Source organism: Wolffia australiana, chromosome 16 (assembly GCF_029677425.1).
Source record: "Wolffia australiana isolate 7733 chromosome 16, ASM2967742v1".
In the NCBI taxonomy this organism is placed as follows: Eukaryota; Viridiplantae; Streptophyta; class Magnoliopsida; order Alismatales; family Araceae; genus Wolffia; species Wolffia australiana.
The window spans coordinates 11,616,676-11,688,764 of record NC_135850.1 but is presented as its reverse complement, the minus strand read 5'-3'; the positions used below and the strand labels follow the sequence as shown (position 1 = coordinate 11,688,764).

Below are 72,089 nucleotides of genomic sequence, written 5' to 3'. Positions count from 1 at the left end.
TTTTGATGGAATATTAATGAATAATTTGATAAAGTTTATTGATTTCGATTCTCATAAGATATCATGCATCCTATGAAAACCAAAAAGAAAGAAACAAAAATAAGCTGCTTCGAGAAGGTATACTATAATATTTTTTATATACATCACTAACATAACATCTTATTTCAGGTAATCCGCTATTTTTTTGATAAATCTGAAAATAACTTTAATTTTCTTACTTTTTTATCTCATCTGAAGGTTTTCCTTTTCCATATCCTTCAACTTATCCGTGATCTGAGAAAGTGTGGGATGTGTCATATAAGTAGGATCTGGATGATGAGATGTAGATGCTGCAGGTTGGTAAATTAATTTTGTAAATCATTTTTTACAGATACTTGCTAGATGGTGCTGGTATTCTTATCTGGATAGAGTAGTACATGAAAATGTTGTAGAGTAATTTTATATGATCACTATATCATACCAGCTGACAAGGTCCATTATCATTGAGTGGACCAGACCTCCAGTATACATGAACTTGAATTTCCCTAAAAGTTTAAATTTCATGTATATGATTGAAACCAATGCGTTATTTGCATTAAGCTATTCCATGATCATTCTCCCTTTAGAGCCATTTCTTATGCATAATCGTACTAGCAGAATCTAGGCATAGACTTCTATAGATCATGCTTTAATTATGTCGAAAGCATCATTCCGAAACATGACATTGAAAGTTCCTCAAAAAGTGATGCACAATACATACCTATCTGTGTTTCCTAATCCAACATATTGGATCTTAAAAACTCATTACTGGGAACTCAGAAAACTCATTTCATGTATAATTATTTCAGTTTGAAACAGTTGATGAAAACATATATAAACCTTAAATCCACGTATGTGTTATGAAGAAATTGATAGGGGTTATTCCATAGGAATATGTGTATACTAATGATTTGCAATTGAGTTCAATAAAGGAACATGGATTTTCATGATAAAATCTCACATAAACTAGACAGTGCAAAGACATGATGATCAGATAAATATCTTTCGATCACCTATGCTGGCAGGAAGGATAGGGAAATGATTCAATAAAATATAGATTTATATTTTGAATGATATCTACTAGTTTTTTGGTAAATTTATTGAAAAGGTATAAACATCATATATTTATCTCAGTTTTCAAAAACGAAAACACTAAGGATCTGCATATCAGTCATGTACATTGCTCTCATTGGACAGTTTTTAGTACAAATAGTCACAGTTCTAAGTATCTTTCAGATAATTGATAATTCATCTGTCCTATTATAGGTAAAACAAAAGCCTTTACCCACTTTAAATGACTGTCGATCATCTGGTCTACTATACTTATCCCAGCCCACATGCACAAATCCTCAGCATGGAACATAATCCCAAAGTAATCCAAAGACCCAAATGAGAGGATGTTCATCAAGTCTTGACTGTGAAAGGATATTTCTCATGACAGATTCTGTGATAGAAGCCAAAAATTTTCAGGAGTACACAAATGGTTTAACTTGTCCAATATTCTTGAGGAATGTTTAAATGTATTTTAAAATTGAGGGTTCACCTTTTACATCACAATATATAAGTGAGTAGATAAGAGAGAAAATATATCCCATGAAATTTGGACATGAAAATATTTCTATTTCATTAGATTATAAGTCAAAAAACTAGAAAAATACATATTGTTGGATTTTTTTAATTCATGTGAGTTTCTCTTATCAGCGAAAATTGACTCTGACGTAACTGAATGCCAGATATCAGGTGAAAAGCAATGTCTTCTACATCTAAAGGTTCCAAGCATGTCTTTTGTGCTTTAAAATTACGCAAGAACGACATATTGTAAATGCATTTAAGTGAGATTGAAATCATTTTTATGCATTTATAATTTTTTTAGGTTAATGCATATTTTTAATATTGCAAATTCTGCTTCATGCCATATGTCAACTGAACTTGACAGTAAGCTTATTAAAGTCATCCGATTTATGAGGCCTCTTGCTTTTGTATCTTGAAAATCATCTTAGAATAATCAAGTAATGAATATAAAATATATTACTTTTAAGTCCCTAAATCCAAATCAAGGAAATTTGGACACATGACATCACAAGTTATAGATCAATAAATAATTCGAATTTTCAACTCTTTCAAACCTATAGAATATATTCTAAATAAATCAATTTATTAATTTATGAAATAATTTTCAAAAATATTCTGGAAAAATTCATCTATATCCATAAAAATAATGGTGATCCCATACAAGGGGCTAAGTATCTTGAATTAATATAAAAATAAAAAGTCCTTTTTTTATGAGTGATTATTTCAGTGGCATAGACTTTTTAAAGACAACTGTGGGGGTGCCATGTCAAATGGAATAGAGATGAAAACTATTTCAATGGTATAAACTATTTCGATTATTTCAATGAAAACTGTTCTGTTCTCTTTATTCGCACAAAAAATTCGCACAAAAGAACCACACAAGGGTCTGTTCTTTGTTCTGTTCGTTTAATGAGCGAAAATAAGAAAGCACAATTCGCACATTGGCACAAAATTCGCACAACTGCACAAAATTTGCACATTCGCACAATTCGCACAAAATCGCACATTCGCACGCAATTCGCACATTCGCACAAAAAACGCACATTCGCACAATAATCGCACAATTCGCACAAAATTCGCACAGATTTGAAAAAAAAAATTTATTATTTTTTTAAAGAATAAAAAATGGAAACGAATTTGATGGGCTCTAGTGTGCGATTGGCTGAGAGGGAATATTTTTAATCTTTGACTATTACTCTTCTTCCTCTTCTTTCAATTTTTCTTCTATTAGTCTTTTATTGTTCTTCTTATGTCCTCCTTATTAGTCTTGTTGTCCCTCTATTATTTTTCGTGCTCCTCTAGTTCTTCTAGCTTCTTCTAATATTATTCTTCAACCTTCATCTAGTTTTTTTCTAATATTCTTCTTATTCATTTAACTTCTTCCTCCATCTAGTCCTATTATTTTAGGTCTTATACTATGTGTCTTTGACCTTTACTCATCTTCTTCTTTTTTTAGTATTCTTCTACTGGCCTCGTCTTGGTCTTCTTCCACGTCTTGTTCTTCATCTAATTCTTCTAGTGTCTCCTAATATTATTCTTCAACTTTCATCTGGTTTCTTCTAATCTGCTTCATACAACAACTTCTACTTTCATCTAGCTTTTTTAATCTTTCTCTTCATCATCTTCCTCTAGTAATTTTTTTCCTTAAATATTCTTCTTCTTGCTGCCACTAACAGAGTGGTGGGTTTCAGCCATGGATGTATAGAGCCTATGATCCATGCACGGTGACATACGCTACAGCTTACTACAACAGGCCGGAAGTGCCGGAAGCCCTCCACGCCAACGTCACGGGCTTGCGATATAAGTGGGAGACTTGCAGGTCTGCATTTCTTCTCCCTCTAATAGAGCTCTTCATGCTTTCTTATGCTGTGAAAGGGTTCCAGTGTAAATCCCTTACATCATCAATACCCAGATCCATGCAGGCTCAAGGATCCTTGGTCGAAATAAGTTAAAAATTCAGAGGAAAAATAATGGATAAAAAATTATCAAGAAATAATCAACTGTTCTCCTATGACTTAACAAGTAATTTGAGCGATCTCCGGACCTTCATTGCGCTTCATGAGACAACGAATCTTTATCCTTATTTTCTCTGTTCTGGGAACATAATCATTAAAACTGAAGATTAAAAAAAATAAATTATAAATAGTAATGAAAAAATCGAAATGAAACCAAGATTATATTTTTTTTTATGACAATCATCGAGTCGTCGACTCCGAGGAACATGTATGCCCATTCTTTTCCCTGTAAATCCCTTACATTATTAATACCCAGATGCATGCAGGCTCAAGGATCCTTGATCGAAATAAGTTAAAAATTCGGAGGAAAAATAATGGATGAAAATTTTATCAAGAAATAGGGGGAGCTTCTTCCTGGAAACAATCAATCAACTGTTCTCCTTCTATGACTTAACAAGTAATTTGAGCAACCTCCGCAAAAAAAAAGGGGTTTTAAGAAAAATATGAATAGGAAAAGGGGCTTACCTTGAAAATCAACAGGGGCATAACTCTAACATGCAAAGATTTGAGGATGTGATTTTTCAATAAAAGGTAATGTCAGAGTGGTAGATAGACAATCTTTCCTCTACCAAACCCTTGTCAACAAGAGGAGAAATCAAGATATCCAAGAAGCAGAAACAGAGAATATAACTTCTTGATAGATCGTTGATCAGTTCCCTTGTACCCTCTGTATAATGATATTGACAGCCTCAACATTGAATACTCTGACATTAAGGAGGCTTGCCCACGACACCTCAACAGCATCAACAGCAACGGGTTCTTTTAGCAAATCTTCATACTCCTCAGCACCTTCAGCAACAAGCCCCACTGGATGTCGTCTATGTTTGCGTATCTACACAATAAAGATATCAAATGAGTCCAGAATAAAGTCAAGAATTTAAATGAAAGAGTAAAGTCACGAATCTGAAGTAAAAGGCATGCGCTTGAATCTCTAAGTAAGACGCACAGACCTTGGTGATCTACGATGCGTCGACACGAATGTTGACTGGTCCGTCATCTTCGTCACGATCCTCGTCATCTTCCGCTCACAAATCTTCGTTGCTGTACCAGGACTTCAGCATCATTAGGACTTCCACACTCTCTGCGGTGAGTCACGATCGCTTGTAGTTGATTACACGGCGGCCTTCCGAGAATAGGCGCTCACATGCCGCACTCATCGCTTGCACAGCTAGGAACTCCTTCGCAACCGCTGCTAACGATGGGTAAGAAATCTGGCCTGTAATGGGAGAAATGTTAGTCATGTACGAATTTAAGAGTATGAAAAATGAAATTCAAATATTACCTGTCGTCTTCCACCAATGCAACACGTGTGTGCGAAAAGCTGGGGGTGCTGTCGCATACACGTCAAGCTCCTCAATAGGATCAACTCGCTGTGGTAGTTCAGAGGAATCGAGAATCTCTTCCAGTTCCATTTGTATGAAGTCACCACTGGCTGCTATAGCGGATCGTTCGGTGGAACCGCACCCATCATTCATGGATACCGCACGGGATTGTAGGATACTGCGAACAGTAGACAGTACGTCACTCTTCACATGCGGATCTATCAAGCGAAGCTTCATGGATGGGTCCAGTAGAGAGGCAATAGTGAACGCCTCATTTCGCGTAAGTACGGAGACATATTTCTCCAACTTCGCCCGCATAGCGGCACAAACCTTAGACAAGGCATTACGTTGCCTGGCAGAAATAACGTTTTCACTATGAATGGTGGAAGACTCCGTAACTCCCGCTCTAATAAGGTCTAGGTGCCTCATCAGACCCTTAATAATTACTATGCCCTCATTGGACGTCGGTGCCTTGCTCCGAATTGCGACGGAGGTACCTCGCTGTAGTGGTTCCAACAAATCGACAAATTTCTCGATGAGGTCCCACTCTGCGTCAAGTAACGGCCGTCTGCGAAGCACATTTGACAGTAGCATATCGATGACAAATCTCTTGCGAACGCATCCATGAAGCATCTTGAAAGTTGAGCTCCACCGTGTGGGGCAATCTATCGGTATCCTGCTCGTGTCTGTCACATTCATTTGACGGCAGTAGGAGAAATATTTTGCCTCTTTCTTGGACGATCCTCTTATAGCGACAACCACCTCTCTTAGGCGCCGGACCGCCACCTAAGGAAATTGCTTCACCTGCCGACTCCTCCGCAGGAGAGTCGTTGACAATATCAGTTAGGTCGACATCGTCAACGAAGGCTGTCTCGGGTGCTTCGTTGATGACATCGAGCGCCTTAAGTCCAGCCTGCATCACTAAGTTGATCACGTGAGCAATACATAGCACATGTCTCTTCGCAGTGAAATGTGGGTTCACGGAACGCAACTCTCGCTCCAATTTTGCCATCATTGTTGTATTATTCGACGCATTATCCGTCGTCAACGCGCATACCTTAGCGCTCACGTTAAAATCTGAGAGAACCTCCACTACGATTTCGCTCAAGCACTCACCATTGTGCGTGCCCTCCAACTGACGTATGGTGAGGACACTCGCACATCTTCCACTCCTCGTCAATCCAATGCACCGTGACTCCTAAAAATGAGATGCAATTTGCCGAAGTCCAACAGTCTAGGGTGATCGCCACTTTTTCGACGCCCTCCAGTCGGGCGCGAATACCAATCTTCAGCTCACTATACAGCTTGAAGGCCTTTTCCTTCACTGCCCTTGTCGATGGGATGGAGATCTCCTCCTGTGCGATGTACCGCAACAATCGTATGAAGTACTTCTTGCAGACAATGTTCCACGGTGCGGCTGCCTGGCATATGAAACGTACAAGCTCCTCTTTTGTCTTCTCCGCCGTGCGCCCAGTGAAGCATAGATTTCTGGTACTCTGTCGATCAAAAACGTTCGACACAGATGGTTGGTTGGAAGAGGTCCCTTCTTGAGCCTTGAGTGCATTATACTCTTTACGGTGCACAGTCTGTAAATGACGCCATAGCACAGTGCTGCAGCAGTATTTGTTTTGCTCTACTATCACTCCACGACCCCTGGGCCGAGCAGCACATAAGTTGCATGTGAAGACCCTAGGCGCTACCGGCGTGAAGTGTACTCGGGCAGCGCATTCGTTCTTTCTCTTCTTCTTCTTTTGGGTTTGGCCAACAGTCCGCTCCGATGATGCGGAGCTCTGGGATGAAGCAGATGCGTGTGTTTCGTGTATTCTAGTCATATTAGGTTGCAAGTTCAAACCTAATCAAGATTAATAAAGATTGTATGGAACATCCAAGATAAATAGGCAAAAAATAATAATAAAGATGACGAAGAAAAATGCACCACCAACTATGATAATAATCAGCAACTAATATCAGCAATTAACATTAACTGTAAAATCATTTATACAACATAAGGAGGAATCATCTATATTCCATCTTTTTATACAACTAATATCATGGAATGTTCCACCTCCATCCATAATCTAAGCTTAGTCTAAGCATTGTTCACTTCGCAAGATGAGAAAAAAATATAAGATCTTGGCATTGCCCGCCTCCATCAATAACACAATCTTAACTTAATCACAGTCCACTCACCAAGATAATATAAAATTTTGATCATGGTGTTGTCCACCTCCACAAAAAATCTTAACTTTGAATCTAATCACAGTTCACTCCGCAAGATATTTAAATGAAGCTTCTCTCAATTCCCGTTTGTTTATATTTATTTATCAACAGAAAGCCATTTTCATTGCGTAATAAAACACATGCAACATTTAATAAAATAAAATATCAATGAATAAAATTTTCTCCCATCTTTTCCTCCAATATAAAAAAACAAATCAAGCCAATATTTCCCCCATTTTTGAAAACATTTCATCAGAATTTTTTATTTCATATATATATGGGGGTTCACCAAGATATTTCACTAGTCATATCAGTTCTTATTCATCCAATTTTCACCGGCAATAGATTACATATATAGCTTCATTTGAAATTACCTGGTGGATTCTTCTTATTTCACTAATCAACCTCTCTTGCCCTGCAAAACCCCTCCAACTACAAGAGACCTGCGCATGATGATGAAAGATGATCAGATGATGATCATAGAGAACTGTGCATGATGATGAAAGACGAAGAAGAATATGAAGAAGGAGGGAAGAAAAGGGTAGAGAAAAAAAAACAGGAAGAAGAAGAAGAGAAAAACAAGGAGGAGAAAAAGAAAAGAGAATAAAACATAGAATAGGAAATCGAAGAAGAATAAGAAGAAAAAAAACAGAGAAGAGGAAGAAGAGAAAATAAGAAAGAGGAGAAAAATAACGAGGAGGAAATAAGAATAATTCGGTAGAATAGGAAAATAAAGAATTAGAATAAGAGAAAAAAAGAACAAGAAGATAAATTATTAGGCAGAAGACAAGAAACAGGAAGAAGAAGAATATGAAGAAGGAGGGAAGAAAAGGGCAGAGGAAAAAAAAACAGGAAGAAGAAGAAGAGAAAAACAAGGAGGAGAAAAAGAAAAGAGAATAAAACATAGAATAGGAAATCGAAGAAGAATAAGAAGAGAAAAAAAGAGGAGAAGAGGAAAAAAAAGAGAAAAAAAAACAGAGAAGAGGAAGAAGAGAAAATAAGAAAGAGGAGAAAAATAACGAGGAGGAAATAAGAATAATTCGGTAGAATAGGAAAATAAAGAATTAGAATAAGAGAAAAAAAGAACAAGAAGATAAATTATTAGGCAGAAGACAAGAAACAGGAAGAAGAAGAATATGAAGGAGGGAAGAAAAGGGTAGAGGAAAAAAAAACAGGAAGAAGAAGAAGAGAAAAACAAGGAGGAGAAAAAGAGAAAAACAAGGAGGAGAAAAAGAAAAGAGAATAAAACATAGAATAGGAAATCGAAGAAGAATAAGAAGAAAAAAAAACAGAGAAGAGGAAGAAGAGAAAATAAGAAAGAGGAGAAAAATAACGAGGAGGAAATAAGAATAATTCGGTAGAATAGGAAAATAAAGAATTAGAATAAGAGAAAAAAAGAACAAGAAGATAAATTATTAGGCATATTACAAGAAACAAGAAGAAGAAGAGAAAACCGAGGCAGAGAAAAATAATAATAATAACGTGGAATGGGTAAATTAACAAGAGGAAGAAGAGAAAGAAAGTAAAGAAGAAGAAAGAGGAAGAAAAAAACAAAGAAGAGCAAAACGAGGTGGAGAAAAAAGAAGAGGATACAACGGCAGAATAGGAAAATAAAGAAGAAGAAGAAGAGGAGAAAAAAAGAAACAGAAGATAAACTAATAGGCATAAGAGAAGAAACAAGAATAAGAAGAATATGGCGAAGAAGAGAAGAAAAACAAAGAAGAGAGAAAAGATGAAGAATGATAGAACAATAAAGGAAAGAAAAATCTCCGGATAGAACAATAAAGGAAAAACGGAGTTTTTGGAGTGGGGATGTGGCGAGATTCAAACCAAGGCAAGCGTCGGCGGCGTCGGGCGCCGGGCGCGCGTGGTGGCGACTGGCGAGAGCCGACTGGGCAAGGGAGAGCGGGAGAAGGAGAGAGCGGGAGAAGGAGAGGAGAGAGCGAGAGAGAAGGAGCTGTTCGAATGGGTTTTTTATTTTTTTAATTTACCTAAAAACGAATCGCACAATTCGCACGAAACGAACCGCACAGGGGTTTGTGCGAATTGCGGTTCGTTTCATTGTGCGTTCTCTTCGGAAAATCCGAACAGAACGCACAATTCGCACGGATTCGCTCAAAGTGAACCGCGCGACCATGTCTAGGGTGCCCATGTCAAATGGCATAGAGATGCAAAGCCTACTGTTGGAAGGTGGCAGGCACTTATGGAAGTGGCTGGGTGAACATGAGGGATAATTAACAAGCCTGGCATGTGGCAGGAAACATGTAGAACAAGCCACTGGTTTGATGAAATATAAGCAGGTCAGTGATGTTTGTGGTGCATCGGCATGTAGTGCATGAAAGTGGTTTTGTTTTGTGGTTTGTTTCCTGTTTTATGTTTTGTCTTTTCACCTTCCATAACTGACATGGACCCTCCCTATAAAGAGAAGGGAACCCCTTGTATTAAGGAAGAAGGAGAAAGACTCAAAAAATGTGATTTGTTTAGCCATTTTCCTGATTTTTTTAGTGTTTTTTTTAGTTTTCAACTTATTTACGAAAATGCCACTGCGAAGTTAGGAGAGAGAGAGAGAACCCTAAAGTTCGCCGGAAACCGCCGCCGACATCGCCGGAAACCGCCATCGTCGCCGGTAACCGCCACACTCGCCGGAGTTCCGTCGCCGGCTCCTCAGGCCTCTCAGCGCCGCCAGCGACCGCCGAGGGCCACCTTCGGCCGCCCAGGGTCACCAGCGACCGCCAAGGGTCGCCAGCCGCCGTCCAGGGCCGCACGCGGCCGCCCAGGGCCGCACACGACCGCCGAGGGCCGCCAGCGACCGCCGAGGGCCGCCCAGGGACGCCAGCGACCGCCAAGGGCCGCCAGCGGCCGCCCAGCGCCGCACGCGACCGCCGAGGGCCGCCAGCGACCGCCCACGGCCGCGAACGACCGCCAGCAGCCGCCCACGGCCGCCACCGACAGCCCACGGCCGCCAGCGACCGCCAGCAGCCGCCAGCGACCGCCCACGGCCGCCTGCGACCGCCCACGGCCGCCTGCGACCGTCCGCGACCGCCAGCGGCGACCGCAGCCGCTTGGGCCGCCCACGGGCGCCAGCAGCCACCCCGGCCGCCAGCGGCCGCCCGCGACCGCCAGCGTCAACCGCGGCCACTAGGGCCGCCAGAACTGACCGCGGCCGTCAGGCCGACCGCGGCCGCCCCCAAGCTGCCAGTGCCCGCGAACGCCGACCGGGGACGCAATCCCTAGATCGCCGACCGGCGTTATATTATTTCTTTCAGTGCCTCCGAACGTTTTCTCCACCGCCGGGGTTAGATTAGTGATAGATAGGATTCACGCTCTGAGGGCTAGGATTTCCTCTGAGACGTCCTTGGTTGGGACCGACAAGGGTGTGTGCTAAAGCGGCAGTAGCCGAGCTCGCACCGTCGGCCTTCAACCCGATATCCGGATCATCAGGAGCGTAGTGGCATTCCCAGGTCCTGCTTGCCGTGGCCTAGTGGGTGTTGGCGCTTGTCGACATCGAATTCATACCTCCCATCGATTTTATTGTCGCATTATCCTTAACATGACATCATCTTTATTCATCTTTGCTCTATGATATGACCGCATTAGCCCCTCCTTTGGTGTAACACGAGTCGTTCGGTCCGAGAGCCCGATCGTGTTACATCAGTACGTCTAGAATGAGGCGAGATATCCTTATGCATAATGCATAATAGATAAGAAAATGTTATGCATAATGCATGATTTCTGAAATATCCTTATCTAATTTCTGTTATTCATAGGATATGCATGATAGCGCATATCCTACGAATAATAATTTTCAAGATATACTTTAAGGTTCAGTAATCATCATATAACCTCATCACAATTTACGTTTCCTTGAACTTGCTTATTAAAAAGGATATATATCTATACACATATGCACTCATGAATCTTAACAATGTGCTTACTACCTACCTTTTCTCCCCTTAATCAATGTTGGAGAATGAAAATTTTTCATTAAGTCAAGTGATAAGATATCCCAAATGTAAGAATTCAATTTAACTTTTATCAAAAAACATGTATAGAAAAGTTAGACTCCTGTACAATATCAAGATCAGTTTTAAAAGAGTAAAACCAGAATTTTAGGAAAATGTGTGGTTGATTTCCAAGTTGATAAGATATTTAGCCAGGTGAATCAAAGGTTTGAAATATTATAGACTTGTAAGATAAAATTTGGTGCCTTGTGCAAACCCCTACATCGCCACCGCCATTAGTCGATTCCAAGGTATCTTGGCTCTGATAAATAATATGTGGCTGTAGAGCCAAACACACCACCATATTGTTTATTTAAGTTCATTAAATGAAATATTCTTCATTATTATTCATGTATGATGTTCATAGTGAAGTTCATGAATATGTGTAGTGATCTAGTGAATTATGATGAGATCATATACAATGATCACCATTCTTCAAACATGTATTTGATGAATTCAAATTTAGGGTGTCAATTTGTCATTTGTATTTGAGTTAATCAATAATAATTTATAAAACATCACCCATAAAATAATTTGACTAGTTAGTGATGAGCAAGGGTCGTCTCAACCAAGAATGGATATTTGGGTTTAGATACTCTTTAAATGATGATTCAAGAGGGATAATAGGAGACACATATAAGATAGGAGATTATGATATGAAAATAATTATTTCATAAGAATTATTTCATAAGGATGATATGAATACTAATATGAGGTGGTGAGAGGGTGATAATAATTATTTCATAAGGATGATATGAATACTAATATGAGGAATAGAAAGAAGGACGTGGATAGATGAAATGCAAATGAGAGAGTGAGATTTATGAATATGTGAAGTGATGAAGAATATAGAAGATTGATAAGAGGATAGGATGATGAATAGTCATATGGAGACTCTTTGATGACAATACACCGAAACAACCTGTCATATTACTGGTTAATAATTTTTTTACAGTGATAATCGTATTGGAAACATCAAATTCTGTATATATAGCTTCATATTCCTATTGAAATAGTCATGATGTGCCCGTAAAATGCACCCAATTATACAACCTAAATTTGGCATTGATATTTGTACCCAAAAATTATGGAAATATGCTAATTTTATGCATAAATTTTGGGAAAAAAGAATAAGATTATGAAGGGGGTTTCCACACGTGTCTATGACATAACAGAGCTTCTAGATGGGATTCAATAGAAAGTTACACTGCTTTAATGTTTCCTGATACTGCATGTTCTTCACATCCGACATGTTTATCTCCTAAAACTCCATATTATCAACTTGAAATGCATATTTCCTGACATATGATCTTAACTCACTTCCTAATCAAATCTCAGTAATCTAAATATCACATATAATAAAATTGCCCACGTCAGGGAAAATAATAACTCACCAACATAAACTAGAGAGATATTAACAAAAAATTCATACTTGTTCATTAAATTGGAATGTAAGAAGCATAGTTAAACACGAATTGAATTGATATTATTAATTTACATGACTGTTTTCATAATAAATATAGATTATTTATATGAATTAATAGTGAAATATGCTTATTATCCTTGGTCTTTTAGCTTATCAAACATATTTAAATTTTGGATACCTGACTATTTTACATTACCTATAATCATTTATATTATGTCACTGACCCTAATTTGAGTCATAGAAACCAAATGATTGAGTCAAAGGAATGCACTCATAAAAATTAATACTTCAATGTTAACCTGCCTCAAAATATTAACCTACCTTTTTGGAGGACCCACATCGTAGAGGAGTGTAAAACAAACATTACAAGATCTTCCACCATGTCAGCCGAATACATGATGTAACGCGTATGCCGAGAACGTACGAAACGTGTTACACCACAGGAGAACGGATCCAGAACACGATATGATGCGATGTAATGATTTTCAGGTTTAAGAAATTAGTGAGAAGTACATTGGACGTTGGATGACCCGAGACATAATCCAATCAACGTCACTGGGGAGAATCGAGGCTCAACCACACTCACAATGATCCACGTATTCAGTTCAAAGACCGACAGAGAGGGGAAACGTTCTCGTCCCAGAAATTGTCCGCACCGTTGATATGACCGAGCGGATTCAAATACCGACAAAAAAAAATTCCTAACACGATGGTAGTGTCTAAATCCCTTTAACTATTGATGGAATCTCTCAAAGCACTAGAGTAAGCGAGGACGAGACTGGAGACGACAATTAACGCTATAAAGAGAGGAGGGGAGGAAGAAGTTGACCTGATGAGTCAGGAAAGGATGCAGGTCCCGACCAGTTGTAAGATCCTCAAGGGCAGTGGCCGACAATATGGACGTCGAGGGCGGTGCCACCGGATGAAGAACGGCGAGTGGAGTTGTTGAATAATCAGAGGCGGAGCAGGGGATATCAGATAATAGCATGGAAAAGTGGCAGGAGCACTGGACAACTCAGGGCAGCAGGGTCGCACACCAGAGCCAAGATTATGGCAGCATGCATCAGGGAAAATCTGGACTATGGTATCAGCTTAAACCGTATCGAACTCCATCGTTGAATAATCAGCGGAACTGCAACGATTTCCTGTGATAAGTAGAAGCATTTGAATGTCAAATCTCAATTGGCCCGTCGTGGCAGAAGGTTAACACAAATACCCAGCTCGGAGGGAGTGCAACTCCAATCACTATCGTGCGCTCGAGTCCATAGAATTGCAAGCTGGGGTTGGAAGCTTAATCTCAAAAACGTGAATATTCTGCAAGGGTCGTCGTCGATCAGATGGCTTCAGCGCATACGACCGATCGTGGAAGAAATCCCTCAAGTTGAATAAGAAAAGTCCGACGTAAAACGTGAATATTCTGCAATCACAGAGTGAATGACAGTCGTCTCCACACTTAATCATCAGCGTGACTGACCGTCGGGAGTTAGGATGTCAATCTAACCAAATCGATGGTTGTGGCCGTCGGTCTCACTTGGTGATAACACACATTTTAGTACCTTATATGATTATATTTACATGTTTATCTGCATTAAATTACTCATATTTGCATGTTATCAAGCTTAAAATGATTAAATCTACTTTTAGAATGAATTTCTGAATTTTCTGCATTTTTTGGGCTTTTTCTAACAATAGATTCTAAAATAATAGAACTTTTGAGACAGAATATAATTTTCTGGAATTTTTAGACATTAAAATTGGAAATATATGAATTTTCTGATTTAAATAAATATATATTTATATGTATTTTTTGGACTCTTATTTTATTTTATATATAACTTTTTAAAATGTTTTCTAGTTTTTTTAATTTCACGCCACCACGTGTCGCCGTTCGACTTGTCGAACGGAGACAGATCAGGTCATTTTATGATGCTTAGCGCAAGCCACTCATTAGTTGAGTTAATGATTGGCAGCAACCAATAATTAACGAGGCAATCATCGCTTCATGATTCGTGAAGCGATGATTGCTGTCATTATTAAATGATTCTCTTTTTTAGTTGGCGCAGGGGTGACGTGGCACGATCGCGTCCACAAGATTAAAAAAAATAAAATAAAATAAAAAGAAAAGAAGAAGAAAGGAGAGAGAGAGAGAAAGAGAGAGAGAATGATGTGGCGTGCGCTGACTCAACGCCACATCATCCCCAAAAGTAACTCATTTTTTGTTTTTTCTGTCTTTTTTCTCTTTCTTTGTCCTTTTCTCTTCTCTCTAGGATCGCATGCACGGTAAAAGACAAACACGTGCAAAAGACCAAAAAGCGCGGAATATGAGGCGCTTTGACTTCTTATCGGGCATGAAAAATGACGACAATGATGAGGAGAGAGAAAATATCGATGGCTAGGAATTCTCCAACTTCAAACGGCCATAACTTTCGATCTACAGCTCCAATTTAGCTGAAAATTTCAGCGTTGCTTTGTCTACCTCTCCTCTTTTTATCTATACCCTCTGATCTAGAAATAGAGGCTTGGATCATTGTAAAATGCATCTTGAACTTTCTTCCATCAAGAGTGTTCTTGGTGTCCTGAGTGTGTGGGAAGAAGCATTGGAGAAGAGGGGGAGCTTACTGACACTCATAAATCACCGTGATCCTGGCAGAATGTAAGGATCTAGGGTAAGTGTCTTTGCCTTATGTTGTCTCTTTCTGGTCTCTCTCGTGTCACTATAGTTAACATAATTTGGGTTTATAATCATTCTTGATTTCTCATTTTACTCTATTTTCTCCTCTCTTCATCCTCGCCACCGTACCATTCCAAATCCAATCACTATCGCCGTTCATACCATTGTCGATCATCATGTCTGTCACGCACAATTACTCTTCTCTTCAAGTTAAATTAGCTTATAATTTATGCATTTTTAATTGATATCACTAGCTCACGTACTCGAATCTTGTTTTCATCAAATCCTCTCGTTGATCATCAATAGTATAAGAAAGTAATTCCTTAATCATCGTTCCCTGTGGAGACGATCCGTACTCATCACTAACTAAGTATTTTCAAGTACGGTTAAATATATATATATAATTTTATTGAATAATCTCAATCACCAATGACAAATTTTAACCCTAAAATTGAGATTATCACTTGATGAGATTGTTGGTCATTTGAATTGATTCCTCCAAAAGAAAGCAAAGTTGGAACAGGAATCGAAGGAAGACTTCCCTTCGAGTGGTCTTGATTGAGATCTTGAAAATCAGATGGAAAAGTTAAGGGCCCTAGATCGGAAGGAGGAACTGCTTTGAGAAACCACCACAGCATACGACCCTCCTTTCTCTCAAGAAGAAAAAGAGAAACAATAACCGACTTTCAGCTTCAGATCTGGTTCTTCAAAAAAATGACCGGCCTCCCTTCACGTCCACCCTTCTCCCTCTCCTTATAGTCAAGTAGTGGCAGGTAGGGGGGGAGGTTAATGGGCCCTTTTAAGAGGGAGCTTATAGAGCTTCCCTTAAAAGGGTCTTTTAGGGGGAAAAGATGAGTCGACGTGGACTCTTCTCCTCCCCACACAAAGGTACAAATAAAAAAATTAAGCAACAAGCATGTACGAAGGGGGAGGCAGGTACTCACGCTAGAGGGGCCTCCCTTTAATCCAAAGAGGATGTGAAGAAATTAAAACAACCAAGGATAGGCTCATACTGGAAGAGTGAGCCATCAAAAGAAAAGAACATAAAGACACACGACACGAAGCAAAACGACATGAATGCCTCTGCTCAAACCTGATAATGGAAGTCTGGGATCTTCACGTCGGCTCGGGCTCCGCGAAGTGTCTGGTGACAAGTATGGGTGCGATCGACTAGATAGTCATCCATCAATACATCCCAATGTACAAGACATTCAATCAAGGATTGTCTAAAGTATTTTGTCACTAGATTTCAGATTCTGAGCGTTATTAAAAAACAACTCAAGATATATTGTAAAAATAAATTGATTGTGTTATTCTCCAAAAATAATAGGAGCTTGACCAAGTCTAAGCTTATTGACATCAAGTACCTTGTTGTCAATGAGATAATTCAACGTGGACAGATGTATGTCTAGCATATCGGGACAAACTGTATGATTGCGGATGCACTTACCAATGATTTACTTCCTAAAGTTATTTTAGAGCATACTGCTCATAAGGGTGTTTTTCCTAGGGAAGAACTGAGTTCAAGTGGGCATTGCCTCTTATGATCTTGATTGTGTACAGTAATTATTTCTGCACAAATCAATGATATTTTATTTTTATCCATTTTGAATGTTGATCTCCATAAAGTTGGACCGGTTGGAAATGTTCACTTAGAATCACATTATGTGTAATTTCCATGCAACATATTCATAGTTTATCTATATCATTTGTAAGACAAACATATTCCAATTTTTGCACTTAACCACAAAAAATTGAAGTGAAAATTGTCATAGTACTCTTATTTGTTGATGATGGATGAGATTGTGGAATATGACTTGTGTTATAACTAATTTTGAACTCATAAGGTTGAGATGTACAGTTGTCCGGATAGTCAGATGTGTTGCCCAAGTGGGAGATGTTAAATATCTTATTTATGTGATTTTATAATGATTGAGATTAAGGCATTAGTCATATATCTATGGGTTCAAATATGTGTAGAAACCGGGCCAGTTACAAATACCATGATTTGTAATATGACATGCCCCATGTAAGCTCTATGTACAGAGGTTGTGGTCCTCAGGTAGCACAATAGATCCTCAAAGGCCCGATCCATATTAGAGGAACAAATATAATCGGTACACATTGAGAAGATCCACTCCTAGTCATCAAATTAGATGGACTTTGGTATGCTTCCATCGCATTACTTTTCTATCGTTTTATTTTTCAGAGATTGATTTTGCATAGTAGACAATGTTTTATAGGTATTTTCTCCCAAGGTAAATGATATAATGCTGATTTTTTATCTTGGAGACCCAACGACTATTTTGTGCTTGATTCGCTTATCTGTGATCGCTCACTTTTTCCACTTGTGAATCATGTGCCAAACGTTTCAAGTAGCTGAACAATCGAAGTTAAACTTTAACAGTGAATATTCTTTACCAAATAAAAATCATGTCTTATCTTAATTATAAATTTGGACATGTTTATTACTCAAAATTAAAGTTAAATTACACAATAATGATTGTGTTGATCCATTCTTCCGTGATCTATTATTTTAGTGGTAGTTTCTACACCCAATTCATGAATAATAAAAGTTTTTATCTAGCAAGCCGTATTAATAGTTATGTTCCTCAGATTAATTAATGATCTCCTTTTAGCCTATGAGAGATATTTCTACCTTGCGTAAATTAGAAAAGGGTATTAGAAAATATTATCATAGCAAGAGCTGAAACCAAAGAGACAGAAGAATTGCAATTGTGTTATCAGGAAGTTCAATAGTAATTGACATTGCTGAGCATAGAAAGTCTACTTGAAGAAAATAGCAGGTGGAGAATTTTTTTTGACGACACAATTGAAGATTCAAAAAGAATTCAGCGCCATAATTAGAAGTATTTAAGTTTGGACAAGTGGGGATATATTCTTGAGAGTATACAGGAATCTTATATGGAGAGTATACAGGAATCATATTTAGAACGTTTTTAAATATATAGGAATTTTATACTTACACTTTCTTCTGTTTTAGAAATCCAATTCTTTGGTGAGACTGACAAAAAATTCAAAAGGGATAGTACCAAAATTATCCGAATTGCCATATATGTTTTGGTGAAGCTTGAGTTGTAAGTTATTATGAAACTATGTAGCTGAGGGCATTATTTTGAGATGTCAAAGAGTACATATTCAAAGGGAATGAAGACAGTTGCACTAAGTCAACTTTCTTTTATTTACATAGACAATACCAATTGAAAATTGCACTAAAATCCTTAATAACATCATTCAAGTCTAAAACCACCAGAGTTCTATATTTGATTTATGGGAAATGAGAAAGCGGATCAGATTTACATCCCAGACATGGCGTAATCCATAGCGTCCACGAGGAAGTCTGCAGAAAAAGGGAAATGAATAAGCTCATCACCATTCAAAAGCAAGAAAATTCCATTTACTATTATATTTTTATAGTTTTATTCAAGGGGCCAACTCATCATCTTTAAAGAAGCTCATCACCATACAAAAACAAGAAAATTTTGATTTATTCTAATGCTATATTATTTCAATTGACGGGCCAACCTGCATCATCTTTAGAGAAGCACATTGGAGGCTTTATTCTGAACACATTTCCATGGAGACCTCCTTTTCCAACCAGCACACCAAGATCTTCAAAAAATAGTTATAAATTAAAAAAATAACCTAAAAGATTGTTAAATAAATATTTGACCCTCACCTTTGAGCTTCTCAAATAAGAATGCAGTTTCTTGTTTGGCAGGGGTCTTATCCTTTCTGTCTGTCACAAGCTCTACTCCCACCATCAATCCCCTTCCTCTTACATCTCCAATTACTGAAAAAAAATTGACAGAATAAAAAATCTTTTAATGACCAATTGAATGAGGTTCGACTTTGGCTATAAATTATATTCAGTTTAAAAAATTCCATTTTAGGTTGAACTCTTACACGTCCAATTACTGGAAAAAAAATTGAGCAAATAACAAATATTTTATTTCTAAAATAATCTCGCAAAGTAAATGAATTATTGACGTTTATGAGGTTGGAATTTATCTTGCAGTTATATTCAGGTTAAAAAAATTAATTTTAGGATGAATTTTTGGGAACTCATACGCTCATATTTTTGCTTGAGAGACCTCAGCCGGTGAAGAAGGTGAGAGCCAACATCAGCCGAGTGCACTTGGCGTCTCTCTTTGTCAAGAACATTAAGTACAGCGAGGCCGCCAGCTGAACACACAGGGTTTCCTCCGAAGGTGTTAAACTGGATCTTCTGAGACATCACCTGGGCTATTTCTGGTGTGGTAACCACTGCTCCAAGGGGAAGACCATTCCCAATTCCCTAGCCAGCCCCCCAAAAAAGGAAAACAATCTGAATAATGAGGGCAGAGGATTTTAAACTCGAGTTTCTCAAAGCACCAAGAACAAAAACATCGGGGAGATTTCAAAAGAGAATTGTAGTAAGATAATTGGTTGATTCAGTAAAGGTTAGATACAAGGGATACAGTATTGCTCACAAATTTCCATAAATGGAGAAGAATTATGCATTTGGATTTATCAACCATGGTGGCGTAAAATGATCAGATAATTAATTCATCGTAAGATTTATCATCACCTAATCACGGATTAAAGCCGGAAAACAATTAAAAATTAAATCACTAGATAATATTACTCCTCTGATAGACCGGGCAAATGATACACCTAGGATACAGAACAAGTTAACCGAATAATTGAATCTTCAGGATCTGGCGTGTGAAATTTTGATTGGAAGATTTATTTAGGGTTTAGGAGGAAGAGAGCAATCAGGATGAGGTAGGGATCCGTCACGGGACGAGCTGGCTGAAGATCAGGTGAGGCAATCACAGGGTGGTAGGATATTGCCGAATGACCTAGGGGAAAGGGACGTAGAAGTGGAGGAGAGGAGGGCTGAGCCATGCTGGAACTACATCTATTTAAAGCCCATTGTCCTAGATGGAAATGATCGAGCTGCCCCCAATGGGCTAAAGTGCCAAAGAGACCCCTCGGTATAGTTCCGTCCGGAAGTGGACGATGGACGGGAGGGGACGAATTTCGTCCTGTCTGACATCCGAATTCAGTGTAGGGACGAAGGACGGGACGAATTTTCGTCCAACGGTACGAAAACCGTCCTGTCCAGTTCTCCCAGGACGAAAATCCGGGAAAAAAACCGTCCCGTCCCTCGTCCCGGATGAAAAAAACCATTTGATATTTTTAATATATTAATATAACTTTTTCTAAGTTTTTTAGGGAAATATGGAGGAGAGAGAATCCAAATGGACATATGTATAATTATTTCTGAGCGGCATCAGTTTGGACGTGGCGAAAAATACAGGGACTTTGATGCAAATTGTCATAGCAAGGCCACGTGGCTACATCTCAACTGTCGGATGTGAATCCGGCGGTTTTTTGCCCACATTCGTCCGTCCATCGTCCGAGACCTCCGGAGGGACAGTTTTTTCGTTCCACGGGACGAAAATTGTCCCGTCCGGTGGTCCCCGGGACGATTTTTCATCCTGAATTTCATCCGTACCCTTGGACGGGAGGATTTTTTCGTCCCGGGACGAAAAAATCCTCCCGTCCAAGTCCCTGAACTATACCCCTCGGAGTATAGGATCTAGCCTGATTTACAAAGGTTAAAAATATGCAAAATCTACGCAGACGCAATATTTTAACATGCCCGACATAGAAGATTATATGTTATAGTGGACATACCTTAGCCATGGTGACAATATCAGGAATGACGCCTTGAGTTTCAAAGCCCCAGTAGTGACTTCCCGTACGACCAAAACCGCTCTGGACTTCATCAGCAATACAGACGCCTCCGGCCTTCCGGATGACCTCATATGCTGACTTCAAATACCCAGGTGCCAGCTCCACCGCTCCACCAACCCCCTGCAAGTTGAGAAAGGAAGATTTCCGTTAGGAACCTAAGTGGGACTATTAATGTGTTGGCCAATATGGGTATCCTCGTCATTAGATCTATGGTGTCTATTTAGTGTCATATGGGAGAACTTATGCGAAAAGGAAGAGAGGTAGATGAAGATCCTCCTGAGGCCTTGTGCCCCAACTCCGGCTGTGTGCATTTGTCCATGTTTCTGATAGATTCTCTACCAGGGTCCTATGAATTTCTTTTGGGGGTCGATACAACCCCCAACCTCTGTCAAGGTTATATTTTTCATTAATGATGAGGATAGTTTCCCTTTAGATAGATGTATCCTTTCCATAAAGATGGCAGTCAAGAAGTTGTTGAAACTGGTGCCGATTTGGCGTTGAAACCATTGTTACTCCTACCTTTCTCTCTCTATCATTCCCTCCCAACCATTCATAAGGTCTCGATCAATGGGGTCAGAGAAGGGGATGTGGAGTTTGCGAAGAGCTGATTTCAGAACCTGGAAGGTTTCAGCAATGAAGCCGGCTACTTTTCCTGGAGTCCCAAAGTCAATGTGGTCTTTCAACTCCTTTACGTAGGCATCAGAGTTGGAGCCAAACACTCCACGATATGGGTCAGGATTGATAACATGATGAATCTCACCCTGAAAAATTGAATATACATATCAGAAAATACCAAGAAGAAATGAGTTTCAAGTAGATAAGTAGTCACTTTTTTCTAAAAGGGAAATAGCATAAAGTGAAAAACTTGAGGAGAATAACATAACCATAATTGTATTCTGGAACGCTAACTTCAACAGACGTCCAGATTACAGTGAATAAGTTGCAGTATTATGTTGGGAAATATTACCAGCTGGAAAAACCATTTTAGTTCGCTCTATGTTAGCTAGAAAATCTGTATGTTATTATTTTTCCAATGAAGCCAGCCAAGAGGCCAACCGCCAATGGAACTCATCTTTAGCAATTTAACCACTGAAATGAGCGGATACACCCAACATATCTTGCGACCCTAAAAATTCGTGAATCTTCATTGAAAACCTTAACAGAAGCAGTTCACTGTTAGTGGAGTAAAACACTGAAAGAGGGATCCATATTAATAATTTTCTAAAAAGTTTCACATTCTCTGAGAACTTTCGGATATGTTCCTTGCGGAAGAGATCAGGTTCAAGGAAACAAAAGAAAGGGATTTCATGCTTTTGACTATGTAAAGAACCGACTATTATTGGTTCATCTCCAAACTGATATTGAAGATGAGGTATAATACTCATAAATTTTTACTCTTTGATTGAATAATTGGTCATGATCTATGGATAAATATATCTGCCTATGTATGCATTCCAAACCTGAGGAATTTGATACTTCCAAGTACTTAAGGCAGTCAAACCGATAGTGCCAGCACTCCCACCATGATACGCATTTCTCAAGGCCACCATTCCAAGATTACCACTGTAAAGACGAGCCATCAACATTGCTAATTCATTTGCTTCTGTCCCAGAATTAACAAAGTACACAACCTGCATCCAGAAAAAAAAACGATTATCTCAAAAGATCAATCAGAAAATTGAAGGCAAAAACCTTTGTTAAAAATAATCAGAAACATTTCTTATCTACGTTGGAGTTAAGGAGGAGATTGCATATTTCATTTTTATGAAGGGATCGTATGCAAATGTCTGTCAATCAATCTTCCTGTTTAAGGTAGATGAATAGGAGTATGATCATTGGAACGATGAACGAACTTGAAGGATTGATCAGGGAGATTCGTCTTTGAGGAATAACCGCTGTTTAGAATTTTCAGTTTTACTCTTGCATTTCTCAAAATTTTCCTGAAGAAAATATATTAATAATCACCTTTAGGTTTCCTGGCATCTTGGATGCCAAAGCTTCAGCAAACTCAACGATTGCATGGTGTAAATAGATTGTGGTAGTATGTTGGAGAAGTTTAGTTTGTTCCACCACAGAGTTCACCACATCTGGATGGCAATGGCCACATGAAACTGTGACAATGCCGGCAAATGCATCGAGATACCTCTTTCCATTCTCATCATAGAGATACTGCATCTTCCCCTCTACAATGTTTACCTGATGCCAAAAACACCCAAAAACAATAATTATGAAAAATTCTAACAGAACTTAATTGTTTGAAAACCCGTTCATCCTGGGTAACTGGATTTAAATAATTTATAATTTCAACCATCTTTAAAGATAACTAAATAAGAAGAAAAGCGATTTGGGAATACATTATGTTGAAAAACCCTGCGGATGTCAACAAACACACAAAAACAATAATCACTATAAAACTCAAATTAAATTAATTTTTTAAAACCCATTCATATTGTCGTTTATCATTTTATATACCTCAACAACGAATAAGTTAACTAAAAAAAAGAGAAGAGCGATTTTTGGCACAATGCCGTTAAGCCCTGCGGATGTCAAAAACAACCGAAACAGTACTCACTTAAAAACTCAAACTGAAAATAAGATTCTCAATTTAGATGTAATAAGATTCTCAATTTCAACCACCTTTAAAGATGAAATGAAATTAACGATCAACCAGGTGAAGTTAGAGTTCTCATGATCATCGAGGTGCCTAGAAATCAACGATCAACCAGGTGAAGTTGGGAAGATAGAGTAACGGTTTCTGGTAAGAGCAAAGCACAGATGACACGAGAAAAACTAATATTCACAGAAAAACTCCAACTGAACTGAATTCTTTGAAAACCCGTACATCTTGTCGCAACAAGATTATCGATTTTTTAACCATATTTAAAGAAAATAAAGTCAATGCGAGTCATTTCGAGCTCCCCTGAGCATCGAAGTGCCCAGAAATCAACAGTTTTTGGTAATAGTAAAACAAAGATGGGCCCGGAAAAAAACTCGAACTGAACTCAATTCTTTGAAAACCCATTCATCTTTGTCGCAACAAAATTATCCATTTCAACCATATATAAAAATAATAAAGACAATGTGACTCATATTGAGCCCTCCTGCGCATCGAAGCGCCCAGAAATCAACGATCAGAGAAGATGAAAGTCCAGGGAGAAAAAAAATACCGGTTTCTGGTAATAGTGAAACAGAGATGGCCCAAGAAAGGTCTGGCGTTTCTTCAGTATCTCGTCGCCGGAGAGGCCGTTGTATGGCTTGGGTTGATGATCAAATCGAGGAAGAACAGGAGGAGCTGAAGCAACGGCTGCATCTGGGCGGGGTGCCGATGACAAGGTTCGAGAGGAGAATTGGAGAAGAACCCGGCTGCATCTTCGAGAGATCGATCTCCAAAACATGATCACTCAAAGAACAAATCTTGCCCAGAATCTCTTCTTCCCAGATCTTGGGCACCTTCTCAAACTTGACGTGATGGAGTGGGAGTGGAGTAGATAAATAAACAAGAATAGATAAATGTGCGGTGTGAATGCGCGGTTCTGTGCGTAATCTTTAAAAAGTAGATAAATAAACAAAAATATTACATCTCTACTGCTCAAGTTTCTCTCTCACTCTCTTTCTCGTTCTATCTCTAACTCTCTCTATCTCTCTCTATATCTCTCTCTCTCTCTCTTTATCTCTATCTCTCTATCTCTCTCTATCTCTCTCTATCTCTCTCTTTATCTCTATCTCTCAATCTCTATCCTCTCTCTATCTCTCTCTCTATCTATCTCTCTCTCTATCTCTCTCTTTATCTCTATCTATCTCTAAATCTCTATCCTCTCTCTATCTCTCTCTTTATCTCTATCTATCTCTCAATCTCTATCCTCTCTCTATCTATCTCTCTCTCTATCTATCTCTTTATCTCTATCTATCTCTTTGTCTCTATCTATCTCTTTGTCTCTATCTATCTCTCTATCTCTATCTCCCTCTATCTCTCTCTCTCTATCTCTCTCTTTATCTCTGTCTATCTCTCTATCTCTATCTCTCTCTACATCTATATCTCTCTCTTTCTCTCCATATCTCTATCTCCCTATCTCTATCTCTCTATCTCTCTATCGCTATCTCTCTCTATCTCTCGCCATCTCTCTATCTCTATCTCTCTATCTTTCTATCTCTCTCTTTCTCTCTATCTCCATCTCTCTATCTCTCTATATCTCTCACTTTTTCTCTCTATCGCTCTGTATCTCTCTCTCTCTATATATCTCTATCTCGATCTCTCTCCATCTCTCTATCTCTCTATCTCTATCTCTATCTCTCTATCTCTCTCCATCTCTATCCCTCTATCTCGATCTCTCTCCATATCTCTATCTCTCTCTATCTCTCTCTCTCTCTCTCTTTCTCTCTATCTCTCTCTATCTCTAGCTTTTCTCTCTATCACTCTCTATTTCTCTCTCTCTTTATCTCTATAATAACATCCGGATCGTCCCGGACGAGGACGGTGGACGAGGACGGGACGAGCCTCGTCCACCTGACCGTCCGGTGAGTGACCCGGGACGATGGACGGGACGATAGGTCGTCCGGATCATCTCGTCCTGCATACGCTGGGACGATGTTTCGATCCGTCCCAAGTCCATGGGACGAAATTTCGTCCCATGGGACGAAAATAAACGAAATTTCAGCCGCCCCTGCCCAGCTGCCCTAGCCTTTTGAAATCAAATCGGCGGGACTGCCGACTGCCGACTGCGTGTCTGCGTGAGTTACTGGCCAGCTGTCTGGTGAGGAGAGGACGAGAGGTGTCCTGGCTTGGCTTGGAGAGGTGTCCTGACTATCTTGGCTTGGAGAGGTGGAACCAACCTGCAGGAGCACGAATCGGCCAGTGGAGTGAGATTTTCGCAAGGTACGTATCTATCTCTCATTTTAATTTGTAAATCTTCTCTCTCGATCTCTCTCAAACTCTGCTTTTAATTTGTTAATTTTTTTTCTCGATCTCTCTCGATCTGTGGTTTTAATTTTTTCATTTTCTCTCACGATCTCTCTCAAACTCTGGTTCTATTTGTCAATCCCTATCTGACCTCCCAACTTCTCTTTCTCCCTATTTCAAATTCTCATTTTCCCTATTTCTCAATCCTTTTTTGATCCCCCTATTTCTCTACCCCCAGTTCCCCATATCTCCAATTCTCTTCTATGGCAATTCGTGAAGGTGAAGTGTGGAAATTTCCCGTTCACACTGATTTTCTTCGTCGTTCTCTCCTGGTGAGTTTTGCAAAAAAAATTTCCATGCTATATCTGATATTCTTCCTTCACGTTGATCTTCTTCCATGCCATATCTGATCATACGCTTCAGACTTCACTAAAGGAACGATCATTGCTCTCTGATCTTCCTCTCTGATATCCCTATTTCTTTTTCTCCCTTTCTCAAATTCTCATTCTCCCTATTTGTCAATCCCTCTCTGACCTCCCAACTTCTCTTTCTCCCTATTTCAAATTCTCATTTTCCCTATTTCTTGATCCTTTTTGATTCCCCTATTTCTCTACCCCAGTTCCCCATATCTCCAATTCTCCATCTTTCTATTTCACCATCCATCTCTTATCTCCCTACTTATCTATCCCCCTATCTCCAATTCTCCATCTTTCAATTTCACCATCCATCGCTTATCTCCCTATTTCTCTTTCTCCATATCTCAATTCCTATGTTTCTATCTCCCAAATTTAAATTTCTCCATCTTTCTTTTTCTCTATCCCTTTCTGACTTCTACTGACTTTGCTTTTGTGTTCTTTCTAGCACTCTCTACCTTATCAACGATTCTAGGCATTCCTTCTTTCCATCCCTCACTGTCCACGGAGACTTCTTTGACCCTGCTTTTGTGTTCTTTGCAGCTCTCTCTTTCTCGCTCTGTACCCTTTCAACAATCTGTAGGCATTCCTTATTCTCCATCTTTTTTTTCAATATCTCAGTGGCTGTTTAATTAACTCTGGTTTTGTGTTCTATCTTGATTTCCCTCTCTAATTCCTTAGCTCTAATTAGCACACTCTCTCTCTATGTACGGATTTCTGTAAAACAAAACAATTACTATTTTAAAACAACAAGTTGTATTCGAAATACTTTTTAGGGGATCTGCATGATGTTTAATTTAAGCGGAGTTTGCTATGTGTATTGGTTTTTCTAAAACAAAAAAATCACAATTTTAAATAAGTCTGTTGGGGAATTAGGTTGTTTTTCAAAGCATTTTCTAGGATTTTGTCCTACTGTTAAAATTTTCAAAGGTCATTATGTTCATTAGTTTTCTAGTTCCCTCCTAATTTTCCTCTTCTTCTAGTTTCCTCTCCTAATTTTCTGGTATTTTCCTCTTCGGTAGTTTCTTCTTCTTCTAATTTTCCACTTCTTATTCCTCTTTTTTTTCTTCTAATTTCCCTCTCACAGTCGTTCAATCTCTGATTTCCTCTTCTTCTCCTTTTTTCTCCTGATTTTTCTCTTAAACTTTTTCAATATCCAATTTTATACATAGCTTCTCCAACACCTGATTTGTTCTTCTACGACTACTACTATCACTGCTGCTTCACTCTCCTTATTCTTCTTCTTCTTTTCTGGCATTTTCTTCTTCTCCTCTTTCTTCTAGTTTCCTCCTAATTTTCCTCTTCTTCTAGTTTCCTCTCCTAATTTTCTGGTATTTTCCTCTTCGGTAGTTTCTTCTTCTTCTAATTTTCCACTTCTTATTCCTCTTCTTTTTCTTCTAATTTCCCTCTCACAGTCGTTCAATCTCTGATTTCCTCTTCTTCTCCTTTTTTCTCCTGATTTTTCTCTTAAACTTTTCAATCTCCAATTTTATACATAGCTTCTCCAACACCTGATTTGTTCTTCTACGACTACTACTATCACTGCTGCTTCACTCTCCTTATTCTTCTTCTTCTTTTCTGGCATTTTCTTCTTCTCCTCTTTCTTCTAGTTTCCTCCTAATTTTCCTCTTCTTCTAGTTTCCTCTCCTAATTTTCTGGTATTTTCCTCTTGGTAGTTTCTTCTTCTTCTAATTTTCCACTTCTTATTCCTCTTCTTTTCTTCTAATTTCCTCTCACAGTCGTTCAATCTCTGATTTCCTCTTCTTCTCCTTTTTCTCCTGATTTTCTCTTAAACTTTTTCAATCTCCAATTTTATACATAGCTTCTCCAACACCTGATTTGTTCTTCTACGACTACTACTATCACTGCTGCTTCACTCTTCTTATTCTTCTTCTTCTTTTCTGGCATTTTCTTCTTCTCCTCTTTCTTCTAGTTTCCTCCTAATTTTCCTCTTCTTCTAGTTTCCTCTCCTAATTTTCTGGTATTTTCCTCTTGGTAGTTTCTTCTTCTTCTAATTTTCCACTTCTTATTCCTCTTCTTTTCTTCTAATTTCCTCTCACAGTCGTTCAATCTCTGATTTCCTCTTCTTCTCCTTTTTTCTCCTGATTTTTCTCTTAAACTTTTTCAATCTCCAATTTTATACATAGCTTCTCCAACACCTGATTTGTTCTTCTACGACTACTACTATCACTGCTGCTTCACTCTCCTTATTCTTCTTCTTTTCTGGCATTTTCTTCTCCTCCTCTTTCTTCTAGTTTCCTCCTAATTTTCCTCTTCTTCTAGTTTCCTCTCCTAATTTTCTGGTATTTTCCTCTTCGGTAGTTTCTTCTTCTTCTAATTTTCCACTTCTTATTCCTCTTCTTTTTCTTCTAATTTCTCTCACAGTCGCTCAATCTCTGATTTCCTCTTCTTCTCCTTTTTTCTCCTGATTTTTCTCTTAAACTTTTTCAATCTCCAATTTTATACATAGCTTCTCCAACACCTGATTTGTTCTTCTACGACTACTACTATCACTGCTGCTTCACTCTCCTTATTCTTCTTCTTCTTTTCTGGCATTTTCTTCTCCTCCTCTTTCTTCTTGTTTCCTCCTTGTTTTACTCTTCTTGTGGTTTCCTCTCCTGTTTTTGTGGTATTTTCCTATTCGGTAGTTTCTTCTTCTTCTAATTTTCCACTTCTTATTCCTCTTCTTTTTCTTCTAATTTCCCTCTCACAGTCGTTCAATCTCTGATTTCCTCTTCTTCTCCTTTTTTCTCCTGATTTTTCTCTTAAACTTTTTCAATCTCCAATTTTATACATAGCTTCTCCAACACCTGATTTGTTCTTCTACGACTACTACTATCACTGCTGCTTCACTCTTCTTATTCTTCTTCTTCTTTTCTGGCATTTTCTTCTTCTCCTCTTTCTTCTAGTTTCCTCCTAATTTTCCTCTTCTTCTAGTTTCCTCTCCTAATTTTCTGGTATTTTCCTCTTCGGTAGTTTCTTCTTCTTCTAATTTTCCACTTCTTATTCCTCTTCTTTTCTTCTAATTTCTCTCACAGTCGTTCAATCTCTGATTTCCTCTTCTTCTCCTTTTTTCTCCTGATTTTTCTCTTAAACTTTTTCAATCTCCAATTTTATACATAGCTTCTCCAACACCTGATTTGTTCTTCTACGACTACTACTATCACTGCTGCTTCACTCTTCTTATTCTTCTTCTTCTTTTCTGGCATTTTCTTCTTCTCCTCTTTCTTCTAGTTTCCTCCTAATTTTCCTCTTCTTCTAGTTTCCTCTCCTAATTTTCTGGTATTTTCCTCTTCGGTAGTTTCTTCTTCTTCTAATTTTCCACTTCTTATTCCTCTTCTTTTTCTTCTAATTTCCCTCTCACAGTCGTTCAATCTCTGATTTCCTCTTCTTCTCCTTTTTTCTCCTGATTTTTCTCTTAAACTTTTTCAATCTCCAATTTTATACATAGCTTCTCCAACACCTGATTTGTTCTTCTACGACTACTACTATCACTGCTGCTTCACTCTCCTTATTCTTCTTCTTCTTTTCTGGCATTTTCTTCTCCTCCTCTTTCTTCTAGTTTCCTCCTAATTTTCCTCTTCTTCTAGTTTCCTCTCCTAATTTTCTGGTATTTTCCTCTTCGGTAGTTTCTTCTTCTTCTAATTTTCCACTTCTTATTCCTCTTCTTTTTCTTCTAATTTCCTCTCACAGTCGTTCAATCTCTGATTTCCTCTTCTTCTCCTTTTTTCTCCTGATTTTTCTCTTAAACTTTTTTTATATCCAATTTTATACATAGTTTTTCCAACACCTGTTTTGTTCTTCTACTACTACTATCACTGCTGCTTCACTCTCCTTATTCTTCTTCTTCTTTCTGGCATTTTCTTCTCCTCCTCTTTCTTCTAGTTTCCTCCTAATTTTCCTCTTCTTCTAGTTTCCTCTCCTAATTTTCTGGTATTTTCCTCTTCGGTAGTTTCTTCTTCTTCTAATTTTCCACTTCTTATTCCTCTTCTTTTTCTTCTAATTTCCCTCTCACAGTCGTTCAATCTCTGATTTCCTCTTCTTCTCCTTTTTTCTCCTGATTTTTCTCTTAAACTTTTTCATTCTCCGATTTTATACATAGCTTCTCCAACACCTGATTTGTTCTTCTACGACTACTACTATCACTGCTGCGTCACTCTCCTTATTCTTCTTCTTCTTTTCTGGCATTTTCTTCTTCTCCTCTTTCTTCTAGTTTCCTCCTAATTTTCCTCTTCTTCTAGTTTCCTCTCCTAATTTTCTGGTATTTTCCTCTTCGGTAGTTTCTTCTTCTTCTAATTTTCCACTTCTTATTCCTCTTCTTTTTCTTCTAATTTCCTCTCACAGTCGTTCAATCTCTGATTTCCTCTTCTTCTCCTTTTTTCTCCTGATTTTTCTCTTAAACTTTTTCAATCTCCAATTTTATACATAGCTTCTCCAACACCTGATTTGTTCTTCTACGACTACTACTATCACTGCTGCTTCACTCTTCTTATTCTTCTTCTTCTTTTCTGGCATTTTCTTCTTCTCCTCTTTCTTCTAGTTTCCTCCTAATTTTCCTCTTCTTCTAGTTTCCTCTCCTAATTTTCTGGTATTTTCCTCTTCGGTAGTTTCTTCTTCTTCTAATTTTCCACTTCTTATTCCTCTTCTTTTCTTCTAATTTCCCTCTCACAGTCGTTCAATCTCTGATATCCTATTCTTCTCCTTTTTTCTCCTGATTTTTCTCTTAAACTTTTTCAATATCCAATTTTATACATAGCTTCTCCAACACCTGATTTGTTCTTCTACGACTACTACTATCACTGCTGCTTCACTCTCCTTATTCTTCTTCTTCTTTTCTGGCATTTTCTTCTCCTCCTCTTTCTTCTAGTTTCCTCCTAATTTTCCTCTTCTTCTAGTTTCCTCTCCTAATTTTCTGGTATTTTCCTCTTCGGTAGTTTCTTCTTCTTCTAATTTTCCACTTCTTATTCCTCTTCTTTTTCTTCTAATTTCCCTCTCACAGTCGTTCAATCTCTGATTTCCTCTTCTTCTCCTTTTTTCTCCTGATTTTTCTCTTAAACTTTTTCAATATCCAATTTTATACATAGCTTCTCCAACACCTGATTTGTTCTTCTACGACTACTACTATCACTGCTGCTTCACTCTCCTTATTCTTCTTCTTCTTTTCTGGCATTTTCTTCTCCTCCTCTTTCTTCTAGTTTCCTCCTAATTTTCCTCTTCTTCTAGTTTCCTCTCCTAATTTTCTGGTATTTTCCTCTTGGTAGTTTCTTCTTCTTCTAATTTTCCACTTCTTATTCCTCTTCTTTTCTTCTAATTTCTCTCACAGTCGTTCAATCTCTGATTTCCTCTTCTTCTCCTTATTTCTCCTGATTTTTCTCTTAAACTTTTTCAATATCCGATTTTATACATAGCTTCTCCAACACCTGATTTGTTCTTCTACGACTACTACTATCACTGCTGCGTCACTCTCCTTATTCTTCTTCTTCTTTTCTGGCATTTTCTTCTTCTCCTCTTTCTTCTAGTTTCCTCCTAATTTTCCTCTTCTTCTAGTTTCCTCTCCTAATTTTCTGGTATTTTCCTCTTCGGTAGTTTCTTCTTCTTCTAATTTTCCACTTCTTATTCCTCTTCTTTTCTTCTAATTTCCTCTCACAGTCGTTCAATCTCTGATTTCCTCTTCTTCTCCTTTTTTCTCCTGATTTTTCTCTTAAACTTTTCAATCTCCAATTTTATACATAGCTTCTCCAACACCTGATTTGTTCTTCTACGACTACTACTATCACTGCTGCTTCACTCTTCTTATTCTTCTTCTTCTTTCTGGCATTTTCTTCTTCTCCTCTTTCTTCTAGTTTCCTCCTAATTTTCCTCTTCTTCTAGTTTCCTCTCCTAATTTTCTGGTATTTTCCTCTTCGGTAGTTTCTTCTTCTTCTAATTTTCCACTTCTTATTCCTCTTCTTTTTCTTCTAATTTCCCTCTCACAGTCGTTCAATCTCTGATTTCCTCTTCTTCTCCTTTTTTCTCCTGATTTTTCTCTTAAACTTTTTCAATATCCAATTTTATACATAGCTTCTCCAACACCTGATTTGTTCTTCTACGACTACTACTATCACTGCTGCTTCACTCTCCTTATTCTTCTTCTTCTTTTCTGGCATTTTCTTCTCCTCCTCTTTCTTCTAGTTTCCTCCTAATTTTCCTCTTCTTCTAGTTTCCTCTCCTAATTTTCTGGTATTTTCCTCTTCGGTAGTTTCTTCTTCTTCTAATTTTCCACTTCTTATTCCTCTTCTTTTTCTTCTAATTTCCCTCTCACAGTCGTTCAATCTCTGATTTCCTCTTCTTCTCCTTTTTTCTCCTGATTTTTCTCTTAAACTTTTTCAATCTCCAATTTTATACATAGCTTCTCCAACACCTGATTTGTTCTTCTACGACTACTACTATCACTGCTGCTTCACTCTCCTTATTCTTCTTCTTCTTTTCTGGCATTTTCTTCTCCTCTTTCTTCTAGTTTCCTCCTAATTTTCCTCTTCTTCTAGTTTCCTCTCCTAATTTTCTGGTATTTTCCTCTTCGGTAGTTTCTTCTTCTTCTAATTTTCCACTTCTTATTCCTCTTCTTTTTCTTCTAATTTCCCTCTCACAGTCGTTCAATCTCTGATTTCCTCTTCTTCTCCTTTTTTCTCCTGATTTTTCTCTTAAACTTTTTCAATATCCGATTTTATACATAGCTTCTCCAACACCTGATTTGTTCTTCTACGACTACTACTATCACTGCTGCGTCACTCTCCTTATTCTTCTTCTTCTTTTCTGGCATTTTCTTCTTCTCCTCTTTCTTCTAGTTTCCTCCTAATTTTCCTCTTCTTCTAGTTTCCTCTCCTAATTTTCTGGTATTTTCCTCTTCGGTAGTTTCTTCTTCTTCTAATTTTCCACTTCTTATTCCTCTTCTTTTTCTTCTAATTTCCCTCTCACAGTCGTTCAATCTCTGATTTCCTCTTCTTCTCCTTTTTTCTCCTGATTTTTCTCTTAAACTTTTTCAATATCCAATTTTATACATAGCTTCTCCAACACCTGATTTGTTCTTCTACGACTACTACTATCACTGCTGCTTCACTCTCCTTATTCTTCTTCTTCTTTTCTGGTATTTTCTTCTTCTCCTCTTTCTTCTAGTTTCCTCCTAATTTTCCTCTTCTAGTTTCCTCTCCTAATTTTCTGGTATTTTCCTCTTCGGTAGTTTCTTCTTCTTCTAATTTTCCACTTCTTATTCCTCTTCTTTTTCTTCTAATTTCCCTCTCACAGTCGTTCGATCTCTGATTTCCTCTTCTTCTCCTTTTTTCTCCTGATTTTTCTCTTAAACTTTTTCAATCTCCGATTTTATACATAGCTTCTCCAACACCTGATTTGTTCTTCTACGACTACTACTATCACTGCTGCTTCACTCTCCTTATTCTTCTTCTTCTTTTCTGGTATTTTATAGTACTTAATTATTCAATGTCTGATTTCTTCTACTAATTCTTGAATCTCTGATTTCTTCTTCTTCGTCTCCCTTACTTGTATTACCTGCAGGGTTTTCAACTCAACGGCGACTGCTTTTGCGCAAGGGCGATGGATGGGGGCACGACGTCCGCCTCAACCTTCATCCCAGTTCCTCAACAACGATTTCATTTTCTCTTTCACTCACACTGTTTCTGGTCCTTGTTGTTCCAACATTTAATTTTTTTTTATGTGGGGAACACTTTGGAAGTTGGGCAATTATTTTGAATGTTAAAGTCATTACAAAAATTCCTTCTGTTTGTTCTCCACTGCGAAACGCAGAAAAATGATAAATCACAGAAAACCTTGAGTAAGACATAATACCGTAAATAAATGTCAATATTACACTACTTATGACAGGTAAGAGAATTATAATTATCAGATTTAGGTATATTAAATTGACGTGAGTTTTGGTTTCTTATTTATCTAAATCTTTTCTTGGAGTTGAAGTTCAATGCCAGCTTTAGGTAAATGAAATAGTAAATAGAAGAATGTAAATTACTATTAACATAATAAATTAATGCTAAAAATGGGCTGATGAGCACAATTTGTTGATAATCAACCTATATTCCTGTTTAATCTCAATGACATTCTCCCAGGACGTAAAAGTTTATTATTATCATAAATTAATAATGAACACAATTTATTAATAATCATACTATCTACTCGAGAAAAAAAAAGTAATACTATTTTTCGTAGTGAAAAAAAGCAGAAAAAATTTCGTCCATTTCGACCGTCCACCGTCCGGACATCCTGGACGGACGAAATTCTCGTCCAATAGGACGAAATTTTGTCTCGTCTGGGGTTATCCGGACAAAACTTCGTCCGGGATTCATCCAGGGACGCTGGACGAATCGAAATCTTCGTCCCAGGACGAAGTCTTCGTTTCGTCCGCATCCCGGATGTATACTCTATATCTCTATCTCTCTGCCTCTATCTCTCTCTATCACTCTCTATTTCTCTCTCTTTCTTTCTCTTTATATCTCTACCTCTATCTCTCTGGCTCTATCTCTCTCAATCTCTCTCTATCACTCTCTATTTCTCTCTCTCTCTTTCTCTTTATATCTCTACCTCTATCTATCTGCCTCTATCTCTCTCCATCTCTCTCTATCTCTATCTCTCTATCTCTCTCTCTATCTATCTCTCTCTATCTCTCTCTCTTTCTCTCTATCTCATCTCTCTATCTCCATCTCTCTATCTCTCTATCTCTCTCTATCTCTCACTTTTTCTCTCTATCGCTCTCTATCTCTCTCTCTTTCTCTCTATATCTCTATCTCTCTGTCTCTATCTCTCTCCATCTCTCTCTCTATATCTCTATCTCTCTGTCTCTATCTCTCTCCATCTCTCTCTACCTCTCTATCTCTCTATCTCTCTATCTCTCTCTCTCTATCTCTCTCTATCTATCTCTCTCTATCTCTCTCTCTTTCTCTCTCTCTTTCTCTCTATCTCCATCTCTCTATCTCTCTCTATCTCTCACTTTTTCTCTCTATCGCTCTCTATCTCTCTCTCTTTCTCTCTATATCTCTATCTCTATCTCTCTGTCTCTGTCTCTCTCCATCTCTCTCTATCTCTCTATCTCTCTATCTCTATCTCTATCTCTCTCTATCTCTCTCTCTTTCTCTCTATGTCCATCTCTCTATCTCTATCTCTCACTTTTTCTCTCTATCACTGTCTATCTCTCTCTATCTCTCTCCATCTCTCTATATCTCTATCTCTCTGTCTCTATCTCTCTCTATCTCTCTCCATCTCTCTATCTCTATCTACGTATGTATCTATCTACCTATATATATATATCTCTCTCTCTTTGTCTCTATCTATCTCTATCTCTCTCTCTATCTATCTATCTCTTTCTCTCTATCTATCTCTATGTCTCTATCTCTCTCTCTTTCTCTCTATCTATCTATCTCTCTCTCTTTCTCTCTGTCTATCTATCTCTCTCTCTTTCTCTCTATCTATCTATCTACCTATCTCTTTCTCTCTATCTATCTCTATCTCTCTATCTCTCTCTCTTTCTCTCTATCTATCTATCTACCTATCTCTTTCTCTCTATCTATCTCTATCTCTCTCTCTTTCTCTCTATCTGCCTCTATCTATCTCTATCTATCTATCTCTCTCTCTTTCTCTCTATCTATCTATCTACCTATCTCTCTCTCTATCTGTCTCTATCTATCTCTATCTCTCTATCTCTCTCTCTCTTTCTCTCTATCTGCCTCTATCTATCTCTATCTCTCTATCTCTCTATCTCTCTTTCTCTCTCTCTCTCTCTCTCTCTCTCTCTCTCTCTCTCTCTCTTTCTCTCTCTCTTTCTCACTATCTATCTTAATGAACACTGAATGAGACTTGCAATGTGTCATTGCATTCCTGCCAATTATATTTCCATCATTCAAATGATTCTTATAAAGATTAAAGCAATATCAGCACGCAATAGCAGATAGAGGTAACAGCAAGGGAAGGAAAGAATCAGGAGATAGATAAAAGCAAGTTATATTGAACCTTTTTTGTACTTTATCAAAATATATTCAAGGTATTTTTCATTGAAATAACTAACTTTAATGATTATTTAATGTTGAATATATCGGAAAACATATTCGGTCGAAATAATCGGCATATAAGTGAGTACTTGTACTAATTGAATATATAAAATTCAAGTGTATACTAGTAGACTTGGGGGTCAATTATGTGAAATATTTGGGGCCTGAGTTGAAGGAGGTCAAGTGCCATCACTTAGTGCAAAACTTTGGGGATCAAGAATTATAAAGCTTCACCAACATTTTATTTTATTGGTATCCTTGTTACATCTTCCTACCAAGTGTTTAATATGGGGGTACATTCACACAAAATTGATTAGGGCTCATCATCAACTCAGGTGGGATAACCCGCAACAGCACTAAAGACTTACCTAAGCTGTATAAAAAAATAACTTTGTCTTCCTTAGATTAGTAACATGTGTTTAATTATATTAAAGTGAATAAAATTTGGAGGACTTAATTCACCCCCATTCCGTCTTATTCATGCCTTATCCACTTAAACTAACAAGTGGTATTAGAGGCTAACTATACTTAAAACCATAATTAGTGTATAGAAGTAGATCATAAGGGTATGGAAGGTGACTTTAGGCCTCCTACTGTTGATGACACAAATTTCTCATAGTGGGATAAGAAGTGAAAATGTTTCTGATAGGGATTAGAGTTACACTATGGAAAATGTTGTGAGATGGATTGGGAGCCAACCTTGATAAGGCAAAGGAAAATGAGTTATCACTTAACTTCAAGGTCATGAACATTACCTTACATTGCAGAAACACTGTAAAGTGTGAGAATATATCATCTCTTGGCACTGCTAAGGGGATGAAGGATATATTACCGACTTCGAGCTTTTCAAGATAAATGAAGGTGAGAAGATTGAGGAGATGATGGGTTGATTAGACAAACTCCTATACTAGATGAGGTCACCAGATAAGTCATTTACAGTTTTTGATTTTAACCATAAGATCCTGAGTTCTCTTTCAGAAGAAGGGAACATGAAGGTAATTTCAAAATAATTCACCTGAGTTCTCCCAAAATAATATTAAAAATGAACTATTTAGACCCCTTTTCTACCCTCATCAGATGCATATACTTAAATTAGATGGGAAAGACGTAATAATACAGCCACCTAATTCACAACTCTTTATTAGTTGATTGTCCCAACTTTTTTACCATTATATTATACAGATCACTATAATTCATAAGAGTCTTCAGTTCGTGGGTATGAAATATCAGTGGGAAATAAAACATTATATTGTAATCAAACTTTACCCAGATTATCTTTTTCAGCATTACATAATATATTCATTTGGGGTTAACCAAAGAAATATATATAATTCTGCTCATTCAATTGGACTCCTAACAAAATCTGAACTCGATGTTTTAAGAATCTAGTTTGGGGGTCTGTAATGATATTTTATCAAGCTTTAATTTAAGAGGAAAGAGTTGTTGACATTGTTTATTATTACTCTTAAATTCGCCAGCATCTATACCGAGTACCTATTGGTTTCTTGAATGACATAGACTAGAGTGTTTTCAGTGATTGAACTTCTCTGTTGAGATTACCTACTCATCTGTTAAATTCTAAAAATATAAATACATAATTTAGTTTGATATTATCCATATCAGGCTCTTGGTCTCCTGAATGTACTCAATCATATCATTTTCTTTTTTAGAACAAGTACTCAATAATATCATACCTTTGCATGTAAGAACATTAATATATCATGAAGAGAGCAAAGTACAAGAGAAAATCCCAAAAAAAAGTATTTGCATGAACAACATTAACACCTCATGAGAAGAACATCAAAAGCCACAAAGCGAGTATGATTTGGCTTGCCCAATTTTCTTAGAGATTATTTAATATTTAAGCCTAATAAGATTTTTTTAATAGAGGGTTGGTTATGATGCAAACGTATTTTTTCAAAACCCGAGCAGACGCTTGTTAACATTATCAAATTTAACAATGAGGTTGATAACTAAAGCTTTTCTAGTTCATTCAGCATCCAGATTTTACTTGTATCTTAGAACTGCCTAGTAAGAAGCCTAAAATAATCACAAAACGGCTTGCGATGCCAGATAACATATTTTTGTGATGATACACCAGATTTCAGTTTATACTTTTCTTGTTTATGTTGTTAGAATGATGTGACATAGAATGTTAAGGCATCTAAAAAATGGTATGTAATCACAAAGTTCAACATTATCCAAAAGAATGAATCCACCAAGATAGTAATAAACGCAATATTATGAAACGATGAGTATCTTTAAGAAAACGAGCAACAGAACAATTTTTCAGGTTCCTTGTTTAAGAAGATAGTAAAACAAAGTATGATTCAGGGATTATATTTACTGCACAGAGTTGTTTGTTTTAAAACGAACATAATCACTACACGCATCTCAATCATGTAATCATGTTACGCCAATAATGATGATAATAAGACGAACTAAAGTTCAGTATACAAATGGTGATTGAACTTTTTGATTAAATGGAGCTAGATTTTATGCAATTATAAGTGGACTTAACCTTCCTATCCATGTGTACACCATAACCATAATTAAAATCGTTTGCCGGCAAATCCATACCCAAGAATTTCCACATAAATTTGCCGAAAGATTGATAAGAGTAGAAAGGATTCGATCTCACATGTCAATGATACGGGAGAGCTTCTGGATGCGATTGAGCAGAAAATCGCCCTGCTTGATGGTGGCCTGATACAGCGCGTTCTTCGCGTCAGGCCTGTTCGTCTCCAAAACCCCTGCCACCTTGTCGATCTTGCAATGCAGTTTTCCTGCTGCTATGAACCGAGATAGCTCCCTGCTCCATCAAGAAAGAGTTCATCATTTTTTGTCTTTTAACTTTTCTTTATCTTCTATGGGGAAGAGGAAGATCAAATAAGATTGGATTGGATCAGATTGTCGTTGATTGGCAGTGTCGAGCGATTCGATGATTATAGTGCAGGGACGCTGACGGGACGATTTTTTCGTCCCGGACAAAATTCGGGACAAAAATTTGTCCCGGTGTACCACCGGACAATACGGTTTTCGTCCCGTGGGATGAAAAAACTGCCCGTCTGAAAGTCTCGAATGATGGACGGATGAATCTGGACGAAAAACTGCCGGATTCACATCTGACGATTGAGATGTTTCCACCTGGTCTCGTTATTACAAATTGCATTAAAGTCCCTGTATTCTTATGTGTGTGCAAAGTGACGCCGCTCAGAAATAATTGTACATATGTTCCTTTGCATTCTCTCTCCTCCGTATTTCCCTAAAAAACTTAGAAAAATCAATTTTAATATATTAAAAATATAAAATGGGTTTTTTTTCCTCTGGGACGAGGGACGGGACGGGGAAAATTGTCCCTGGAGGACTGGACAGGATGGTTTTCGTACCGTCGGATGAAAAATTTGTCCCGTTCTTCGTCCCTGCACTGAATCCAGACGTCGGACAGGACCAGGGGAAATTTGTCCCGTCCCGTCCATCGTCCACGTCCGGGACGATCCGGACCTATACCATATCAAGAAGTTTGCTCTGAGCAACTGATTTGATCAATCATTTGGTCTGGATCTGATCCAGACAGCCATTCTGCACTGGATAGTCGAACATTTCAGTTCTCAGCTAGACCCACCAAGATCTGCTTTGATCAAGATAGTCAATCAATCTGATTGGCCTGATCATGGTCCCGACCCGATCATATCAGGTCAGCGTTCAGATCGATCAGATAGACTCAAAAACTCTAGAGGGAGGAAATAATAAAAAAAAGAACCAAAATTAAAAAGGAAATAAGGATTCAAGTTTGAACTTACAGGTCGATGAAGTCAACGCTCACTCCGAAAGCTCTTGCCATGGCTTCCATGGTGACGCTCTTGTATGACTCCAAGAACTGAGAGTAGACAACTGTCCGGACCTCCCTCATGTAATAACGGAAGTGGGGTTGTAGATAACGGTCCAACTTTATTTTTTTGGTTAAACCAGCTGAAAAATCATTTGTAATGAAGTCAACAACTCAATAATGTTTTATGTAATAGATAAGAATACCCAAAAGGCAGTACGAAACCATGTGTGATAGTCCAGGTTTATTTGTTTGGACAAGCCAGCAGAAAATCCATTTATAATGAAGTTGACAACTCGACATTGCTTCCTGTATTTATAAAAAATACCTAAATGCAGTATTAATGAACCACATAATGCAAAAGATAACATTCCAGGGAAAAAAGTGAAGTCCAAAAGAGGACAATTCAGAATCTACGTTAAGATTCGCGTCAAGGATCAATTTCACTTCTTCAGAGAGTCAGAAGATAGAGAGCAAGAACAAGGAAAGGGAAACAGAAAGAGATTTGTATTAGTTCCAGATGCGGCCAAGACTTCCAGATGTGGAGTTCTTGATCTTGGTGGCAGCTGAGCCGGATACGGATCCCAACTTTCTTCGATAAACAATTGAAATCATATATCTCGAATATTATTACACTTGGCTATTTATATTCGGTGATAAATTAAATAATGGTTTTTTCTGCGATAGATACCGAAAAGGACGTTATGAATCCACAACATTACTAATGATATTATTTGCAACACAAGACAAGTGAGGGAAAAGAAATTTCAATCACGTACAGAATGCAGCGAAGAATGATTTGTATTGGCAATCATAGAGGGAATTCAGAAAGTCGCCAAGATGCGGGATTTTCCCAATGACAGCCAGAATCTCAGGAGCGTCGACTACCTGTCATGTTATCAACAAATTCTTAATAAATAATATAGAAGTAAGAGGTAGAAAGAAAGAAATTACCTTCTGCTTAAGGGAGACTCTATCCAAAGATATCACACTGGCAAGAACCGTGTAGAAAACAAACGTGTCATAAGAAAATAATTCGTATGTCGTGAAAGTAGAAATGGAGCCCAAAAACAGCTCTGCTGCTTTCTTGAAATTTCTGGTGGACAAGCAAAACAGGCCTTCGTACACTTTTAACCTATTTTTCCTCTCCCAGTCCCCTCCCTCCTCGAATAATCTGGCATTTATTAAGCATTTTTAAGTATTGTCACAAAATTATAAAATGTGGAGGAAAAAAGGAATCAGAAAGGAGAGTATATCTTACATTTTAGCCTTGTCTATGCATCTTGAGATGAGATCAAAGTCCATGTAAAAGAAACCGAGCTGAAGTGAGTAAAACGCCAAGTCCATTTTCTGACCAACGGCCACTGTTTTGCTCTCCGTCACTTTGAGTTGTTCCAGGGCCTTTTCCTGAAATCAGAAAGAGCACCTCAAATCATATCAAATTGGTAAAATAACGTCTATAAGGGAAGAATCGTGAGATAAACCATTTAAATTTGGTACCTTGTCACCAATTTTGATGAAATACAAAGACTTAGCAAGATGAGCCTCCCGGACTTCACTCTCGCCTAAGTTCTCTTCGGCATCAGCAATTCTGTCAAAAATAAGATGAAATATGCAAATTGAGAATGATAAAACGTAAAAAACCCCAAATCTTAAAAAAATCTTCTTAAACCAAGGTCCTATGAATAAAGATCCTAATTGACATGTTTCAATCAAAACATCACGGCATATGAGCGTTTTTTTCCAAAGACTAGTCACAAAAGAAAATCTCAGTATCTGGACGGAGATATCTATCACATCCCAGTTTAGGTTCACCATCCCAAGATGAAATGGATAATTGATATCCAGAAACCCATGTGTGTGGCATGTGACAACTTCGTCATCGTCATCCTAATGCGCATGAAGTACGAGGATGATGACTACTTGTAGAGAAAGTAGGCCGAAAGGACGGCAATGAAGACTGGTAGAGGCAGCCATGAATCGGCAAAACACTCTGTAGGGCTGCCAAGAGAAATCAGACGAGACGAGGCTAAAACCAGCAGAGAAGACCATAATGCCAGCAATTCTGGCGGGGTCGATTTGTCCGGCCATTATCATCAGCCGCCACTACGTAATTAAGATGAGGATTTTTTCACAGCTGTCCTAATCACGAATGAGTGACGATGACGACAATGGCGACTTTTCATCCCAGCAGAGACGAGTGAAGAGGATTATGATGACTTGCCATTGTAATTGCGGGCAGAGAACACAACATAACTACCATAATTTGAAGAAACCACAAGCCTCTAATGCTACAGTAAACAACTCGAGTAAAGATGATCTTCTATCTACCATTCCAATAATCATTCCTCATCAACGCAACAAATCGGTTACATAGACTCAAGACAGCTACAACTAGCAAGAAAGCTAACATAGACATTAGCATGGCATTCATGAAAATTTACGGCTACATTCGATTGGAAAGAAGGTCATGGCAAAAAAATGCAGCAAAGTAAATGCGAAACCAGCAAGTATACTGAGCTAGTCAATACTGTAAAATTACGACTAATCCACCCAAAAATACTTCATTCGTTGGGAAAGAAGTTCAAGAGGAAAAAAAGAATGCTGCACAGTGACTAACCAGAAAGTATACTAAGTAGTTCTACCGAATTAAATACTGTAAAACTACGACTAATCCCATCAAAAATAACAGATAGCACAGTGACTTTGTTTGACAAAATGATCTCTTTCTTGAGAAATACATTGTTAAAGCAGAATAACACGTCCCAGTTTTCCAGAACAACAATGGGAAACGACTTACTTTAAAAAGCCACAATGGGAATTAGAACAATTAAAAATTAGAACAATGGGAATTTAAAAAGCCACAAAACAAAGGGAAACGACTTACTTTTCGTCCAGCTTAGCAATCTCCCCCTCGATTTTCCCACGCATTGTCGCGAGGACCTCGGCATCGAAAGGCAGCACCGATTTCGCACCGAGAGACTCGTACAGAGGAGCCATATCTACGATTTTACGAGGAAAAAACAGCTTAAGATAGATTAAAATCGTGGGTTTGCAGTAAAAATCATTTAGGGCAAGGAGAAGTTGATACCATCGGCCTTGATCGAGGCCAAAGCTTCTTCTTGAAGGCGAACTTTGTCGATGTCGTCGACGTCGGGGTGATTGAGGTGGAAGAGCTTGAGGCCGAGGGCCAAGAGGGGCTGCTGCTCCTGCCGCTCTCCGTCTTGGATCTCCATGTTCATCATCTCCTCTTCTTCTCCTTCGTGTTCTACAAGCAGACCGGAGTTTTAAAGAAATAGTGGAGGCTTAAATTTTATTATATAAAACTTTGCGATTTTACTTACAAGAATGTCTGGGTGGTGTAGTCGGTTATCACGCTAGTCTCACACACTAGAGGTCCCCGGTTCGAACCCGGGCTCAGACACATCTCTTTTTCTTTCCAAATTATTTTAAGTGCCATATATTTCTTTCTTTGTTGTTTTTGCAATTCTTTTTTAAGCCATATATTTCTTTCTTTGTTGCTTTTTGCAATTCTTTTTAGTGCCATATATTTATTTATTTGTTGTTTTTTGCAATACTTTTTAGTGCCATGTATTTATTTATTTGTTGTTTTTTGCAATTCTTTTTTATGCCATATATTTGTAGTGCATGACCGTCCAGGACGAGGACAAACGATGGGACGGAACAAAGATAATCCCGTCCTACATCCCATTTTTAGAGGTTCGTCCACATCCTGTCCAGCGTTTGGGACGAAAAATATGTCACCATAAAGATTAGGCCTCTCAGAATTTGACATGTGTGACAACACGTGTGTTGGCCACCTAGAGCTCTCTAGCTCCTACTTGACTCCCATGGAACACAGAAATAGTCTCGTCTGCCGTCCAAGGCCCCATATGGGACGGTTGTTTCATCCATATACAATTTTTAATCTATGACCCGCCGTTTGTCTGAATTCTGGAATGGGATGATATACTTACCCACGGACGAAATAACCATCCCTTCCGCGTCCCTGCACTATAAATATATTTTACGATTTCTTGTTTTTGCAATTATTTTAGGTGCTGTATATTTTTCTTGCAGCCAAATTGTTTCTTTCCACGTGGATATTGGATTTCAGGTGTTACATTTTCTGCTATTATTTTCATACAGACAAATCACTTTTTTCCGAGTGTGGGTCTTTCTTTTCGTAAACTTAAACCATGTGAAAACTAGATTTTAGATTTTTAAAATTATTTTAGGTGTATTTGGCAATTGTTCGCTTGCATCCAAATTACTTTTTCCAAGTGAATTTTCAAATTTTCAATTTTTGCAATTTTTTTCAATTTTTCAATTCCCCCCCCCCCCGCCCTGCCCGAAGATTGGATTTTAGGTGTTATAGGTTTTGCAAATATTTTTATTCGGAAAAATTACTTTTTCCCCCGAAGATTGGATTTTAAGTGTTATATTTTTTCAGTTAGTTTCATGCAGCCTCCCTTATTTTCAAAAAGAATGTTGCTACATTTTTTGCAATTTTTTTCATGAAGAAACTTACTTTTTCCCCATGAGTATTGATTTTAGGTGTTATATGCTTTACAATTATTTTCATGCGGCACCCATTATTTTCGAAAAGAATGTTTTCACTTTGGTATGAATATTGTTTACTATTTTCCCACTTGAGGAGAAATTACACTTTTTTCCACTCTAATATTGGGTTTTAGGTGTCGTATATTTTGCAATTATTTTCGTGCAGATAATTACTTTTAGGTTTATACTTTTTAAAATTATTTTCATGCAGCCCCATAATTTTCCAGAAGACTGATTCCACTTTATTAAAATTTCAAATGTTTTACTTTTAAGTCTCTTCCCTTCTTTAAGAATCTAATATTTTACAAGGGATTCAATGATAATGTGGACAGATGAAATAAATTAGACAAGCAAATGTTAGTGTTGTTGATCTTCGAGCTCTGATACAATGTTCCAACAAATGACCTTTTAATTTTGAGAATTTAAGAGAGTAAGAACAGAGTGCCAAATGGAGAGAGTATAAGTATGGCATTCGTATAAGTATCCTTAAAGATGAAAATATTGACTCAAGGGGAAAGCCTAAAAACTCAAGCCTAAAAACTTAAAGTTGACATAAATGTCATTATGGCATTCGGTAGAATTCAAATGGAATTCAAATAATGAATTTCATATGATGATTATATATTTTTTATTGACTTTTCTGGCAGTTGTTATTTATCATATTCTATGCCACACACTCAGTTCTCTATATCTCAGATGTTCTCTATTTCTTACGAATGAAAAACCTATACATCTTCAACTGTGTTAAAACATGAGAGAGATGAGCAAAAGGTGGTACAAATAACTTGCTGTATTTGACAACCCCTCTTTAGCTAAATATCACTCGTCGCAAACTAACTGTTAAAGTGTTTCTATTTATGATTACAAACCATATGTTTCATATTGTCTATATATTTGATTATTACCTTATCTTTCTTGTATATATCTTAATTTCTTTCTCTCGTTACGTATTTCATTATTTATCATCTCCTTGCTTGCCCTGATTTTGATTTTTTTTCTTATGTTGTTGTCATTTGAAAAGTCCTATATTCCTCGCTAGTTTTCATTTTTCTTGTATTTTAAAATAAAAAAATGAAATTAAGTAATCTCTTTTTTGTTTTTTTGTTTAAATTTATTTGTTGGATTAACTTCTACACAAAACAAGGACAAAAGCGCTCAAGCTTTTGTCGAATTTATTTTTCATCCATTTGAGCTAAAAATCTTCAGTACTTTTATCAGCTCAAAGTTCAAATTTTGTTTAGATATGTGATATATATAAAATATAACTGGTTAAATTGAATAATGAATTATATTGTCGACATTTAGAGATAATTTGATGTGCTTATTAGGTATATATGAATTGAAAATATTGAATGAGTGTTCTGTGTGCAGTACTAATGAATTTCAGTAGAATTTCTGGGTGAGATCCGTCACATAGTAGAGCGTATAGAATCTATTTAGAAGTCAAATATATTGTTGGATATTTTTTGGAAAGCATAATTTTATGAAATTTTAAAATTTGCTACACATTATAGTGTCTAGAACAATATTAATTCCTCACACATCCATAATGCCGTTAGACAAGCTTTTTCTCACGAAGGTCTAAATAAGCGTGCCAATATGTAAATTTAAGATCACTAAAGGGTGGCATTGAATTTCAGTACTAATTCCTACCGTGAAGATAAGTAAAATCATCGTGCATGATCATTGAATGTAAAAACAAAGCATCATCAATAGAAAGGACAACACGAGGGTTGTTAAATATAACAGGTACTTACTACTTTATATGTGTGCAACTATAAATAGTGCTTGTCTTTGTGATCTAGAGCACGACAGATTTGTGTGATTGGTCGGGTTTCTACTTAAGGATTATAATATTAGGAAGGATACTCCCTTGCTGTCGATTAATGAGTATCTTAAAATATTATTAAATATCACAGTTTGATTCATTTTCTTCTGTCCCTCTATCACACTCACGATAGAAATATATATTCCATGTGTCACTCATTGTTCATTTATAAAAAGTATTCATTATAGTGCATGTGTGATGCTTATAAATCAAGCTCGTGTAACACACTTAGCAAATTAAGATGAGATCATAATACAAAGATCACTAGCCGATACACACGTTCTAAATATGCATATTTGATGGATACCCTAGAAAGACTGATAACATATAAACTATAGGGTTATTTTTGGGAAATTTATACATATTTATGCATTAAGATAATTATAACTGCGTGTTATCAACCTTCAAACGATTAAAACTATTTTTGAGTGATATTATGATTTTTGTGGATTTAAATGTATTTTTAAGGATTGTTTCAACTTCATATTCTTAAGAACTTAATTTTCTGACTGGGACTTTATTTTTAAGAATTAATATTCAGAACATATTTAAGGCGAACATACACATATATATTAGTAAATCACTAAAAATAAATGATAAGTTAGCAATTTATATTAAATATAAATTTTGAAATTTCAATTGGATCCATTTTATATGTGTAATCATTCATCCGCATGAGACTCCCGGATGACCTAGGGTATGGTTCATCTTCAAACCCCAATCTGCCATTTGATTAGTACTGATGTGTAACATGGATCATTGGAGAATGCCTTCTCTAATATCCTCACTACCCTAGCCAAATATTTATAGTGTCATCTTTCTTGAGTCAATATCCTCTTTTACCGAGGGCAAATGATAGCGTCTTGACCCCTCAATCATCTTTGTGGGCTTCTTCCTATATATGAGCTATGATTATTTTCAATCATGTGGTTGTAGACTTGTAGGTCATAGTCTATACATAGTTGTCCATCCACAATATATCATTGGTGTCTTAGGTCAATGGATCACTTATACAAATGTGACATGAATCAACCCGATTGACGTTTAGATATAGTACCATTCACAGATTCATTCAGATTAATTTAGTAAACTCTTTCTCCTAAAGCATCCACTATATGTACTTAGTGCTATCATTCTTATTAACAAAGGAATTGAAGTTTAAAGGTAACATTTTCATTTTGAAATTTTAATTTGCGATATCTCTCGATTTAGAGAACGAGAGTATATCAAATTTGGGCTTAAATTGCTCGTCTCGTCAAGGTGCGTCTATTTGTATCAACTTTTCTATCCTTCCCTTTTCATTTATCTGAGATTTTGATGATTTAAAATCCCTATTACCGTTAAAAATTACGTGGCATGCAATCCAATGCGGGCAGCTGAAGACGAAGGACCACCCACCTAGCAGGCTAATGTGTCAAACACGTTAGCGAGACAGGAGAGCGCTTTTGTTGACGTGGCCGATTCAGCGCCCTAGTCTTCTGATGTGTCACCCATGTCAAAAGGTCGCTCAGCCACATCTGCCTTAGGATCTGTCCAGGCCATTGGATATGACACCTTGGACGAATCCAATGGCGTACAATTAATGAAAAAAAACAAAAAAAGTAGAAAAAGAAAAAAAAACGAGCCCCACCTGCTACGCCCCCTGACAACATTAAATGTTGTCGGGACCAAAGTCGTCAGCATGCCCATCTGGACCATCGTCCCACACGTGTTGTAATCACGACGGTCCAGATGATGGACCCGTGGACCATCATCCCCTCGTTCAAAAAATTGAGCCATTGGCATTTAATGCCAACGACTCAATAAAGGCCAACAAGTTGATTTACTCGGTCGGGTCTGACCCCGTCAACCCGGCCAATTCTGGGCGGGTCGAAACAGCTAGCTTTGACCTGGTCGACCCGACTGATTTTGGTTGAGTCGACCTGGTAGAAACATCTGGGTCTGACCTGGTTGACCCGGCCGACCCAGACTGGTTCGACTCGGTCTGACTTGATCGAACCGGTCGATCTAGACCGGGTCGACTTGGTCAAATTGGCTATGATTGACTTGGTCGACCAGGCCTGCCTAGCCAGGGTCGACCTGATCGTACCAGTCGTTCCAAACTGGATTGACCTTATAGACTTCACAGCCAAACTAGACTTGGCCGACCCACCAGGGTCTGACGCGACCGAACTGGGAGCTCTCGATCGGGTAGACCTAGCCGCCCTAGCTGACCTCGCCCTGATCGTACTGGCCAATCAAGCTGGGTTCGATCCTATTGAACCCGCTGACCCCTACCAAACAGACCTGGCTGACTCGACCAGGTCTGATCTGTCCGTACCGGTCAACCTTGCTGGGGTCAACCCGACTCCCCTAACCAGGTCTTCTCTGGTCACACCGATCAATCACGACCAGGTTGACCCCCCTAACCCAGTTAGATCTAGCACCGCCGAACAGGCCAATCCTGAGTATGATTCAGTTTTTGCCTCTGTTACTTCGATCGGCCAAACGAGTAGCCTTGGGCAGACTATGAGTGAACGGGCTGCACAACCTGGACCTACACGCGCCATGATAGGGAGAGACAAATAGAGAGACAAACCGACACCACTAATGATATGGACGACGAGGGTTGCTGGACCTACACAGATGACTACTGCACAACCACTCCCGAAGTCTATACTTCCCCTCATTATGATGACAAGACCTTGACGCAAGGTTATACCGAATCTGAGAGAGTGCGACTTATTACATTTTCCAAATAGGAGATCACGAGAATGGCAGTGTAATTCACCTACACCCTGATAGGGCAATTCGCTACCAAGTGCCCCTTATAGATGATATCACACGGATATATGTAGCACCAGGACACTTCCTCAAACCAGTGGTCATCGGCGCTCACGACCATTGGAGTGTCTATATTCGCTTCCAAATGGAAGCTTATTTTAGGAAAGCTTGGAGCCTTATCACCTGAAATATTAGTGGTTCCATCATGCATACGTACCGATGGACGACGGAGCAGACGAGCACCTCACATGATCATACCCCTCACTTTGTCCTAGTGTGGGCTTCTAGGGACTACAGCCCCACCTCTTCACGCCAACAACTCTGGAATCCTTGGCCAGCATTGTAGGGACATTTATATGTCTTGATAAATACGTACATATGTTCAACCGCCCAAGATATGTGCGAGTTTATGTGGAGATTGATCTACTAGCCCCTATTCATCGCATGATACTTAGTAATAATGGGGACGAGATGATCTACCATTCCATTGTGTACGAGAATCTCCCATAATTCTATACACACTATACACTTTTGGGACACACCATCGACACGTGTCACCAAAAGGCGCTATAGGCCACCTCATCCCCCCAGACGGAGTTCCTTCCCCCATTGCCCTTCGATGATGATATTGTAGAGGAAAAATCCATAACCAAAGAGTGTCGCCTTAACCAGAGACCGCCACTAATTGCATAGCCCACCCCCACACCGCAAGGTGTGTCGATTGTGCTGCGCTCCCTTCCCCGGGGGCCCATATCGGCCAAACCTACTTCGGTTCGGCCTAAACCTATACCTGTACAATGGGTGAAGAAGGGTGTTGATAAACACCCTAAAACCCCACTTTGGGCTAGAGATGTCCCATCTACTAGCCACTTATCGGGCAAAGGGATAGCGGTTAGGTCACTTACACAAACCTCGAATGCATTTGCCCTTTTAAAGGTAGCAGATGGATTTGATACTCGATGTTGCAATGAGGTAGGAGTGACTCACATTAGTGCCCTACATTCTGCTCCGATTTCCTCTTCTCCTAGTTCCTCTTGGCCTATATCTTCATGCTCCACATCACCCACTGTTCATCAATTATTCCCATGCCCTCTACCCCCATCGTTAGTTGTAGCAAGTCATTCCCTTCTGGCACTTTCCCCACCTTGTCCTCCCTCTCCTTGACACCCGCCATTGCCCACCACACGTACCCCTCGTCACCCATCTCCTAGCCAACTAACTCCTTCCTTTGGCCGCTTAACCTCTTGACTCTTGCCATTCCCACCACCCACCTTCCGACTCACGCCCAGTCATTGATCCACATCCTCACCCTCCTGACATACCCTCTCCCCACCCAACCGACATACCTATTGCGCCCCTTCCCCACCCACCCGACCCACCAACTCTACCTGATCCCTACATACCCCATATACCACTTGCTATGGAGGAATGCTTGACTAAACCCCAAGCCTCTTTCCCTAGCGATGACACATGTGGGGACACTTCTGGACTTAATTCCACGAGCGAGGAGGATGATGCCTCCATATCTAAGGACTCAGATACGGACACCCCACCACCTTCAGAGCATTCACTCATATACACCTCACACTTGCCGCATATATAACACCCGATCGAGGTTGCACCACATGAGCTGATAGTTCTATGATTCCAAGTCTCATTTGGAATTGTCGAGGGATGGACAACCCTCTTACCCAGTTTAGGAATAGTTGGGCTTATTGAATCGATGACTACCTTGGATATCACACACCCCATTATGAGGAAACTCAGAATGGATCAAGTTTACTACCACTCCTCGAATAAGATATGGCTATTTTGGACACGAGACTATTCATTGGAGCTCATTGACGAAGGGACCCGGTATGTCACCTTTGTCGTTTAGCCTTCCTTGGTGCGTTGCACACTCACGGTAGTCTATGCATCGTATAGATACCTCGAGTGAGAGGCCCTATGGGAGGAACTTATCTAGCATATAAACACCCATCCGCGCCTTGTTGATCTTCCCTACTTTATGGTGGGGGATTTCAACTATGTACTAGCAGTCCGTGAACGCCAGGGAGGTCGACCACCTAGGTCGAGATCCATGCAGGCGTCCAACGACTTTCTTTATCACACTTCACTAGTGGAGCCCTCCATTATAGTCGAGAGATGCACGTGGTGCAATGAGTGTCAAGCAAACACGCATATGTATGAACGCCATGACTATTGCTTCACAAATAGTACTGCACTACTGCAGTGCAATATTATTATTGATCGTTTACTGCGATCTCACCCTGACCATTCACCGATTCTCCTTCTCCCGGGCGCAGGTACTCATGTTTGCATGTCGCCTTCCCGATTCCAATCTATGTGGCTGGAGCATGAATCTTTTCAAAGCTTTGTGCATCACCACTGGCATTGCGAGATCTCTACATCACACACAGAGAACCTCAGTTACAAACTGAGAAATCTCAAGTTCCACCTGAAAAGGTGGAATATACATGTATTTGGGGACGTGCATTCACCAGTTGAAGAGCTCAAGATGGAGCTGGCAGCTATCGAGCGACATATATAAGATGCTTGGACAAACAAAGTGGGGAGCACAAGCTTAGGCTTAGTGAACAACTTGAGGATTCTATTCGATGACATGATATTTTCATCTCCGGAAAGTGCATATCCAATGGTTGCGAGAATGCAACATAAACATGTGTTTCTTTCATGCCTCAATTCGTCATAGAGCTTGTCCTAATATTATGACCTATTAGGGATGCATAATTAGGACCTAGACCAGCTAGCGGTAGGTGGTGTCGCATACTTTAGTACACTCCTTGCTTCACAGTTGACAATTGCGAGTGAGGATTTACTAGATTCCATCCCCCACTTGGTCACTGACCAGGAAAACACCCTATTTACGACCCTTCCTATGTGAGCAGAGATCAAGGAGGTGGTCTTATCCTTTTGTCAGAGAAGGCCCCAAGACTAGATAGGTTTTATGTAGAGTTCTACATAACATGTTGGGCTATAGTATGCACGGACTTGGTGCTTCTATCAAGGAGATCTTTACGCGTAAAATACTACCATGAAGTTGGAAATCCACTTTTTTGGCCCTTATTACAAAAATGGACACTCCAGCTTCTTTTAGATACTTTTGTCCTATTAGTCTTTGAAATGTATGCTATAAAGTTGCATCTAAGATCATTAAAAATCAACTCGGAACCTTCCTTGATAGACTTATTTTTCTTGAACAGTGTGGTCTTGTCAAGGGTCGGCAGATCCAAGATAGTATCATCCTTGTTCACGAGTTAGCGCAATCACTAGACACTTATATTTGGGGTTCGACTATCAGTATCAAACTTAATATGGAGAAGGTTTTTGATCGAGTCGAGTTGAGTTTCCTTGCCAAAGTGTTACACCACTTTGGGTTCACCAATGTGTTCATCGCTCTTGTAGATGTCTGCATTAGAGAGAATCATTTCTCTCTTTTGGTAGACAAAAACTCCATAGGCTTCTTCACGGCCACAAGAGGTCTGCGACAAGGTGATCCCATCTTACCCACCCTTTTTATATTGATGGAGGAGGTCTTTAGCCGATCGTTCACACGCGCAACTGCTCGCGGCTTCATCCAACCATATTTTATGAAACGGGGATGCCTGATCCTCTCACACTCTCTATTTGCTGATGATGCCATCCTTTTCTTTAATGGATCTAAAAAATTCATTAAGGAACTTATGATTGTCCTTACTGCGTACGAGCAGGCTTCTAGCCAACTCGTCAATGCTTTGAAGAACAGCTTTATGGTCGGTTCATTCACCATTGCTAAGCGCTCTCAGATTATCTAACACTATATCGAGTACTCACGATGATACGTCCCTTTCAATTATCTCCGATGCCCTAACTTTCTTGGACCCGCTAGGCATCATTATTTTGATGCTTTGTTGGCCAAGCTGAGAAAGAAACCAGATGGATAGAAACTTTCTTTTCTATTCCCTAGAGGACACATCCAACTTATTCAACATGTCCTTGTGAGCATCCCACTACATATCCTTACGGTCAACTCACTATTGCTCAGAATCCTCCACTCTGTGGAGCAATTGTGCGCACGTTTCTTATGGTCCGGTCACCTTGAGGGAGAGAGTCGCCAAAATTAGGTTTCTTGGGAGAAAGCTTGTCGGTTGATGGACGAGGGGGGTCTAGGGATTAGACGCCTTTAGGATGTCCAAGAAATGCTTCAAAAGAAGCTTGTGTGGTGTATGCGTACCACACACTCCCCATTGGGGAGTTTGATCTCAGCCAGGTACAACGAATGGACTCTTAGAGAGATAGATATCTGGGGTCATCGTAGATGGTAGACTTGGCAGCGACATTGGCTAGCGATAGCCAAGGTCACATATTGGCATGTCGATCGTGGCGAGTTTAGTTTCTGGTATGATCCAAGTCTAGCCGACCTGCCCTTAGCCCATCATCCACACTTTGAGCCCCATCTCCTTCGAATGACCGTGGCACAACTGCTCATGGGCAATACGTGCCACCTTTGGGAGCAGCATGGTCCCATCATACACATTATCTCATGCCCAGAGTACTCTCATCGGGACCACTCATGACCATCTTATTTAGACGCTTACCCTTGATGGGTCCTTCTCCTACCGATCTTCTTGGGAGTGTTTCTGTAAGAAATCCCCCACCCAGCACTAGGGCCACCGCATCTGGCATCAGGCTATCATCACTCGTGTCCTCTTCTTCCTCTGGAGACATGCATCGTGGCCTCCCAATTAATGATCGGGTGACTTGTATCGGTCACTCCCTCAGTTCACGTTGCCTTTGTTGCCTCGCATCTCCCCAGGTTGAGACTGTGGAGCACCTTTTCTTCCATAGTAAGACATCCCTAGACTATTGGCCCCAAATTACACATCATTGGCACCCCCTTCTATGTACGCCTTCTACTATAACACCGTTAGAGTTTTTTGGCAAGATTTTCCTCTAGCCAACAGACTCTAAGCGGTGCCCATTCCTTCACGTCACCATAGCTTACTTACTATGGGAGATTTGGAAATGGCAAAATTTTTTCGTTTTGCAGGAAACCCCATGCGAGCACTAGATATCATACAACTAGTTCAGTAGTGGATGCGACGCACCCACCATCTCATACCATCCCTCGCCCGCAGCTCAGCCCTCATATGCAATCTCCTTCTCACTTGGGGCATTTCGGTGACCTCGCCCCCATCACCATTCGAGTATAGCTTGTCCATTAGCGCCCACCACCAATTGGCATCCTCAAGTTGAATGTAGATGGTGCGGCCAAAGGGAGGGGGTGGTATCTTCCGCGATCACACAAGGAGTATTCTCTTTTCCTTTTTATCTTTTTATGGTATCCAAAATAACACAACAGCCGAGGCTATGGCGATTCGTGATGGTTTGCTCCTCTGTGAGGCGTGAAACCTCCACAATGTCATCGTAGAATCAGACTCACAGGTGTTAGTAAACATGCTCCATGCAGGTACTTGCTCTTAGTGGCGACTACAACAAGTATGGAAGGACATCATATGGTGCCGTCCCCGCTTGATCAACATCCATCACTAGTTGGGCAAGGGCAACCAGACTCTGAATGCACTTGCCAACCATGCGGTTTGCACTCAAACCACTTCTACTCTTTACTCCTCCTGGTAAAAACTCCCTCGGATAGTTCGTGGTTGCCACCGCGTTGAGCTCCTTGGTTTGCAGGCTCTTCACACGCATCGCACTTTGTTAAAGGATGGCCCCCGCGACTATTGCATGGAGCACTAGAGGAGAGAGCACTCGCCCTCTCGCCTGACCGATGTACCTGCCACATACCTCAACAATGACACATATTGAAGGCAGGAAGAGCTCTAGACACTCCCTACATCATCACTGTTATGAGGGACCCTGCACAACGCCGGCACGAGTGACTTTCTCCGAACGCCTCCTAGGTACACTCATGTATTTTTTATTTTCCTGCATCATGGGCATGGACGAGTAGGATCTGAGTGTAATTGGGATATTTATGCTCGCTCCATGCATATAAACGTTGACAAACAATCTACTTCATATATAAAATCCCCCTGGGTGGCATCTAGGGCAGGGATAGATCGGTCTTCGGGCACAACCACAGGGTTGGACGTACCCAACACCGTGTATTTTGCCAATAAAAAAAAAACCAATCTTATTGTATATGTAGGATCATATAGTGTTATTATATCTAGATAAATTGATCTCCATCTAGACTATCCATTGAATAGAAATATTTAGAATACATGTTTGAAGACTAGCGATTGATGTACTATGATCTCATCATGATTCACTTGGTCATTGCATGTATTTATGGACTTTATTATAAGCATCACACTAGAATAATAAGGAGCTAATATTTCACTCGATTAACTTAAATAAAAACATGGTGGTGTGATTTGGTTCAACTATCACATAATATCCATCACCAAAGACATCTTATGGATGAATGGTTATACTTTGGCTATGACCTACAAGTTCCTAATCATGAAATTATAAACTCTCTTAGTTCGGGTTCAGGAAGAGGTTCAAGAAGAGGATTGAGTAGTTAAGATGGGATTATTTAACCTCTGTATAAGAGAAGACACCTCAAGAAAGATGATTTGATGAAGTACTTGGCTAACATAGTGAAATATCAAAGAAGAGTTCTATGATGATTTTCAAATGCATTAAGACTAACTTAGATGATTAATTAAATGTGGATCTAATAAGTCACTTCATAATCTAAATAACTATTTACTAACTAGCCAAATTACTCAAGTATATACAACATGTTTATTAATTACTCACATCTCAATTTAGCACAGTCCATAGGTCAAGTAGGCAACATGTGGGCTTCCAAGCTACAAGCCATATTCTGAAGGGTAAAAATGAGGACATCTAGTCTTTCAAGGAACTGTTCTGTCATCAATTACCGTGTATGTTGGTAAACTCAAAATTTAGGGTGTTGATTTGTCATTGATATTTGAGTTAATCAATGATAATTTGTAAACCTTCACTCATAAAATAATTTGACTAGTTGGTGATGAGCAAAGGTCATCTCCACAGGGAATGAGTATTAGGTTTTAAATATCTTTTAAATGATGATTCTGATGGATATTATGTAACCATCAAGCCAATCACACCACCACGTATATTTAAGTTCATCGAATAAAATATTGCGTTCATTATAATTATTTCAGTGTGTTTGTTAAAATGAAGTCCATGAATACGTACAATAACATAGTGAATTATGATAAGATCATAATGCATAGATCAATAGTTCTTTAAACATGTATTCTAAATATTCCTATTTGATGGATAGTCAAGACAGACATCAAATTATCTGGATAGAATAATATTATGAAAGGAATGCTATGAAAGGTTTAATAAAACCTATACGCCACAAGACCCAAGAGCAACTGAGACACCCTTCTCAGACACTCATGGCGTCTACAATCAAACTCAATCACCCTTCGACCCATAGTTTAGGTCACCTCCTCAAGCATACAACACCACCTCATTGGCAACAGCGTCGTCCCAATGGTATCTTGACAGTGGATCCTTTCATCATGTAGCTTCTGATCTGAATATCCTCATGGATCCACAAATCTACCCCAGCCAAGACAAGCTCTAAATAGGCGACGGTTCATGTTTGCCCATTCACTCATCTGATCATACATCTCTTCACACATCATCGTGTAAGTTAAAACTTAATCACATTCTTCACGTTCCAACTATTACCTGAAATCTTCTTTCAGTTCGGTAGTTTACAGCTGACAATAATGTTTTCTTTGAATTTCATCCCACTTATTGTCTTGTAAAAGACTGTTCTAATGGAAAGGTGCTTCTCAAGGGACACATTGAGGTTGGAATGTATCAATTGCACACAAGCGATCCACCCATGGCCAACGTCGGCAAACACAGCTCACGTGACACCTCGCATCATCAGCTCGGGCATCCTTCATTTTATATTCTGCAACATACCATCAAACTTTTTGGATTGCCCTCCACTCATCTCCCTTAACACTACCTTTGCCCATCATGTGCTCTCTCTAAATCTCATCAACTCCCTTTCACTTCATCTTCCCGCTCAACTAAACCTCTCAATATAGTTCATTCTGATTTATGGGGGCCTTCCCCAATTCGTTCTCATCTTAATTTTGCATACTACATTATTTTTGTTGACGATTACAGTCGCTTTACTTGGTTTTTCCCCTTAAAATCCAAAAGTGATGTTCTATCTACATTCCTTCGTTTTCAATCTATGGTCGAACACCAGTTTTCCACCATGCTCAAGGCCTTCCAATCTGACTGGGGAGGCAAATTCCAAGCTCTACATGCCCACTTCCAAAAATGCGGCATTCTCCATCCGGTGTCTTGCCCATATACTCCTCAGTAGAACGGGACGACCGAGCGCAAGCATCGTCATATCATCGAAATTGTGCTTGCACTGCTTAGTCAAGCTTCTCTCCCTCAGAAACGCTAGGATGAAGCTGCAGCTACCGCCTCTTATCTGATCAATCATATGCCATCTCCAATTCTCGCTCATCAATCTCCCTTCGAACGTCTTCATCAAGGTAAACCTTACCTACTTTCATCTAAATTTTTGGTTGTCTTTGTTTTCCAAACTTATGAGCTTATGCTACAAATAAGTTATATCTTCATTCTTATTGGTGTGTGTTCCTCGGATACAGTCCCCACCGCCGAGGTTACCGATGCATGTCTCTTGTCTCTGGTAAAATTTTTGTTTCTCGCGATGTTTTTTTTTATGAACACACCCTTTTCTCGGTCTTTGATCGCCCCACCCTCGAATTCTTCGCTAACCTCTACAGGTATTCTCACACCGCGGCCTCTACCCACCCCCTTACCATCTACCAATACTACCTCTTCGACTTCACATTCATCATACATCCCCCTCTCGCCCGCGGATGCCCGATCACCCCCTCTCTCACCCGTCGGCATCACCCCCGAGCTCATCACCGCAATTGCCTCCCACCTCCCCCCCTCACCTCCACACCTTCTTGATGCAGGATGACTAGGACTCACACGTGTAGGATAGGCTAAATCAACTAGGGATGCATAAAACAGACAACAAATCAACACAATCGACTTCGAACATTTAAATCTGGCGAAAATGTTGGTGGTGCAGCCCCTTTCCTCTGTGGAGGGCGAGAGGACTGTCATACAACCACCATGGTGAAAACAAAGCTCCAAATCCAATATCTCAAATAGTCAATTAAGAGAAGATTCAAAACTATTTGACTAACCTATTCTACTAAATCTGATGGCGGTGGAAAAATGCGCAAGAAAATACTCGATAACATAATGCAGATCACCAAAGAGGGAAGGGAGGATCTTAAGCGCTGGCATAGCGCAAGTGGGTGATGTAGGAAGTTGTGGAGTTGCTTAGTGGCGAGGGCATATGACGTGCGCTTCAACATGCCAGATGTAGATCTGTGTAGTGGTTGCATGGATGGCGGCTACGGGGTCAATCGTGTGGGTGACGGCTGCTCACAGTGGCCACGCGGGCGGCACGTGTGCGGGGCCATGCGGGCAGCACGTGTGCGGGGCCGCGCGAGCATTGACAACATGGGCTATGGCCGCGGTTGCAGGTATGCACGGGCGGTTGCTGCGAGCGGGCTGCTTGGGTGGCGGCGGCAAGCGGTGGTCACGAGGGCAGCAGTCGTGGGCTGCAGCCGCTCTAACGATGGCTGTGAGTAGGGTGGTCTCCTCTCAATGGTGGTAACGGCGCTAAGCTGTGATGGCGGTGGGGACAAGACTAGGGCAATTTCTTTTAGATGAAGAAACTTAAATTCCAAAGAAAAATCACAAAGGAGTTCAGTACAACATTGGCCTATGTATAGGCCTTGGAGGAAAGAGAAAAGTTTAAATACCTGTAAAATTCAAATGTAATTTAAATGACTTTTTGATCTCGGGTTTGAAATTGATGTTGGGACGTGTCATGACACGGGACATCTCTTGCGATAGTGGTGTCACGTCCGGCAATGGTGCGTGGTTGCGTGCGCCATTGCTTCATTGCCTCTCCGATACCTGCCAAACACCCATCTTATGCCATTGCTGTTCAACACCCAACATGGCGCCAAGCCACGCTCGATGAATATTGGGCTCTTCTTCACAACAACACCTGGGAGCTCGTTCCCTATCATCCCTCTTATCGCATGCTAGGTTGCAAATGGATCTACTGGCTCAAGCTAAATCCGGATGGCTCAACGTAACGCTATAAAGCTCGCCTCATCACTCAAGGCTATCGTCAAACTCTTGGTGTTGGCTACTGACACACTTTTAGCCATGTCACCTCTATGTATCTTCTTCTTGCTCATGCAGTTTCCTCCGGTTGACACATCCAACAGCTTGATGTCTCCAATCTGTTTCTTCACGAGGACATTCACTACACCGTCTACATGCACCAATCCCCAGGTTTCTCTCACCCTAATTTCCCCTCTCACGTTTGCCTACATTGAAAATCATCGTATGGGTTGAAGCAAGCTTCGTGGGCATGATTTCTTAAACTCTCCACGTACCTCTTGCGCCTCGGCTTCACTGGTTCTCAGACACATTCCTCTCTCTCTTTTTTAAAATTACTCCCACCTCTCGCCTCTATCTCCTCATTTATGTCGATGACTTTCTGGTCATCGGCTCGAATCCCAAGGGGGTCGACACTCTCATTCACTCCCTACTTCAGGCTTTCACTATTCGTGATCTCAGACCCACACGACATTTCTTAGGTATTCAACTTCTCCCTCATTCTCAAGGCTTAGTTCTCTCATAATCCCATTATCTCTATACCATCCTTCGTTGTGCCCACATGCTTGATTGCAAACCAACTTCCACGCCTGCATCTCTCTCTCCTTCTATGTTGTCCACCGAAATTTGCGATGCTACACTCTATCATCAAATTGTTGGATCACTGTAGTATCTTATACTGACCCGTCCCGACATATGTTTTGTCGTCAACAAAACCTGCCAATACATGCATCAACCGCAGCCATTGCACTAGAAGGCGTTCCACCAGTGGATACCTCATCTACCTTGAGGTCAATCTCATCTCTTGGAATTTGAAGAAACAAACAACAATCTCACCATCGAGCACCGAAGCAGAATGCAAGTCCATGGCAAACACCACATCTGAGGTCATCTGGATACAATCTCTCACGCATGAAGTACAACTTCCCACAGCCATCCCACCGACACTTTGGTGTGACAACCTTGGCATAACTTATCTCGCACACAATCCTGTCTTTCATGCTCTTATGAAACACATGGGAATTATTTTTCACTTCATTCGAGAATGCGTGGCAGCAAAGCAACTTCAAAGTTATGTTTACATCAAGAAAAAATAGGATAAAGAAATTCTAACGAAAAATCTCTCCAAGCAACCTTTCCAAGGCACTCGCTCCAAGCTTCATCTAGTTCCCACGATGAGCTTGCAGGGGCATGTTAAAGTCAACACTAATGATAACTCACAAACGACATGTCATCTCCTACCACCACCATCTGTGAGCTGTCATGATAATGGAAAGAAACCGGATCGACCTGCACCAACTCTACGAGAGATCTCATCAGCTTCCAAGACATGAACGGTTCCGACGCACGGTCAAGCCAACCAGGGTTAACTAACACCTGTTAATGGCTTGTCCGTTGCCTACAAATAAGGCAGAGATGTATTTCAAAAAATTCACTGGAGTTGAATATTTTTTCTTCTACTCTTTCATTTTTAATCTCTACATTCTTCTTTACTCCATCGTCTCTAAGAGACTCATCGTCCTTCTCGGTCTATCTCTTGCTACCATAGAAGGAGATTGTCTCAACAAGGGAGAGACGGAGAGAGGCAAATGGTGAGAAGGAGAGGGAGAGAGGGAGAGAGGGGAAGAGAGGGAAAGAAGGAAGAGAGAGGGAGAAAGGGAGAGAGGGTGATAGAGAGGGAGGGAGAAGGAGAGGGCAGGAGAGAGGGAGAAAGGGAGGATGGCGGAAGGGAGAGGGAGAGTGGGAAAGAGAGAAGGGAAGAGAGAGATAGAGAGAGAGGGAGAGAAGGAGAGGGCAAGAGAGAGGGAGAGAGGGAGAAAGGGAGAAAGGGAGAAAGGAAGAAAGGGAGAGAGAGTGAGGGAGAGGGAGACAGGATTAGAGAGAGGGACAGAATGAGAAGGAATGAGGGTGCAAGTGAGAGAGAATGACATGGAGAAAGGGAGGAAATGAGATGGAGAGTGGGTGAGAGAGATAGTGAGATAACGAGATGGATAGAGTAAGAGCGGGATAGAAAGAGAGAGAGGGGATGAAAGAGGAAGAGCTGGAGAGAGAGCTAGCAGGAGAGAGGTAGAGAGAGAGCAGGGGAAAGAGAAAGGGTGAGAGAGAGAGAGGGAAAGAGAAAGAGTGGGAGAGAGAGAGAAAGAGAAAGGGTGGGAGAGAGAGTGAGCAAGAGAGAGGGAGAGAGAGAAAGAGAGAAAGAGAAAGAGTGGGAGAGTGAGTGATCAGGAGAGAGGGAGAGAGAGTGTGTGAAAGAGGAAGAGAGGGAGAGAGGGTAAGAGGGAGACAGGGAAAGAGGTGAAGAGGATTCAGCACCTCACCAGAAGATGTGGACCAATAGGAATATAAAGAAAGAGTAGCTAGTAAAATTCAGGCAAGAACCCCTTATAATCTTTATAAAATTAAATATAGGACGAAACAGTGAATTAGGATTAAACATACTTATGATTAAATATAGCAAGGAATATACATAGAAAGGAATACACGTAGACATGATCTAACGGTTACAATTCATTTTGGTGTAGCAGTTATAATTTTAGCAGTCATTAGGGGGTGAATTATCCAATTAAAATATTTTAGCTTAAACAATAAAATTTATAAAACCATAACTTAAGATGTATAGTGATAAGTATAGGTATTGTCCAAGGGAAGCTAGCAAGGAATTTCATTAGTGATCTACTTGAATAATTTGTCCCTAATTAGAGTTAATTTAATCTTCAATGAAGATCAAATCACCTTAATTCGATGAAGAATTCAGAGAGGAGGGTAGAGGAGATGGGAAGAATAGAACAAGGAGCTCTAGATTGACTTCTTTGGTCCAATTGAAAGGATCAAAGAAGTCAACTAGAGGAGTTCAGAAGGAGATTTGGTTTTAGTTTGTTTTTAAGGGAATTGGGTATTCAAATTTACTAACTACCATCTCATAAAGACAATCTAATCTTCCTAGAAATTATTTGTTCTCAATTTATTTGTTCTTAATTTGCAATTGGAATAGTTAAATCAATTCAGTGCTCACTTCGCTTAATCCTAGTAAGGACTTGTACATTCTGCTCAAGCCAAGCGATTTAGAAATTCATACCAAGATCAAGAAGAACAATAGAAAATTTCACTAACACTTAATCCAAATTACAGTAAAATTCTAATACAGTGAAGGAAAAAGTACCAAATACTGTTGATTCAGGCTGGTTCTCCATTCTGTCTTGCAGCTATGAAAGAGCCCCTTCCAGAATGATCTCCTCAACTCGAATTTCTGCTTTATACTTAGGTTAAATTGTTAAAATGACCATTTTACCCCCAATAAATAATTATTTTTAACATTGATGTGGGCTGGATCTTGATGATCCGATAATACAGATAGAAAGAGGAAGTCAAGACGAGTAAATTCATAAAAAATTGAGCTCAATCCAACTTCAGGATCAAAAGATATTCATAAATGAAAATTGACCAATCTGAGCAGTATCATCAATTTACATTTATTTAATTTAAATTTTCAATACACGTAATCTCGTGTCGACTGCTGCTTGGCTGGCTAATTTTCAAGTTCATTTGGTGGGTTCGTCCTCGGCGCGCCACGTACCCTGCTGGAAATAAAAAAAACTAAAAAACACACAATCCATTTTAATCGCACTTACCTGCGTGTTGTTACTAGCGTCGCACAATGAGAAGGTGCCATGTCACCTCCTGTACAAATGCTTTGTATGCACATGACAGGTAGTGCACTTACCACCCACGAGAGATATTTATGCCTTCGCATTTAAGTCGTCGGATTCTCATCCGATGGCCGAGATCATGCCAGGTAGCATCGCGGAATCTAGTTTTTGACATTTTACGCAAAACTCCCTACTTTAATTCATGCGCAAATTGACGCCACCCGAAAGTATTTATGCATATGCCCCTCCGTTTTCTCTCTCCTCAATATTTCCTAAAAACATAGAAAAATCCCGATTATTTTGATAAAACCCTCAACTTTTTTTAACAGAATCTTTATGCCTGAAATGCGCGACCAAGAACTGTTTTAAGGGCATATTTGCAAACAAAATTTCAAAAGAGTCCCTCTGCCTTCAGAAATTAATTTAAAATGCTATTTTGTTAATAGTTATATCCTTTTATATTTAAAATTCATTTATTCTTCAAATAAATTACCAAAAAAAACAATAAAATTCTATAAAAATCTAGAAAATTCATAAATTCAACCCCACATTAAGTAACATTAAATTTAATTTTTAAAACTTCAATTTCCATCTCAATAGATTTATTCCAAGCCTACATAAATTTCATAAAATTCATAAATTAATACAAAAATTATAAAAAATCAGAATTCACTTGAAATAATCATTAACATGTCAATATATGATAAAACCATATTTTACTATCTTTAAGTGGATAAAAATGTGCTAATTACTTGAATTAAGCACACAATTTAAGGTGTTATCAATAATTTGTTATAATGACTACGATTATAACGGATTGTCTTTTTATTTACAACTATCACTTTAGACAATAAATACCAACCAATGTAGTTACCAAAATATGGGATAAACAACGATCTTGATCGTACATCTTTTCTCTTCTCTCTTCTTCCTTCTCCTCTCATCTCTTTGATAACACCCTAAATTCATTGTTTAATTAAAGTAATTATACCAATCTTATCCATTTAAAGAGTTTAAAATAGGCTTTTTATCATATGTTTACATGTTAATCACTATTCCAAGTGAATTCTGATTTTACTCTAATTTTCTGTTAATTTATGAAATAACTCTATTCCAATGGAAATGGAAAGTTTAAAAAATTAAATTTAATGTTACTTAATATGGGGATGAGTTACTGAATTTTCTAGATTTTTCTAGCATGTATTAATTTTTTGTAAATTTATTCAAGGCTTAATTAAATTTGTTAATAGAAAAAGGATATAGTTATAAGGAAAATAGGAGTTTAAAGAAATTTCTAAAGTTGGAGGGATTTTCCTTTAAGTTTTGGTTGCAAATATACCCTCAAAAAAGCTCTTTGCATAAATATCCAATAAAAATAATTGTAACGTCTGATTGAATTAATATGGATTTTTCAAATTTTTAGGGAAATATGGAGGAGAGAGAAGTGGAGGGGCATATGTCCAATTACTTTTGGACAGCAGCAGTTTGCGCGCGTGATAAAAGGAAGGGACTTTTGTGAAAAAAGTCAAGGAACTGAGTTAGCAGCGCCACGTGGAAAAATCTCAGTTGTCACAAGGGAATCAGAAGGCTTTAATGCGGTGGGCACCAGCGTCTCTTGAGGGAAGTAAGTGCACCAACCATGCTGTGCACAGATATGCACACACAGGATGTGACATGGAAACAGCTAAGTGACCCGGTAAAAATGCATAGGTAAGTGTACATCGATATGTATTTTAATTGATTTATTTTATTTTCCTATTTAGAGCCCAGGAGTACGTGGCAAGCCAAGAGAAAACCCACCAAAATGTGTATGAATTTTGCTAGCCAATCAGAAATTGACATGCATTGCAGGTTTTTCAGAATTTTAATTAAATAAATGAAATATGGATCCAATGGCTAGGATTGGTCAATATTCATTTATTAATTACTCTTAATCCTGAAGTCAGATTGAGCTCAAAATTTATGGGTTTGCTTGTCTTAGCCTCCTCTTTCTATCCATATGGCTGGATCATTCAGATCAAGCCTTCGTTGACGTATAAAAATTAATTAATTATTGGGGGTGAAAATGGTAATTTTTACCATTTAACCTAATGATAAAAACAGAAATTTGAGTTGGGGAGGTCATTCTGGGGAGGGGGGCTCTTTCAGAGCTGCAAGACAGTGAGGAAAACTAGCCTGGATCAACTGCATTTGGTAGTTTTTACTTCAATGTATTCAAAATTGGATTTTAGTGTATTTGGGATTATTTGTTAGTAAAAATTTTGATTGTTCTTGTTGATCTTAGTCTGAAACTCTAAATCGCTTGGCTTGAGCGGCATCTAAAAGCCCTTACTAGGATTAACAGGAGTGGTTAGTGAATCGAGTTAACTATTCCATTTGCACACTAAGAACAAGAAAACAACAAAAGAAAAAGAGATTAATTTTTATCTAAGAATAGATTAAGTTTATAAAAAAGTAGTGAGTTAGTTTGGATATCACTTTTAACCAAAAACAAATTAACATTAAATTTTATTCTTAACCCCTCTACTTGATGCCTTTGATCTTTTTTATTGGATCAAAGAGTCAATTTAGAGATCCTTCATTCTTCTATTCTTCCTACCCCTCTACCCTCCTTTCTAAATTCTTCATATAATTGGGGTAATTCGATCTTCATTGAAGATTAAATTAACCCTAATTAGGATCAGATCATTGAAGTATATCACTAATTGAATTATCTTTGATATAACGCGACGGGCCGAGATCGAGCGGCTCGTGTCACACCACAGGGGACGAACATGAATGCGGATGCAACAGAATTAACTGATGTGAAAGTTTTAAATCCAACGAGAAGTACAATGGAAACCAACAGATCTGGGGCATTAGGACAGATATTAGATACAAGGATTTGAGTGATGGATGAGCTCCTAATGACCGTGTGGTTGGCGCGAAGGCCGACGGAGTGGGGGACGATCACCGTTCGTGCGTGTCCACGCCTGTCTCTATGAGCGACGCTGATCTGACACCGATAAAGGGATATCCCTAACACCTGTACGGTGGTTAAAGCAATTATACGTATGAAACTTTCAAGGCAATGGAGCAGATGAGGACGACAGTGGAAGATGTAATTATACTATAAGGAGGGTAAGGAATACGGACCTGTTAGGGTCAGACGGCTGGAACTGGTCACAACCATCGTGGAGGTTGACTTTGGAAGTGTTGGATGAGATTGACACCCGAGGTAACTGACAAGCAAAGATAGCACGTAGGGGCTGGCGAGAGGACAATAATGACACTATGGCAGCATGCGGGCTGGATCGTTAGGGCGAAGATGTTACAGGAGATGGAGGATTGGCGCAGGAAGTATGCGAGCTCACGGTGGGGATTGCATGATCGCAGTCCGGTCACAAGTTGTGCTGGTAGCCCATGGTTGACAGCCAACCGGTGCAACCACGCACAAGGATGCTGTGCCGTGGATCGATCATGGTGGTCATGATAGGAACTGAGCGAGGCAGCACGACCAAGTGGAGGTTGGCGACGTCCGAGTGAGGGGCTGAACAAGGAACCAGTCGAAGATCCATGGGCGATGATTGTTGGGGTGTCATTGTTGTCATGAAACGTAGGGCGGCGATGTTGAAGAGAATGCAAGGTCAACGACTGAGTGAGCAATAGCCAGTCAAACGCGCCCCATGCAGGAGGGTGAATATAGTGGTGCAACCAAAGTAGTCGTCGGGGCTCACGGGGTAATCGCAATGCCGGAGGAAGACACGGGGGTCACGAGCAGCCCAAGGAAGTAGCGCACCCGTCGTGGGAGATGCCGTCAGAACCGGAGAGATATGGGGCGATGGCTTCACTCGGGTATCCCATGGTGTAAGTCCGCACATCATCAACCTTGACTTGTGGGCGTCGAGTTTCTTGGTGGGCAGATCGGTGGGAACCACGAGGGCTCGATGGTGAAAGCGATAGTGTCGGGCTGGGAAAAAAGGGGAGGCTCCATCAGCGCCCTCCCACAATTGTGTTAACCCTAAAAACAAGGGGAACAATGATCCTCCCATGGGAAGGATAGGCGGTGGAAGATACTGGTAACAAAACATAGTATTCCTTTGATTTCTTTTCTCAAACAAGTCGATAACTATATCATTCTCCCCTCCTTCTCCTTATATAGGAGGGGAGGATATGGGTGCCCTAATGGGCCACCTTAGGGGAGGGGTCCAACAAGGCCTCTCCCCTAAGGATCGAAACAAGGTAAAAATAACATAAAAACACACACAACGTCAGAGGAGGCCCGAGACGATGGGAGGGCCTCCATAGTGAACACGGGGAGAGAGGGATAAAACCCAAAGCAACGCGAAAGCTCTGGTGGTTCTTAAAAAACAAAAATGATGAAAATGACGCGAAAATACAATAACGCAAAAACTCAAAAGTCGTCAAACCGGATAGCCAAAACTTGGGTTCTTCACGTCGACTTGGGCTCCGCGACGTGGCTGATGATGAGTCTAAACTTGCTCTACTGGATGGTCCTCCATCAACCTTACTAGCTTCCCTTGGACGATCCCGACACTTATCATTATACATCTTAAGTTATGGTTTTATGAACTTTATTGCATAAACTGAAATCAACAACGATAAGGGCATAAAATTGGATAATTCACCGCTATTTTTGGCTTATCTTCATATTCTTTAGTGGGAAAATAATTCTTTCAAGGGGAAGAGCAGGTGAGAGGGAAAGAGAGAGATAGGAGGGAGAACGAGAGGGAAAGATGTAGAGTGGGAGAGAGAGAACAACAGAGAGACAGGGAGATAAAACACGAGGGAGAGAGGAAGAGCGAGAGAGAGGATGAGAGAGAGAGAGAGAGAGAGGGAGGAGGGGAGAGAACAAGAGGGAAAGACAGCGAGTGGAAAGGGAGAGAGGTTGAGGTGGAGAGCGAGGGAGAGATTGAGAGACGGGGAGAGGGAGAGGATGTTGTGTTTGGCAAACTGGAGCCAAGAACAAACCCCACGACTAACCCTGAAAAGGCTGACTGACAATCTTTTTCAGTCTAGTTTGACTAAATTTTGGTCAATCTGACCTTGTCCTTCCCTACTCTCATGTATGGGACGAATCATTTATGGTTAATCCTTGATTTCTTTACTGGGGTATTTTGGGTATTTTAAACTCTATCTCCCTTTAAATAGGACAGCCTTCCTTATGAAGGACAACCAAGAAGAAACACCAAAGTAGTTGTGGTATTTTGGGTCACTTCTCTCGTCTCCTCCCTCAACAATGCCTAATCTACCATTTCTCTCTTACCTTGGCGGCACCCTTGTCGCCATTATCTCTCTTTCTATCCATCTCTGTCATCAATCCTCAATCAAGAATTGAAATTGAATTTCTTAAAAATCACATCATGTATGACTCGAACCCCATTAGGATCTATCAAAAGCATTCCTGATTTCTCGAATGATACTTAGTATGACCCAATATCATGCCAGAGGTATTGATATGAACTAAAAATTAAGACTCACCATGATGTGAACTTCTAGGTCTCCACTCTTCTGAAAAAATATGAAAATTTATGCAACAACTTTCCTAAAATCTATAGTTAATAGCAAGGTTGTTTTCCAACTCTCTGTAACAACTACTGTGTTGCTTCTTTGATTTAAATATGCAATTATGGCTCTGATAACACATCAAACTATGCTGGCCAGGGCATCGTAGAGTATATGATACTATACACTTAGCAACTGTGCTAAAAATGATAGCTAATAACAATAGCAGGGTGTAGTTCTTCAACATGAATTAGTTCTTTTGCATCTTCTGTTTTGAAAAATAACTTTATGGACATTTCCAAGAAAATTATGTCCATCATAATAGTCATTTCTGATGTTTTTTTAGCTAGGCTCGTGACATATTTGCAGCTGCCGCTGTGAGAAACCCTCTTTGCAACATCTCTACGATGGTTGGTAGTTTGGACATCCCTGAATGGTGTTATGTAGAGACATATGTTAAAGATGGCAAAGCATGCATCATAGTGGTTTTCTTGATTCATCAGCTCGGTGACATGTACTCAAAATCTCCTATTTTCTCATATATCCATTATATTATCTTTTGAGAAACTCTTCGCTTTTCATTAACAGGGTTGGATATTTTTAGCCTTAATTTCACACCTAATAATATTTTTAAGTGACATTTTAGAACACAAAACTGCAGTATTAAGATGTAATGGTATAAAACCACAGGGAAGAACTATAGTTTAATGGTATAAAACCATCGAAGTGTCTGATGTCCATTGATTTCAAAAACATTTTTCAGGTAAATATTCCTATTATTTTCTTCTAGGAGCTATGGATCTTCGAGTTCTAGTGACCAGTGGTTTTTAGGTTTGAACGCCATCCCAAATTTAATGTCCTCATTGTATGAATTTCCTGATTTAATATTTTCAGGGACCAAATATTTTTCTCAATATTTTTTCATCTATTTTATTGCTCTTGTTTGATTATGTGTATCTTAGATTTTATATGTTTGTTTTCTTAAAGAATAACATTGCCTATTATTTTTGATAGTATCTGTGTGATGTGAATGAAAGAGGAGCTGAAGTTAAAGTGATTGTATTTCCAATGACATCCGTTCATTTAACACATCCTTCCTTGTGTCTTTTTTTAACTTGAGGGAATTTTGACTCTGTTGAAAATGTGAAACCCCCAGCCCTATCTTTCTGCAAAGTGGGGGTTGAGTTCGTAGATTCAATTTAGTTGCAAATCCTGGAATATAGGATTGTGCCTAGCTTTTTGGGGGATAATTAGGTCATGGGTTGTGCCTATAAGAGATCCATCCACTGCATCTTGTTTCACTTTCCCTTGTTTTGTTCTCCTTGATCCCTTTGGGTTGAGTTTCTTTAAAGTTTTTTTAAAGTAGAACTTCCATTATTTCTTGATACGACATTGAGCAGTTCGTTCAATTTCAGTCTGGCACCAAAATGTGAAGGACATATTAATTGACATGGATGTTATTGAGGCACTAGATCATTCCAAACCTAAAGGCATCAAGGATGCCAATTGGAGATGGATGTAAATGAAGGCCGCCAGCACTATTCATCAATGCTTGTCAGATGGTGTGAGATATCATATTTTTACCTTGAAGATCATGACGGTATGTGGAAGGCATTGGCTCAACAATATGCATGGAAGATGTCTATGAGCATGGCTTTGTTGAAAGCAAACCAAAGATATAAAGTTGCATGCTCATATTGATCATTTCCAAAGCCTTTGCGTTGAATTATAGAAGTGTCCTGCCAAGGGATGATTGAGGTCATACAAGGGAGTCAAGTAAGACAAAGGAGAAGAAGGGTCGGTCTAAGTCAAGGTCCAACTAGATGAAAAACCAGGAATGCCATAGGTGTCATGCCAAGGGGCACTTAAGGTGGAACTGTGAAAAGCTGAATGGGTTTAAGGGAGCACGAGGAAATACGAGTTCGGCCACTATTGGAGAGGTAGGGGATAATGATGATGGTGAAGTCTACACTGCCCTAGTTGCAGCTACAGAGTTCGCAAACATGTGGATCCTTTATTCTTGATGGTCTTATCATAGGTGCCTACTTGTTGATTGGTTCGACCCTTATAGGAGTTTGACGAGAACCATTTCTATTGGAAACAATGCTCCATTCTAGGTTGGTTGCATCAAGAAAGTGAAGATTCATATCTCTGATAGTGTAGTGAGTGGCGAATGTGCTTCATGTTCCTACTTTGCATCAGAATTTGATTTCTCTTGGTGTGTGATAGGCGAATGGGTATTCTTATCGGGCTAAGAATGGGGTGCGCAAGGTTTGTAAAGGCTTTTTTGTCATTATGAAGGGAAGTCAACAGCGAGCCAAAATTTACAAACTTGAAGGGAGCACCATTGTTGGTGGAGCTGCTACAACAACGCCACATGAGCCACCAACTGATGACACCCTATTATGGCACTTGCGACTAGGCCACATGAGTAAAAATGCTCATAGATGCTTCATGCGTGTGGACTATACCTGGAGTTAGATCTTGTAAATTGGAATTTTTTAAACATTGTGTTATGGGCAAGTAGTGGAGAGTGAACTTTAAGGCATCAAGGCGGCAATGCCTACTACCAAGTACATCCTTGACTACATTCCTGCTGATTTGTGGGTTCCCATCGATGTGATGTCATGAGGAGGTGTTTGATATTTCTTAACCTTTGCTCATGATTTCTGTAGGGAGGTTTGGGTTCATTTCTTGCATACAAGTCTGAGATGCTTTATTGAATCAAGACATGGTGTGCTAAGGTTGAGAATCAAACGGGAAGGAAGATCAAGGTCTCGAAAACGGATAATGAACAGAGTTTGCTCAGTTTTGCGATGAGCACAACATCCAACGTCACTTTAGATTGAATAAAACACTTTTGCGAAATAGTGTTGATAAACTTATGAATGAAGCACTCACGCCTGATCCGATGATCACGACAGCGGGGTGGACTGTGCCCACCTCGAATGAGGTCCTCGCCACACCTGATCCGATGATCACGACAGTGGGGTGGACTGCGCCCACCTCAAATGAGGTCCTCGCTATGCTCTTCATTGATGCACTTGTTAAAGGCGAGGACAGCTCCACTATCTCTCCACCATCATCATGCGGGGGGCTCGTGTGAGGCATCGACGCGAGCACTTCTATGAGCACCTGCAACGTATCACTTATGTATCATTTACTTTCCTGCACATGGGCGTGGACGAGTGGGATCTGAGTGTAATTGGGATGGTTATACTCGCTCCACACCTATAAACATTGATAAACACTTCACTTTATAAATAAAATCCCCCTAGGCGGCGTCCAGGGCATGGATGGATCGGTCTATGGGCACAATCGCAGGGTTGGTTGTACCCGGCA

At 39.4% G+C, this 72,089-nt stretch overlaps 2 protein-coding genes, 2 long non-coding RNA genes and 1 other non-coding gene across 5 annotated transcripts; 2 read left to right on the top strand and 3 right to left on the bottom strand.

Moving 5' to 3' along the window:
* Window positions 1–4,103: 4,103 nt before the first annotated feature.
* LOC144714001 (uncharacterized) lies at window positions 4,104–5,017 on the bottom strand. The gene is made up of 3 exons (XR_013584205.1): window positions 4,888–5,017; window positions 4,556–4,821; window positions 4,104–4,437 (listed from the first exon to the last, which is right to left on the bottom strand). It is a non-coding gene; the product is annotated as an uncharacterized LOC144714001 (long non-coding RNA).
* A 13,449-nt stretch (window positions 5,018–18,466) lies between these two features.
* AGT2 (alanine:glyoxylate aminotransferase 2) lies at window positions 18,467–24,500 on the bottom strand. Its single transcript, XM_078588418.1, has 9 exons — window positions 24,179–24,500; window positions 22,977–23,207; window positions 22,472–22,642; window positions 21,629–21,772; window positions 20,952–21,131; window positions 19,338–19,563; window positions 18,946–19,059; window positions 18,792–18,878; window positions 18,467–18,606 (listed from the first exon to the last, which is right to left on the bottom strand). The coding sequence occupies exons 1-9, from the start codon at window positions 24,404–24,406 to the stop codon at window positions 18,563–18,565; spliced, it is 1,425 nt and encodes a 474-aa protein (XP_078444544.1). The 5' UTR covers window positions 24,407–24,500; the 3' UTR covers window positions 18,467–18,562.
* Window positions 24,501–25,467: 967 nt separating this feature from the next.
* Window positions 25,468–34,085, top strand: LOC144714033 (uncharacterized). Its single transcript, XR_013584212.1, has 2 exons — window positions 25,468–25,884; window positions 33,870–34,085. It is a non-coding gene; the product is annotated as an uncharacterized LOC144714033 (long non-coding RNA).
* A 4,831-nt stretch (window positions 34,086–38,916) lies between these two features.
* On the bottom strand, window positions 38,917–43,468 carry LOC144713798 (26S proteasome regulatory subunit Rpn7). The gene is made up of 8 exons (XM_078588489.1): window positions 43,288–43,468; window positions 43,084–43,198; window positions 41,697–41,787; window positions 41,458–41,603; window positions 41,151–41,370; window positions 40,976–41,084; window positions 40,171–40,339; window positions 38,917–39,179 (listed from the first exon to the last, which is right to left on the bottom strand). Exons 1-8 carry the CDS (start codon window positions 43,439–43,441, stop codon window positions 39,005–39,007), a joined length of 1,179 nt encoding a protein of 392 aa, XP_078444615.1. The 5' UTR covers window positions 43,442–43,468; the 3' UTR covers window positions 38,917–39,004.
* Window positions 43,469–43,546: 78 nt separating this feature from the next.
* Window positions 43,547–43,620, top strand: TRNAV-CAC (transfer RNA valine (anticodon CAC)). Its single transcript has one exon. It is a non-coding gene; the product is annotated as a tRNA-Val (tRNA).
* The last annotated feature ends 28,469 nt before the right edge of the window (window positions 43,621–72,089 follow it).

What these genes read in the sequence shown, in the direction of transcription:
- AGT2 (XM_078588418.1), bottom strand. Translation starts at nt 24,406, where the DNA reads ATGTTTTGGAGATCGATCTCTCGAAGATGCAGCCGGGTTCTTCTCCAA. An exon ending in AGATGCCAGGAAACCTAAAG is followed by an intron (nt 22,643 to 22,976) that starts GTGATTATTAAT and finishes TTCTGGATGCAG; the next exon opens with GTTGTGTACTTTGTTAATTC. An exon ending in GGAAGTATCAAATTCCTCAG is followed by an intron (nt 21,773 to 22,471) that starts GTTTGGAATGCA and finishes TCAATTTTTCAG; the next exon opens with GGTGAGATTCATCATGTTAT.
- LOC144713798 (XM_078588489.1), bottom strand. Translation starts at nt 43,441, where the DNA reads ATGATGAACATGGAGATCCAAGACGGAGAGCGGCAGGAGCAGCAGCCC. An exon ending in TCATCAAAATTGGTGACAAG is followed by an intron (nt 41,604 to 41,696) that starts GTACCAAATTTA and finishes TTCTGATTTCAG; the next exon opens with GAAAAGGCCCTGGAACAACT. An exon ending in GAGTCTCCCTTAAGCAGAAG is followed by an intron (nt 41,085 to 41,150) that starts GTAATTTCTTTC and finishes ATAACATGACAG; the next exon opens with GTAGTCGACGCTCCTGAGAT.